Source organism: Vitis riparia, chromosome 3 (genome assembly GCF_004353265.1).
Source record: "Vitis riparia cultivar Riparia Gloire de Montpellier isolate 1030 chromosome 3, EGFV_Vit.rip_1.0, whole genome shotgun sequence".
NCBI classification, from domain to species: Eukaryota; Viridiplantae; Streptophyta; class Magnoliopsida; order Vitales; family Vitaceae; genus Vitis; species Vitis riparia.
Window position 1 is genome coordinate 19571119 of NC_048433.1, and position 72089 is coordinate 19643207.

General features: G+C 31.0%; 4 protein-coding genes across 4 annotated transcripts; all 4 read left to right on the forward strand.

Moving 5' to 3' along the window:
- The first annotated feature begins 18549 nt into the window (after positions 1-18549).
- Positions 18550-19765, forward strand: LOC117908616 (VQ motif-containing protein 22-like). The gene is made up of 2 exons (XM_034822274.1): positions 18550-19211; positions 19545-19765. Exons 1-2 carry the CDS (start codon positions 18589-18591, stop codon positions 19555-19557), a joined length of 636 nt encoding a protein of 211 aa, XP_034678165.1. The 5' UTR covers positions 18550-18588; the 3' UTR covers positions 19558-19765.
- Positions 19766-23149: 3384 nt separating this feature from the next.
- Positions 23150-25748, forward strand: LOC117911471 (probable pectinesterase 8). The gene is made up of 5 exons (XM_034825866.1): positions 23150-23563; positions 23648-23819; positions 24051-24257; positions 24790-25049; positions 25485-25748. The coding sequence occupies exons 1-5, from the start codon at positions 23163-23165 to the stop codon at positions 25636-25638; spliced, it is 1194 nt and encodes a 397-aa protein (XP_034681757.1). The 5' UTR covers positions 23150-23162; the 3' UTR covers positions 25639-25748.
- Positions 25749-37901: 12153 nt separating this feature from the next.
- On the forward strand, positions 37902-56414 carry LOC117911145 (protein downstream neighbor of Son). The gene is made up of 16 exons (XM_034825356.1): positions 37902-37927; positions 38190-38418; positions 39856-39972; positions 42735-42808; positions 42879-43005; positions 43166-43254; positions 43342-43495; positions 43575-43777; positions 46189-46403; positions 46508-46597; positions 49802-49923; positions 53129-53230; positions 53573-53682; positions 53799-53886; positions 54540-54736; positions 54993-56414. The coding sequence occupies exons 3-16, from the start codon at positions 39862-39864 to the stop codon at positions 55207-55209; spliced, it is 1899 nt and encodes a 632-aa protein (XP_034681247.1). The 5' UTR covers positions 37902-37927; positions 38190-38418; positions 39856-39861; the 3' UTR covers positions 55210-56414.
- Positions 56415-61226: 4812 nt separating this feature from the next.
- Positions 61227-69009, forward strand: LOC117911332 (choline-phosphate cytidylyltransferase 2-like). Its single transcript, XM_034825658.1, has 8 exons — positions 61227-61490; positions 62501-62614; positions 62827-62922; positions 63192-63234; positions 63370-63525; positions 63696-63776; positions 68175-68285; positions 68431-69009. Exons 1-8 carry the CDS (start codon positions 61303-61305, stop codon positions 68641-68643), a joined length of 1002 nt encoding a protein of 333 aa, XP_034681549.1. The 5' UTR covers positions 61227-61302; the 3' UTR covers positions 68644-69009.
- The last annotated feature ends 3080 nt before the right edge of the window (positions 69010-72089 follow it).

Sequence of the window (72089 nt, forward strand, 5' to 3'; positions counted from 1 at the left end):
AATTAGAATGGAAGTAAAATGAATTTGAAATGTGGGATCATGTTTGTTGACATAAAAAATGGTAAAATTTTAAATAAAAAAAAAAGGGTTAGTTTTTTTTTTTTTTTTTTAAATGTTATTTTTTCAATTTTAAGAATATTTCAAGTTTTTTAATCAAATATCTAAAAAAAATAATTCACTTTTGGCCATGTTGTCTTCCACAAAGTACTTAATAAAGAAAAAAATTATTTCTTCTTATTTGATTTACTATCAAAACAGTATATATTTAAAAAATAACTATAATTAAAATGAATTAAAATCTCAATAAAACTCAAATAAAATAATGCTATTAGGATGAGGAGAAATTATTATCTTAATGGGATTATTGTTTTATCGAAATCATATATAAGATATTGTGTATGCATTGCAAAAAATTAAAGACGATGTTGAATACAATTTAGGTATAAAAATCACATATAATTTTAGATGCATATTATTTAATATGTATATATAAAAAAATAAAAAGAATTGAGAAAATTGACATTACAAAAAGTTACTCAATATTTTATTATGAATTTTGTTTTCTATTTTTTACGCATTTCATTTATGATTAATTTATACTTTCTTATGTCTTTAAGGATCTCTAAGCTAGGTTATTAATTTTAATACATTGCATAATTAAAAAAAAATTATTATTCAAGTGAGGTTATTAATTTATAAAAACAACACACGGTATATATATCTTAAATTATTTAATTTTAAAATGAAAAAAATAAGTTAAATAAATTTAAATTTAGGTCTTTTTCTATTTTTTTTCTCTATTTTTTTCTTAAGGTTATATTTGATTTCAAGAAAAATTATAGGAAAATATGGAAGAAAGAAAATAAAGAAGAAAAATATAGAAGAATGAAGAAAAATAAAAAATTTTTAGTTAAATAAGCTTGCACTTTCTTTTTTGGCCTACACATTTGTTTTGCACTTTTATTTGATAAGAAAAGAAAAAAAATATTAAGAAAAATAATTTTTTTATATTTAAATATATTATAAAAAAAATATACAAGAAAATAAAATATAATTAAAATTAGTTAGAAAATTCCATTTTTGTATATTGACCTTCCAAAAAAGGTAATCGTGTCTAAATTTTATTTTTTTGAAATATTAAATTATAACAAGTAAAATAATGTTTAAATGTGAAAAATAACCCAAACTTTCAATATGGGAATTATACTTCTAGATTAGTGCATGAAATTATTTATATGTCATAGTCTTCTTCAACAATCCATATATACACACACTAGGATGAGTGGGTTAACCTCACATAACAAAGTAGATAAGAAATTTAATTATCTAATTTATCTATTTAATCTTAGATTATTGATATCAAAATATACTAAATTAAGTTAATCATGACAAATTTGATAATAAATCCATGAAGTACTTTTGATTCGTATCCTATTTTTATTATTAAAAATAAAAAATACTAACTTCTATATAAAACATCCTAACTCTCTCTCTCTCTCTCTCTCTCTCTCTCTCTCTCTCTCTCTCTCTCTCTCTCTATATATATATATATATATATATATATATATATATATATATATATATCTTTAAAAATTATTTTTTAAATTATTAAAATTTGAGATAGTAAATATTTTTTAATATTTCAAAAAATTTTAAATAGTTTTAAAAATCATGATCTTTTTAATATAGATCTTAAAGAATTCTTACTATCATTAAAATATCATTTTGGGAGTTATCATCATATTTTATTTTAAGAAGTGGAAAACAATATTCTAAATAAATTCATTTAAATTATTAAGGTGAAATTTGGTTAAAATGAATAATGTTCTAAATTTAAAATAAAAACTTCTCTTAAAGTAAGTGCTAAACTTAGAAAATTTTATGTCTTTTATTGTTCAATTGCCATTGAAGATAAAGATAAAGATAAAGATATAAATTTAGAAATGTAGAGAATTTATTAATTGTAGAAGAAACAAAAAATTTAAACTATATTTAGAAAGGGATTAAAAGTACAAAACCCAAATGGGCCAAATCCCATTCTTTTGGATTTATCCAAAAACTTCAAAAATATCGTGAGTGAACCCAATCCCAATCCAAACCCAAAACCCAAGAGCCCAAATCCCATTCTCAAACGAGGAGTGAAGATCCATCAAAAAGTGGCTAAGGGAGTTAGGGCCCATGAGCCAGGCCCAGCTCAAATTCAAAGTCACCTTCTTTTGGGCTTATCCAAAAACTTCAAAACATTATAACCGAACCCAAGCTCAATCCAAACCCTAAACCCGAAACACCTAATTATATTCTCAAAGGAAGTGGTGTGGCTTAGGGGGAGTCCATGAGCAAGTCCCAACCAAGTTCAAAGTTACTCTCATTAGGGTTTATCCAAAAATTCCGAACCGGGCCAGCCCAAACCCAAGTGAAAAAACCCAAAAGCCCAAGTCACAATACCCGAAGGAATATGAAAAGGGGTAGCGGTTTGGATGACGAGGAAGACAGTCAAAACATGCTTCCTATCAGTTAAGCAAGAGAACATGTGGGCTTGAGAGTGACATTTCGGAATATGAGAATGAGTCAATAGAAACGTGGGCGGTCTTGTCCTTTGAACTTTGAACTTTGAATTCAATTTCACTATTATCAATTTCTACTCTAATGATGACATCTTCCCATTGCTTCTTCCCCAAGATTGCAACCATGTCTCTACATTTCTACCAAATGAAAATTTTCCATCTTGCCATAAGTGAATTTCATGGAGTGGAAGGGTTAAAGGGATTTATGTAGCATTTCTTGTTTGACCCTTGGTTTTTAATTTGCTTTTTTGTTTTTTATTTCATCATTATTATCATAAAATAAAAATAATATATAAAAGAAGGGTCTGATTATGTGATTATATATATAATAGGGTTTTATCGTTTTCTATCTTTACTCCTATTGTTTTGTATCTTATACTTTGATCAACGTTTATATCTCCATTTAATGATCGAGACCTGACGGCACATATTTTACTATACATTTATGATACATATCAAAAGTCTAATATATTACCAATTGGAAATGATAGATTTTTTTTATAGTAAAGAATCTTGTATATTCCATTAGTAGGTTTAGATCTCTTTCTCTATGACTTGGCGTGACTAATCTACCTAAAAGTTAATCAATAATGGATTATAGTCAAAAGATTCTATTTTTTTCTGATACAACAAATATATTAAAAAAATCAGTTGTTTAATTTAAATACTTTTTATTTTTGTCTTACTTGACTAGTAAACTTAAAAGTAATGTCTCACCTAACACAACAAATATGTTCAAAGTTTGATGCTTAAATAAAGATCTTCTAGACAAGAACTTGTGTGTTTGAGAATTTTTTTGAATTAATTTTATATATATCAATCCTACACGTTTTCAAACATATATTACAAAATTGCTTTTCAAATTTGTTCTTAGGAATCACTTTTTATTGTTTTTAAGAATAAAACGAGATTGAGAACCCATGTATATATATGATAGTTTTTTACAAACTAATGTCCAATAGGGTAACAACAAATGAGGTGAATAGGTCTATAAAAAAAAATTAAATAGAGTTGAATATTTTATCAAATTTTAAGTTGCAAAATAAACAAATAAGCAATGACACAAGAATTTTGTGGAGATAAAAAACCATGAGTCATATAGAATTACCCGTTTGTTTTACCCTATAAACTTACTTTCCACAACCTACAATTTAATCCATATCTACGATGTAATAATCTCTAAAAGATATTGGGAATGGTAGAGCAAGTTAGATTGAGTTTCTTTCCCAAAAACCAGATTTAGGTGGGATATATATAGAAGAAAAAAAAACTAGTGGAATTGGAATCAATTTAAAAATCTTATTTTACTAAAAATAATTTATAAATTTAAGAGTTTTAAAAGGTTTGGAAAATTTTCATATTTAAATCCCCAATTTAAAATTCTTTTCCAAAATACTTTTATTATTTGAAAATATTTTTCTTTTTAAATTTTCAATTTAATTTAAAAAAATTAATTAAGATGTTTTAACTCAATTAAAACTTTCAATTTAATTCTACCTTACTAACTTCCATTTACTTATTTTTTTTAAATTTACTTGTGACTTTTCAGTTCAGTGAATAACAAACTTAAATCTTCAATGAAGAGTAAGTCATTATCGAAAAAAAATTTCATAATAGTTTTTTCATTCATTTTTTATAAATTTATTATATACTTATATACAATGTAAAAGTCTTTTAAATATTCTTTCTGACATATATTTGTTTTTGAAAATAACTTTTTTACGAAGCAAGTTTTCAAAAAAAAAATTTCTGCACGAATGTTTATCAAAAGTATTTTTTTAAAAAAATTTAAACACCAATTAGTGGTAAATTAGTATTGCCAAATAGATAGAGATTTTTGTATGAAACATGTTTAATTAATTTTTGTCAATATTAATCATGCTTGAGGAGAAAGAGGTTGGCGTGGACAAAGAAGTTGGGCACATTAATCATGACAAATGAGTTGTTTCATCTTGAACTTTGATTTGATTAATGAGAGAAAATTTTAGTGTACGTAGGATGCTTTAGGCAGGTGAGACAAGGGAATAGTTCCTAAAGGACTTTTTTTTTTTAATTATTTTTTATGCGTTAATTATTGCAAGTCAAAGAGAGAGACATTTTATTTCAGACCAGTTCATCGCAATGGAATCAAACTAATATTTTTATTTAGAAAACACATTTAATATAATAAACAATAAAAAAGGAAGAAAAGTGTCAATAAACAATGAAATAAAATTATTTGAAGATATAATAAATAACTTAAAGTGAGTCATATTCTTTGAAAATAAATTTTTGTTTATTTTATCAAATAAATTAATTATGATAAATTGTTATTACAAAAGTGAATTTAGAGGATTTAAAAATCAAATCCGAGTCAAAATATTTGGTTTTTTTATTTACCTAAAAGTAACCTGTTGATATCCGTTAATATAATTAAATTGAAACTATTAATAACAAATTTATTTTAATTATGTTGATTGATATCAATAGATCAATATATATATTTTATTAGAACATTTTATGTATTGACAATTTTATATAATTCTTATATTATAATTTTTAAAAATCATTCATTCGGGATGTTACGGTGGACCCGTGTTTTCCACATGCATCCTCACTCGAATGACGAGACTCGCTTTTTCTTTATTTATAAAAAATTGATTTTTAGAAAAAGACTTATAAAGTGGTGTTTGTTTTTTCACTTAATTCTAAATAGAACCTTAATGCTTAATAGTATTAAATATTAGGTTGTTTGTTTTTGTAGTATTTTATTTTTATTAAGTATTAAAAAGTAAAAAAAAAAACCATTATGTTATTTTTTCTATTTAGAAAAAGCTACATATTTTGGCTTTTTCTATTTAGTAAAAAGTTTATAATAAGTCATGAAAAAGTAGAAAAACAAACAACCTAAATTCTAAACCTAAATTGTTTTAAGCAAAAAGCCAAAAAAACAAGAGTCGTCACTTATTATTATTTTTTTTTTAAAGGGAAAACCAAATAAGAAAAAAAACTTGTATGACTCCTTATTTGGAAAAGACATGTCTGAAAAAACAGAATTTAGATTCGGTGGTCAGGTTACCTATTTGGAAGGTATGGTGTTGAGCCGTAACACCCCTCTAAACCTGTATACGTACAACCTTTACTAAACGAGTTAAGAGAATTGTGAAAATTAATTAATTAATTATGTATACCAAAAAAAATAATTATGCAAATGAGTATGTACAAGTCATGGTGAAAATCAATATACACAAAAATAATGATGAAATCTAATTACAAAAATACACAAAATAAATAATAAAAGAATTATGCAAAATGATTTATTGAACTAATTAAAAAAAATATTTGAAAAAATTAATTTTCTGAAAATTTCAAAGGATTTTATTAAAAACAATTTTGAATGAGTGATTTCAGTTTATTTATTTACAAAATATTTTCTTCAAGTGATTTGATTCAATTTCATTTGTATTTAATTTTCAAAAAAGTTATTTACACTTATCATATCAAAAGAATTTATTACAAAATTTCAATTTGGCAACAAAAATTATTTTTACAAAAAAATTTACAATTTGTTTTCATTTAAAAAAAGTGATTTATACAAATTATTTAAAAAGACATAACTTTATTTGCAAAGAATTTTTAATTAAAAAGAAAAAAAATTAAATCCTCTATTTAAAAAAAAAATACTTTTAATCCCATTTAATTAAGGAAAAAAATTCATTTTTAAAAAAAAAATTTGGACAATTTTATTAAAAATTAATTTTTGGGACAACTTTATTTACTAAACAATTTTTGGACAATTTTTATTAAAGAAAGAAAATTTTGAACCTTTGTTATTAAAAACAATTTTTTAAATTCTATTAAAAACAAAAAAAAAAAAAATTGGATTTTTCTAAAAACATTTTTCTGATTTTTTTATTAATAAAAAAACTTTCTTTTATTAAGAAGAATATTTTAAAATTATTGTTTTATTAAAAAATATTTATTGAATTATTCCTCTAATTTAAATAAAATTTTTGGTTTGTTCAATATCCAATTCTGTACGTACTCAATAAATATATACAAACATATTTACAGAAACCAAATAAAAATAAAATCAAATAATAGTGGGAAATAAAACATGTATTCAAACAAGCTTACAACAAGTTCAATGTCTTCCTACAACTTTTCGAGTCTCACTTTCTTCCATGAAATTTTGTGTTCTACGTGTCATAAATCCGTACTCAACCAACAGAATTGCAGAATGGACCTATGTAAAAACAAAAATAGACCAAATTTAATGTAATCTACCAAAGCTCAAATTTCAGATTAATTCATCAATCCAAATCTCATAAACAAATATTATTGAAATCAAAGAAAATTAAAATAAAATAAGATTACATTAAATTTAAAATAAAAAAACACAAAATAATCTTACATAATTTTTGAATAACTCAGAAAAACACAAAATAATCTTACATAATTTTTGAATACCTTAGAAGAAGAGGCAGTGTGTTTTGGGTGGCAATGTGTTGAGATGGAAAAAAATAAAATAAAAGAAATAAAATAAAAATATAACAGAATGGGAGAGAGTGGTGAGGTGAGAGATAGGTGGAAGGGGTGGTCATTGGAAATGGTGTCGGCGTCATGTCGCCGGTAGTGGAGATGGTGACGGCCGACATGAAAGGTTGACGGGCTTTTGAGGAAAAAAATTGAAATAAAATAAAAGAAAGAGTAAAAAAAAAATGGAATAAGAGGAGGGAGAGAATGGGGGTCGTGTGGGTGTGGATGATGTCTCTGAAAGTGGCAATGGTCGGTAGGAAGAAGAAGAGGAAGTGAAAAAGAAAAAGAACCAAAAAAAAAAAAAAGCAAAAGAAAAATCAAGAGGAGAGTGGAAGAAGCATCTGGGTTCTCGATCGTGTGTGTGGGTGTCGGGGGGCAGCCAGAAGAGGAAGAATAGAGAGAGAAATCCTAGGGGGGGAATGAAGAGATGAGAGTAAAAGAAAAAAAAGATCAAAAGAGGGAAGTTCAAGGGGAGTATGAAGAGTGGTTTAGACGTGTAGAAGAAGGGAATGGGTAAGGGAAGTAGGTGGAGTGGGTAGGATAAGGAAAAAGAGGACGAGAGAGGGGAAAAGAAAGAGAAAAGAAAAAATAAATATAATATAATATAACAATAATAAAAATAAAAATAAAATAATAAAAACTAAGAATTAAAGGGTATAAGTGAGCCAAACAATTAAGATGTAATCGGGATTTAATTTTAAGAGTAAAATTGGACTAAAAATTAATGTAAAAATAAAATTATGACAAATTTTGTGATCTACAAATATGGGCATCTTCGGTAGAGTCCATGAGTAAAGTGAGTGTATACACAAGCGAAACGAAGTGGGCTCTGCTGAAGAAAAAGAAAGACTACTAAATTTGTCTCAATATGACACAGGCTCTCTTAAACCAAAACAAGAACAAACAGACTCTAAAACCCAACAAAAAGAGCAAGAACGGAAACTCCTAAGGTGCCTCTAAAGTTACACCATGGATCTAGACTTCCTCCCAAAAGTCTCCAAAAGTGGCTCGAAAATCGATGTTGAAGTCGAATAGTGGTCGAACCACCAAAGAGCACAGGAACAAATGCATACAAAGGGAAAAACCATACGTGTACTGTACGAAGTATGATGAAATATGAAGTTGTGAGGACAAGGTGTGCAAAGACTGGAGTCACCTAAATCTAAAGGAATGGATGGAATACGATTGTAATGATCGGAATCACTAAAATAAGGAAAATGGATGGGACGTGGTCACAATGACTGAAATCACCTAAAACAGACGAGACGCGGTCGTCATGACCGAAATCACCAAACTAAAGGAAAGAACGGGACACGGTTGCAAAGACTGAAATCATAAAAAACATATGGGACGCAGTTGTCATGACTGAAGAAAGGAATGGGATACAACCGCAATAACTGAAATCACCTAAAACAGATGGAAAGAATGGGACGCGGTCACCATGACCGAAATCACTTAAAACATATGGGACATGATCACAATGACTTAAATCACCTAAAACATACAAAGGACGGGACACGGTTGCCATGACCGAAATAACTTAAAACAGATGGGATGAGGTTACAATGACCGAAATCACTTGAAACATATGAGACGCGATCACCATGACCAAAATCACCTAAAATAGATGAGAAGGATAGGACGCGGTCGCCATGACTGAAATCACCTAAAACAGATGGGATGCGGTCACAATGACAGAAATCACCTGAAATATATGAATGACGGGACGTGGTCGCCATGACCGAAATCACCTAAAACAGATGGGATGCAGTTGTAATGACCGAAATCACTTGAAACATACGAAGGATGGGATGTGGTCACCACGACCGAAATCACCTAAAACAGATGAGACGTGGTCACAATGACAAAATCACCTTAAACATACGAAGGACAGGATACAGTCACCGTGACCGAAATCACCTGAAACATATGGGACACGGTCGCAATGATCGAAATCACCTGAAATATACGAAGGATGGGACGCGGTTGCCATGACCGAAATCACCTAAAACAGATGGGACGCGGTCGCAATGACCGAAATCTCCTAAAATAGATGAGACGCAGTCGCCATGACCGAAATCACTTAAAATAGATGGGAAGGATGGGATGCGGTCGCCATGACTGAAATCACCTAAAATAGATAGGACGTGATCGCAATGACATAAATAACCTAAAACATATGAAGGACGGGATGCGGTCGTCATGACTGAAATCACCTAAAACAGATGGGACGCGGTCTCAATGACCGAAATCACCTGAAACATATGAAGGACGGGACGCGGTCGCCATGACCGAAATCACCTAAAATAGATGGGACGCGGTCGTAATAACCGAAATCACCTAAAACATATGGGACGCAGTCGCAATGACCGAAATCGCCTAAAATAGATGAGACATTGTCGCAATGACCGAAATCACGTAAAACATATGAGATGTTGTCGTCGAGACCGAAATCATTTAAAACAGAAGGATGCGGTCGTCATGACCGAAATCACCTAAAATAGATGGGACATAGTCGTTATGATTGAAATCACCTTAAACAGACTGGATGCGGTCGTCATGACCGAAATCACCTAAAACATACGGGACACGGTTGTCATGACCGAAATCACCAAACTAAAGGAATGAACGGGACACGATCGCCATGATCGAAATCACCAGATTGAAGAAAAGAACAAGACACGGTCGTAATGACCGAAATCACCTAAAACAGACGGGACGCGGTAGCCATGACTGAAATCACTTAAAACATATGGGAATGAATGAGATGCGGTCGTAATGATCGGAATCACCAAACTATAGGAAAGAACGGGATGCGTTCACCATGACCGAAATAACCTAAAACAGAAGGAAAGACGGGACGCAATCTCAATGACTGAAATCACCTAAAATAGATAGGACGTGGTCACCATGATCGAAATCATCTAAAACCAAGGAAAATACAAAGATGTGACCAATCATATAAGGTGTGGTCTATGCTAAAGATAAGACTGAACTGACATGATGATGATCCGACCAAATGACTCAAAACCAAAGGATATTGGAGATAGCGATGCAAACATACTTGACATAGAAGAGGATATTCCCCAGTATGACAACATATAAGAATCGACAACTAGATCAAAATGCAATAAAGTCTACTAAAGATCTGGTGATCTCAAAGAAGGGGGTATGCCCCAGTATGAGCCTCGTAAGGGTCGACAACTATGTCTAAAGGTAATAAAACTTGCTGAAGGTCTAATGAACTCAAACAAGGGGGGTATGCCCCAGTATGTGCTGGTGAAAAGATTGAAATGTGGAATGTCACAAGAACTGTTGTACTTTGGGATATGCTCGTCAACCATGTAATGAAGATGTCCAACCTCAGATGGGAATGTCAAACATGACCATGTATCGGGATATCATGCTGACAAACAAAACGGACTGGTGGACAAAAAAATAATGATGACTAATACACAAAATGCAAAATGCAAGCAAGTTAAAACTCAACATGTTAACTGTCAAAATGAAAGCATTGTCACTAAAAAAAAAAATAGTAATCTGTCAAGCCCTGCTATCATGGAAAATGTTGAACTCAAAGTCTAAAAGGTACATGAAAGCTCGACTAGGGAAGTCAAGAACTGGTCTACATCCTTCCCTAATCCAGAGAGTAAGGTGTGAGGTCATGTGTCATAGTGAAGTGTATGAGCCAAAAGAAGGAAAATATCGGTCAAACTCTAATAGGATAGATATAAGCATGAAGGTATCGAGAGTGGAATGTCTGGGTATGTAATATAAGGGAGGTAGGTATCCGAGATCATCCAAGTGTGCTGAGGAGACTAAACCCAAGGTGTCACCAAACCCATGATCCATCAAAATCCTCCATCGAATGATTATACCTCAAGGGAATAGTTTCTAAAGGACTTTTTTTTTTAATTATTTTTTATGCATTAATTATTTCAAGTCAAACAGAAAGACATTTTATTTCAAACCAGTTCATCGCAATGGAATCAAACTAATATTTTTCTAAGACAATGAAATAATTTTTTCATTTAGAAAACACATTTAATATAGTAAACAATAAAAAAGGAAGAAAAATGTCAATAAACAATAAAATAAAATTATTTGAAGATATAATAAATAACTTAAAGTGAATCATATTCTTTGAAAATAAATTTTTATTTATTTTATCAAACAAATTAATTGTGATAAATTGTTATTACAAAAGTGAATTTAGAGGATTTAAAAATCAAATCCGAGTCAAAATATTTGGTTTTTTCTATTCACCTAAAAGTAACCTATTGATATCCGTCGATATAATTAAATTAAAACTATTAATAACAAGTTTATTTTAATTATGTTGATTGATATCAATAGATCAATATATATATTTTGTTAGATCATTTTATGTATTGACAATATTATTTAATTCTTATATTATAATTTTTAAAAATCATTCATTCAAGATGTTACGTTATATATATATATATATATATTGATTAATTAATTGACTCCATTTTCATAAGTTTCTTTTTTTTGTCTGCTTTTTTAGTGGCTTGGGATTGGTTTGAATATATATATTTTTTCTTTAGAAAACAAAAAAGAATAATAACTTCTATATAAAATATTTGATGAACTTAAAATAATTTTTAGAAGCCATTATCTTTTTATAAATCATTAAAAATTCTTATATTTTTAAGAGTTACTATTATTTTTAAACAAAATCTTAATTATTAAGTTCATTTTGAAAAATGAGTTACATGTGATGTGATGAAGGTGGCATTTTAGAATATTAGACTTAGTCAATACATATGTTGGTGGTTTTTCCTGGAATTTTTAACTCAATGTCACTATGTATTATGAACAAATTTTCACGCCAATTATCACCTACTTCTATGGCTTTTTGCTCCAAGGGACCTTGCACCAAGATTGTAGGCTTGTTTGCCAAAGAAAAACATGATTTTAGGTATGTTTCCAAAAGGTTATTAAGAATAGAATTTTATTTGAGAATTTAAATAAGAAAAATAGTTTTTTCAAATTATTTTTTGTAAAGGCATTATATAACTTTTTATAATATAAAAGTCTTTAAAGTATTTTTCATGCTTTTTGTTAATTACTTAAAACATTTTATAAAAAAAACTAAAAATAATTCAATAAAAATAACTTATTTTAGAATAAATTCTCAAAATATTCAAATATATTTTTTAAAATAGAAACTTGGTTTTTATACTACAAAACAAAAAATAGTTTTCAAAAACAATTTATGAATCAGCTTTAAAGATTAGTTCGATTCAGAAAAAATTGAAGAAAAAAATATAAGGAAATAAAATGTGTTTCTCTTATCTAGATGTTTATGAAAAAACTTAAGAAAGAAAATTAAAGTCTTGTTTGGTAATTATTTTTAAAAACGGTTCTGAAAAATAGTTTTTAAAGATTGGTTTTTAATGTTTTGTAAAACCAAAGTTTGTTCGAGAGTCTGAAATGTTTTTAATTTATTTTTAATATTTTAAATATATATTTTATAAATAATTTTATCATGTATGGTTATTTTTTTAAACAACTTTAAAAAAAATGAAAACAACTAAAAATAATTAAAAAATATTATTTAAAAATAGGATATTTTCTGATTGTCAAATCTGTTTTCTAATTTTTTTTGTTTTAAAAAATAGAAAACTATTTTTTAAAATAATTATCAAACATGTCCTAAATCATTAAAGAATGTGTTTTCTTTAAATTTTTATTTATTTATTCTTATATAAGAAAAATAAGGGCAGAAATCTTTTGAGTATTTTTCTTTTTTTCTTTTTGAAATCTTGTTTTATCTATTGGTTTTTTGTTTTTTGTTTTTTTTTTAATGAAACAATCAAGTATTAGAAAATTATTTTTTTTTGTTACTTTTCAAGAACCAAATATAACACACCGTTAGAAGAGATTTTTGTCTATTAAAATAATCAGATATAATCTTAATACTATTGTTAGCATGAATACATTTATATATGTTTGAAATCTTAATAAAAGTTGATGTAGAATAGAACTATAATTCAAACTTTGAATTTCAATATTTTTTATAAAAAATTTCTTATGTAAACATAATATTAAAATAAGACTTAATATAAAAAAAAAAACCATCTAGCAAGACTTTAGAAAAGATGAAGAATGTTTGTCTAAGTAGAAATCTACTTCTTTGGGATTTGTAGGAAATAATATAACAAAGAGTCAATGAATAATATTATTCATACTTCATGCCCAAGGAGTCAATCAATAATTCATAACTCATAGTAGTCAAAATCTCCCTCTACCTCTCACCATGACCACTACTGAAATTTGTGCCATACAAAAATCTCTATATCTTCATTATCTGAAATTAGATCTCTTTTCAATTTGACAATGCATTAAAAAAAAAAAAAAATTGACTCTTTCAAAATATCAAAAGAGGGAGATTTTAATTCAAAATGCAAAAAGGGGCATATTTATGGTATTAGGCGAAACATTAACTTTTGATATTGAGATTGGAAATAGAAAAGTTTTAATTTCAAGATGAAGAGTCGGGTGTATTTTTGTAGAATTAGAGTGGGCATGTTAAAGAAATAGAGATGATGTGCTTCAAATAATAATGATAGGATATACTAGTCAATATGAGGACACGTTTTAATTTAAATAGAAAGAAAAATATTATAAGTTATATATATATATATGGTCAAATTTGGACCAACAAACCTTAAATATTAAAGATATGAAAATAACATTGAAAAAAAAATGAGACCCAAATATAAAGAAATCATATTTAAATAATGTCCTTTTTTTTATTATTACATTTTGATAATAATACCCTTTTTTTCTTTTTATAAAAATAACTATTTCTTTTAAAACTTATATGTAAATACTTGAAATAATTAAGGGTATTTATGTAAAAAATAAGTTGTTTTAAAAAAAAACATGGAAGATATTAAATTCACAAATATGATGATTATTTCATCCATTTTAATCAATTAATTCATTTAAATTCAAGTAAATAAGATTTTAATATAAGTAAATGAAACTTAAGATAATAATATATGAATAGACGAGATTGTTTTTATTATGCGACTAATTTTGATTGACTATCATTCTTTATTATGTAACGACTTAAATTGAAAACTTCTAACATGTAGGAGAAATAGATGATCTAATACTGGGATTTTTTTTTTTTTTTTTTTTTTGTATATTACTTAATTTTTTTAGCTTATTAATCATCTTGGTTTGAAAATGGAGATTGTAATTTGAAGGACAAATTTTGAATATATTTGCTATGTTAATAAGAGAATTAGAGATATTTTACTTCAAATATGAGAAAACATTGGCCACAAACAATTTTTATAATGAAGGGAATAGAAGTCAAAAGAGAATTTTCCTCCAATATTTTTATGTTGTTTTAAAGGAAAAAAATGATGAAAACATTTTAAATTTTAAATTTTTTATTATTTTTTTTAATAAAGTTGAAGGACCTAATAAAATTTGAATATGATTATTTTATGTTTGATTAAGAATACCATTAAAGTTTTTTAAAAAGTATAGTAATGAGACTAATCACATAAAAAAAAGTATGAAATAAACTCAAAATTGAACAAAATTTTAAGATTTATTCTATCAAATAAACCAACCACAAAATCCCTTGGAATTATATTATACTTACATCATAAACATATATTTATTAAGGTTACGTTTGGTTGGTGGAATAGAATAAGATCGTGTGTGTATATATATATATATCTTAAGATATCATAACATATTAGATAGAAAATACATATCTTAAGATATAATTTTTTATAAAACATAATATCCTAAGATAGTGTATATGTATATCTTAAGATATCATATCTTATTGGATACGAAATACATATCTTAAGATATGGTTTCTTATAAGATATGATATTTTAAGATAATATATCCAATGAGATATGTTATGTTATATTTATATTTGATTTGTGAAATGAATAAAAAATAATATGAAATATATACATATAGTAATATTATTTTATGATATATTTTATAAATATCTTTTTAGTTTTTAATGTTATGAGATTAATTAAGTCTATTTTTTTTTTCATTTTTTAAAATAGCATGTGAATGATAGACTTCAATTAGTCTTTTTTACTTTGAGAGAGAGAGAGAGAGAGAGAGAGAGAGAGAAATGTGTATACATTAAATATGTAAGTCCTAATCTACTAAGCTTATCCTTCTACCTTATATTAAAATAAATGTCATAGTCCACAGTGCCACCTATGGTCAACTGTGATGTACTTATTTGGTGCCTACCTTTTTTTTTCAGCTAACCAATCTAAAATTAATAGTGTGTCATCACCTAGCAATTTAATTTGGACTGTGATCCAAGTGGGCCATGTGGCATGTGCCATGGTACATAAAGTGGGTCTTTCTTCACATGATGAATTTATTTATGTATTTAATTTTTTTTAATGATGGATTAGATCAAATGTTTGTAAATTTTTTACTTTGTCTTTTAATATTCTTTCTATAATTAAAAATTTTGAGCCAATCAAATATTGTCGCATGGCAAATTATGTCATCGGCCGTTTTAGGTTATTATAGAAAATTATTGAACGGATTTTCATTCATTCTTTAATTAATTAGGATCACATGCACCTGAAATTATTGGATAACATGTATTAATTATAATAGTAAACTACCTACCAAATTCATTATCTATCTATCCCTCTTTATGAATTAGCTTTTTATCATAAGAAATAATTTCCTTCATTCTCTCTATGTTACATTTTATTTGGGTGGTTAAAATGAAAATGAAAAAATAAAATTTTTAGGACCCATTTGATAATTGTTTTTGAAAAATAGTTTTGAAAAATAGTTTTTTGATTTTTGTAGAACAAAATTTGTTTGGAAACCTAAAATATTTTAAAATATGTTTTAAAAATAATTTTTATGTTTAGTGTTTTATTTTTAAGTATTCTATATGTTTGTAAAAATAACTAAAAGATATTTTTAAAAACATTGTGTTTTCTATTCTTAAGAACAGAAAACAAAAAATAATTTTAGTTATCAAATGTGTTTTCTGTGTTTTTTTGTTTTAGATAACAAAAAATTATTCTAAAAAAAGTTTCCAAACATACAGTTAGGTTCTATTTTCATATTTTTATATATTCATGTTAAATTTTCTTTTCTAGTTTTAAAGGGTATACGTTTTTTTTTTTCATATTTTGTACGAAAAAACAATTTACTTTTGAATTTTCAGTTATTTGTTTTTCTATTTTTTTTATGATTTATTATAAATTTTTGGTCGAATAAAAAAAACCAAAATTTTTATTTTTTTAAATAGAAAAAATAGTATATTGATTTTTCTTTATCTTTTAACATTTAATAGAAATAAAATATTATAAAAACAAATAACTTAATGCTTAACACTATTTAGTTTTAAGCTCTATTTAAAATTAAATAAAAAAAAAAAAACCAAACACCATTTTAATTTCAAACTCTTTGCATTTGATTTCTAACATTTGCCTCAATATCAATATTTTTTATATAAACTTACTTTTTTCAAATATACTTAATATAATATATAAATATATCCTTAATTTTAGAAGTTAAGAGTAAAAATTTATTTCACAACTATTACTTCATTTGCTATCTAATTAAGAATGAGTTGCCCGCTAATAGAATAACTTAGGTGGCATTTGTTTTTCGAACTTAATACTAAATGCAATTTACTTTCATATTTCAACTAATTATTTTTAATTTTTTTAATAGATTTTCACTTATTTATCTATATTTTTAACTAAATAGAAAATATTAAATACATGACTTTTTACTTAATATAAAAAGTTAGATGCTTCACACTTCTAACTCCCAATCCTCACACCTAACTATCATTGTGAAAAAACACATAATTTAATAATATTAAATTATACTTAAAATTAAGTTAAATCAAATTCTATTTAGATTTAAGTAAAAAAAACAAATATCATCTTAATTTCTTGTCAAAGATGTTAATTTTTCATACATTATGTTGATGTATGAATATGTTTACACTTCTTTTCTATACTTATACACATACTAGATTTTTATTATCATTTTACTCGTAATATTGATCATATGAGCTATTTCGAGATATATCTTATCTTATTATAATTTGAATATAATACTATATTTTGAAATGTTTAATCCTTAACTTTATCCTTCTTCCAAATTTTAAGCTTTTAATATATGTTCTTTTCAAAAAAGAAAGGTTAAAAAAAAACAAAAAAAAGAAAAAAAAACCCTTTCAATATTGAAGCCCTTTTCAAAGATGAGTTCCAAAAGGCTAGCTCATGAGTCAAAGAGATGGGGTTTCTTTTCTCTTTTTTTTCTTCCATTAATGGAATGAGGCCTTGGACGTGATGAAGTTTGCATATTTCAATACGAACATGCTTATAGATTAACTTAGTTTTCATTCATGTAGATGCCCTTCATTGATGGCAATATGCTAGTTGACTCTAGACTCTAGACTCTAGAGCAATGCATAAAAAATTCAAAGTTAATACCCATGGAAACTAGTAGGGCCACTAAACAATATGTAACATAATTTAGTTATAATTTATGAAAATGAAAAAAAAAAAAATTCTTTTTGTCAAACTTGGTGAAACATATTTGTTTATATTCAATTTAATTTTGATTAAGGGTATTTTTGACATTTATATGAAATAGAATTGAATTAATACTTGCTTTTGTTATTTATTGTCTTACGTACAATACATGTGTTGTACATCCATTTTATATGATTGTATAATGATTAAAAATCAAATATAATTATTAAAATTAATAGGAATAGTAATATAATTGAATTAAAATGAAAATTAGAGGATTTGTTTTTGTATGAGTATAATAAATGTTATATATCCATTTTGTGGTGGATTGCAAGTTGATTGAACATCAAGTCTAATTATTTAAATTTAATAATTGAAAGGAGTTTTTAAAATAGTTTGAAAATTAATTTTAAGAATTAAAAATTTAATGATTAAGATTGATTTTAAAATGTGTTGAATAAATAGAGGATTTTAATTTTTAACCCAAAAAAAAAAAAGAAAAAGAAAGCAAAAGATGGTTGGGCCTGATTTAGGGAGGTACATGGTTGTTTCCTTAAGACAGAAAAAAAAAACACTAAAAAGAATTGTGTGAAAAGACTTCCAAGTCATCCAAAGTCACCACCCAACCACCACCACCAGTCCAGATGCTGACGTGGCCCACCGGGATGATGGTGTCATCGGGACAGCAATGGGTGGTTTGCTGTTTCCAGGAACCACCCTCTGTGGTGGTCTTCCTTCCAGAAACCCACACAACATGCCAAACATTTCCCACGTGACATGTCACGTGCCATCTTACCTTTCCCCTTTGGAATCGCTCGCTCGGAAATCAACGGCCCTGATCTCATGCCAAAAGTCTTAACTTTGACCGGACTGCAGCCCTTCGATTTATATAAATACCACCAACCGCTCCTCTATTATTTCCTCTAAAACCCTAACCCTTGCGCTTATCCTCCACCATGTCCACCCCTACAGACTGGGTTCAATTCTACCCCAATTCTAGCCACTTGGCACCTCCTGGCCGTGCCACGTCATCCACCCAGTCCCCCGACGCCGCCGTCGGCACCACTTCTTCTTCCCCCCCTCCTGGGGCAGCGGCCGGCGCCGCTGCTACTCATGGTGGTGGTGCTCACCTGACGCCGGAGGGCCGGGTGGCAAAGCCCATCAGGCGGCGGTCCAGGGCGTCCCGGCGCACCCCGACAACCCTGCTCAACACGGACACGTCCAACTTCCGAGCCATGGTTCAGCAGTTTACCGGCGGCCCCAGTGCGCCCTTTGCAGGAGGCAACCAGCACCACCACGGCGCTGTGCCGGGGTTCGCTTTCGGCCAGAGGGTTAACCCCAGCACTGCCGTCATGGTGCAGCCGTCCATGTACCATCTACAGTATCACCATCAACCGCAGCAGCAGCCGCAACAGCCGCAGTATCAGCATCAAAACTACATGTTTACATTGAATAATACCAGCAATACTAATAACAATACTGCCGTAGCTTCCGGTGGAGGAGGCGGCGCAGGTGGCGGAGATATGTTTTTTCAGAGGCTGAGCAGCTCAAGAGCTCCAACCATGGAGGTTTCAAACGGGTATGTGATGGATGTGGGTTCACGGCAAGCTGCTTCTTCTTCTTCCAATGAGAACAATAGGAGTAACAGTTACATATTCTGAGAGGGACATAAAGAAGAAAAAAAAACAAAAAACCCCAAAAAAAAAAGAAAAAAAAAGAGTTAGGTACTGACTTGTCTTAGGGGAGAAAAGATTGACCAAAGCTTGTTGTATATATCACCCTTATCACACTCTTGAATATCACCCAACCCTAGCCACATAGATGATGATGATATAATATATGGTATTAATTAGGTTAAATTATATATATATATTTTGTCTTTTGATTTTTTTTTCCCTTAATTTTGTTGCAGATTCATGTTTTGATCAGGACCTGCACCTATGAAGGTTGTTGTTGTTCTTGATGTTTGAGGCCCAAATTTGGAGACTTAATTTCCAAATTCTAATGGAAAAGTGATGCTTGGTCTTTTGGTTTTGGAAATGATCACTTTGTTTTACATGGGTTGCCTTTCCATGACTTGTACCTTGTTTCTTTATTGTATTTATGAAAGGAATTAACTTTAAGAATGATTTACATTTCTATAAAATTAAGAATATTTACTGTATTATATCTAATTTATCGATGATTTAATACATAATTCCAAAATAAAGGGTGGGACAAATCATACACGACTCAATGAATAAATTTCAAACTTGTGAATTGGAATAAAAATGGCATTTGGCAAGTCATTTTGTTCACATGGAAAATATAGAATTATACACGTGTGGGATGATGATGAAGGTGGGGAATATGAGTTTTGGGCAAGTTGGGGACGGTGGGTTTGGCACTTTAGTCATTAAAAATTAGTATTGAAAAGGATTGATATGAGTGGGAAATGGGGTGGGAAGAGGGGATGAATGGGAGCCTGCATTGGGGCCCAAGGAGCATCAAAAGGAGAAAATTACTCTCACAAAGTCAATTCTATACTAATCTTTCATATGTTTCAACTAATGTAGGTGCCTTTTGATTCACTAAGATTATATCAATCTTTTTTTGGTTTTCTAAGAACATTATTAGGGTTTCCTTATTTTCAACCTTATTAAGGAAATTAGGCCTTCAAACACGTGATTTTTTTTCTTAAATCAGTGTCCACATTTCATAGTGTGAATTAAGGTTTTAGTTCAAAGCGCTAATAAATGAATCCTTGGAAGCCACTTTTGCTTTTGACGAATACGTAAGTCTTGTTTGGTAACTATTTTTTAAAACAGTTTTGAAAAATAATTTTTGAGAACAACTTTTGAAAATTGTTCTTTAATATTTTGTAAAATAAAAATCTATTTGAAAAATTAAAACATTTTAAATATATTTTAAATATTTTTAAAAATCATTTTTATGTCAAGTGCTTCATTTTTAATCACTTTACATGTTTGTATAATTATTTTTTTAAATAGCCCTTAAAGAACAATTGAAAATAACTAAAAGATGTTATTTGAAAATATCATATTTTTCAATTTTTTAGAAGAGAAAATAGAAAACAATTTTTTGATTGTCAATTGTCTTTTTCGATTTTTTTTTTTTGTTTTGAAGAACAAAAAACTGTTCTCGAAAATAGTTTTCAAACAGGGCATTAAAGGTTGTTTTTAGGTTTTTGAAAAGTTTTGATGAGAATTCAGTGTAAGGTGTAAAATTTATTAAAAAGAGATTTTGTAACATGTTTGAAGTTATAAATATTTTGTTTAGATACACAAATTGAATTCTCTTTTTGGATGAATATTTTCTAGAAGACGTATGACAGGAGTTACAATCGACTCAAATTGACACCTAATATGAGACTCCTTTGAAAAGCACCATGGTTCAAAATTCCTTTCAAGAAATTAATGTGTATAAGAGAGCGGTTATCCAATTGAACACATAGTAAATGTAGAGTTAGGTTAAAAAAAATTGTATTTTTTCAACAAAATAATATATATACTATTAGTTTAAGATAGATAATTTAATTAAAATGAAGATGACTAGGAAGGATGGTGACAGATGAAAAGTAAATATAGTTTGTTGGACAATTCAACTTATTACCATCCTAAATATCATTACTCTAAATGATGGTCTACTTTATTGGTCCTAAGAAACCTCTAGCTAATTATTTTCAACTATATCATCATGTTCATTCTTAATATCGTCATTGTTGACGTCATCGTAGTGAATAGTATCCCCTTTGAAAGTTTATAATAAATCATAAAATCAATATTTTCTATCATGAATTTACAAATAATTTAATCAATATTTTCTATCATGAATTTACAAACAATTTAAAAGTCTTTTTATGCTATGCCTTTATTGAAAAACTTAAAGATTAGATAGCCGATATTGATTACGATGTAGTTATCGTAATAGACTATTGCTCCTAATATATATATATATAAAACGATGAATATCTTTCAATCATGAATTTATAGAAATTTCAAAATTCTTATAATTTACATTTTTTAAAAAGTGAAGATTAGGTGTTTGATCATGTTTTCACCAAACTAGTCTTACCAAATTTAATCATTTCAACCAATTTTACAAAACTTTGGGGACCAAAAGCTTCCAATACCACATCAAAATTGCCAATTTATTTTTTGAATTTTTCAATATAATTTTGGGGGGTTTTTTTTTTTTGATCCAACTACAAACTTTTTATCCATTCTTATCACAATTCAATTGCTGTCTCAATTGGAATCTGAATGATTATGCAAAATGGAATCCAAATGATTATTTCTCATAATTTTGTAGCCAATAATGTTAAAAATGTACAAATTTCATTTCAAAATCCAAATAATTATATACCTCTCAACATCATCAAACACCCATGTGGATTTTCGTTGGTCTGGCGCCAACTCATACATTTACGGCACGCGTGGCACGTGATACAATGACTCATAATCACAATTATATTTTTGTCAATATTGGAATGGAATGAGAAAAAAAAAAAAGAAAAGAGAAAAATCTCACCGTTTATGCATTTGGGCTTGAAACTTAATGGGCCTTTTCCAGACAACTGGGCCTCAACTCTTCCAACAAAGACCACATCTCCAAGGCCCATTAAATACATGTGACTTAGGAAGCAACAATTGTACTTCACGCTGAAGTTTGATCTCCTCTCATCAGACTTTGCAGCTAAACCCAATCCTAATTACCCATTAATGGGGGCAACTAATAGCTCAAAATCAAAGACTCTGGTTTGATAATGACCGAGTTTAAGCTTTAGTTTGAACACTCAACTTAATATACATTGTTTGTCTATTATCTAAACGGTCAAACTTTTGAGTCACAATTGATAGTTTAACATGGTATCAAAGTTTCAGTTTATTATACATTAAACACGCAAATTTGTTGAAGTTTTTTGTTAACACGCATGAACAGTATAGAAAAGGACTAATTCCCAACGGAAGATTCCCTTCTCTCTTGAAGTATCACCCCATTTAAGTTTGGTAGGTTGGGGATTTTTTGGAAGGAAAATAAAGGGCTATGGAGATTTATCTAACGGTTTATGCTTCTAAGTCAATTGGTAGCTTATCGCGATATCAAAATTTAAGTAAATTTATGTGCATTTTTTGTATATAATTTAGAGGGACACAATGGTTTTATCATTGCAAGTATCGCCCATATTAAGGGTTGTGTTGATTTATCTAGTAGGTTAAGTTTTTGAGTCAATTGGTAGCTTAATAAGGTATCAAAGTTTTTAAGTAAATTTAAGTAATATTTTTTTTAATATAATTTAAAGTGAAAGGGTGGTTTTTATAATATAGAAAAGGACTTCCAAATGGTTGCCTTTTCATTGCAAGCATCACCATGATAAGGTTGGTAGGTTGGAGATTTTTCTCAAGAAATATAAAGGGACAGGGTGGTTTGCAAGGCATGCCAACAGACCCTTGCACTTCAAGTGCATTTCCTCCCAATTCAAATACCCCATCTCCTCTCAACTCTTCCCTCCACGACCATACTCACAAAAATGAGTCTCAAAGCCATCTCTCTCCCCCTTCTCTTTGCCATATTTGCATCTCTGGCCATGTACACGCATCTCTCTCTTCCAAACAACCCTAAATTTGTTAAACACCTCATTGATCTTAGCCTGAAAACCTTCTCATCATCACCCTTTGTTTCAACTCCCATGGTGTACTCCGCCCTAGACTGCGGCCTCCACCGCCATAAACATCACCAGGACAGCACCACAGGATCCCTTTGCGACGATTTTCCGCCAGATTTCCCCCCTCCAGACACCAACACTACCTCAATTTTATGCGTCGATCGCAACGGTTGCTGCAACTTCACTATGGTGCAGTCTGCAGTCGATGCAGTCAGTGTTCTTAGCCAGAAAAGAACCATAATATGGATCAACTCTGGAGTTTACTAGTGAGTTTATGCTCTTTTCCACCATTTTTTTTCTCTTCGTTTTCAGTAGTATAGCTGTATACATAAGCACCTTCATGACTGCAGTGAAAAGGTCATTATTCCAAAAAACAAGCCAAACATCACATTTCAAGGACAAGGGTTTGCTTCAACTGCAATTGTGTGGAATGACACAGCCAATTCTTCACATGGCACATTTTACAGTGGCTCAGTTCAAGTTTTTGCTGCCAACTTCATTGCTAAGAACATTAGCTTCATGGTGAGATACAGGCAAACAGTATCATGTATTCATCTGGTTATCTTAGAGTTTATTTGACAGTGATTTTAGGAAGTCTTTATAATCTTTCTAGGACTTGGTCACAATTTTTTTCATAAATATTTTTAGTACCAGAAAGATTAGAACCACGTCCTAGTATTACTGTCACACGGATTCTTAAAAATGTTGATATCTACTAGGAAATATGTGTTGATTCTTGTGGGGATATGGTAGAATGTAGCTCCAATTCCGAAGCCAGGTGATGTTGGAGCACAGGCAGTGGCCATTAGGGTGGCAGGAGACCAGGCGGCGTTCTGGGGTTGTGGCTTCTTTGGATCCCAAGACACGCTTCATGACGACAGGGGTCGACATTACTTCAGGGACTGCTACATTCAGGGTTCCATTGATTTTATTTTCGGAGATGCAAGGTCATTCTACGAGGTAATTTTATGCTGTGGAAAGAAAAAAATTATGTTAAAGAAAATAATTTTTTTATATTTTATTTTATTATGAAAAATATAAAAAAATAAACATAATTAAAATTAATTAATAACTTATATATTTTTAATGTAAGAGTTAAAATAAAATAAATGAGTTTAAATTAGAATAAAATACTAATTTATTGATTTTAAATTTATTTCTTTCTTCAATTTTTTTTTTCTATTTTCTTTTCCTAGTATTTTTCCTTAATTTTTTTGGAAATCAAATAAAGCATTAAGCTCACAAGCCACTTAATTTATACTTGTTCATGATCAAAATATGAAGGAACATAGATAAAAATTAGTCAATTTTCATTGAAGAATCACTCAGACTCATAACAGCATTTAAAACCAATTAATAGAGTTAGTAATTAAATTATGCTTGTTAATGATCATACGTGATGCATGAAAAACAATTTAAACTTAGGTTTTTTTTAGCTTATTGTTATTGTTACAAGCCTATTGATCCTTTCAAGATTGATCTATTAATGCAGAACTGCCAGTTGATTTCCATGGCTAACCCAGTGCCAGCAGGATCAAAGGTGATAAATGGTGCAATCACAGCACACGGCAGAACTTCCATGGACGAGAACACCGGGTATGCATTTGTGGCCTGCACTGTGGGTGGGACTGGAAGAGTGTGGCTTGGTCGAGCATGGAGGCCCTTTTCTCGTGTTGTTTTTGCTTACACATCCTTGTCTGATATCATCGCCTCTGAGGGTTGGAATGACTTCAATGACCCGACCAGAGACCAGTAAGTTCTGATTTAATTTTCTTGACATTCCGCTTCAATTGCAATCTCCTTTTGGTTGCATACGAGTCTTTAAAACCATGCTAAATCAATAATTCTGTTGAGAAATCATTCTTGAATATATTTTTGTAACTTTTGACAACATGTTTGACAAATTTTGATGGAATAATATTTTAATAATTTATTTTGAAAATGGATTATTTAAATTTTGGAATAAATTTAAGATGGTTTAGAACAAATCTATTTTTACTTCTCGTCGAGGCTTTGATATAATGTTAAACTACTAATTTGATCCAAAAACCTAAACCCGCTATGTATGTGACTTGTGTCGTTATTTTCTACTTTGCATGAGACTATGATACTAATTCACCCGAAAACTTAAACTCTATTTAGACAAAAAGAAAATGAGAACTGAGTGGTGTTGTTTGTGATGAACAGGAGTATTTTTTATGGGGAGTACATGTGCAGAGGTCCAGGAGCCAATACAAGTACGAGGGTGCCTTATGCTCAGAAACTCAATGACACACAAGCTTCTATCTTTCTTAACGTGTCTTTCATTGATGCAGACCAATGGTTACAACCTTATGCATAATGGCTTCCTTTATTTCTATGTAATATGACAAGTAATTCATTTCTTCATTCTTTGATCTTATGTTAACCATTTAATTTATTCAAATATTAATGCAAATTCAAAGTGGCAAATAGATACTGCATTCTTTTATCTGTATCACTTAATTTATTGTATTGTAATGATATTCTATTGGCTCTATGAAAAAGAAAAAATTAATTGATTGAAATGGTTGAAATGATCCCAAATTTGTAAATCTAATCCCTCTCATGTTTGAATTTAAAAATTAACTCATTTTTTATACCTAAATGTTATTCAACATTTTGATTATTTACATAAAAGTTTTAAGATATTTTTACAAGAAAAAAAGTGAAGATATTTTTGTAAAAAATGGACTTTTTAGGTTGAAAAAATGTGGAGGGTTAGAGCCTATTTGATTATGTGATTAAAAAGAATTTTAAAAATTCATAACACTATTTGATCATCGTTCTCTGTTTTCAGTTTTTAAAAATAAAGTGAAATGGAGAATAATTTTTAAAGAACAAGTAGAAATTGTTTTCATGAGTTTTAAAAAATGAAAGGAAAACATTGAGGCCTTAGATTTGGCCGTAATATTCATAACAATTGTTTCAAATTCTGGTCCTAGTCCACTTTGAATGTAAATAATTAAATCTTCATCTGGTATGGTTTCTTTGAGGTAGAGAGCATAACTGCTATACTTCTCATTTTTAACACATAGTTATTGATGCTCAGAGCACCTTTCTTTAATGACTGTCACCTTTCTTTAATGACTGTAGCATGAAACGTAATTGAAGAGTTCTTACCTTTGAATTTGAGAATTTTTTTTTTCAAGAACACCACATACTTCGGTTGATGTTTGGCAAGGAACCACATGACCATACATAGCCTCAGATATTGAAGCAAAAATCCAACTTAGCAAGAATTGATTTGAAATTACTCGTTGATCATAATTTGGATTAGATGTAGGTTGTCGATTGAGATAATCTTGTGCGTTTTGATGAGAATTTGATCTAGTCGATGTGCTCTTGCCGCTAGTAATACTTGAGATTACCATATTGTGTAATTGCTCATTTCTAGTTTCATCAAGATCAGATGAAACGTAGAAGAAATTTGTCTTGTAAATATTAAGGAAATTGTTGATGAGTTTCTTGTCAGAGATTGGAGTCCTCGTGAGAATGTTTTTGATGCAGAAGGATTGTTGTGATGAGTCACCATTTTGGACGTGAGTCAATGGAGCTTTGATACCATGTTTGAGAGATTATCCGTGACAGGTTTGAGAATTCTTTTAGAAACTTTCTCCGTACATATTAAACTGAGTTTGAAAGAGATCTAAGCTAGCTAAGGGTGAGTTTGAGAATTCTTTTTGAACTCAAGTCAAGTTTAGGATAGGTTCATGTATTACCCACCTTGCTCTAATTATATATAAGATTAAATAAAAAATAAAATTATTTATTTTTTTAATTTCATTTTTTAACATATTTAAAATAAAAATTTAACTTTAGTTCCTATAAAAATCAAATATAAAAATTTAGTACTCCATATATTTATGTTTTTTTTTAAAAAAAAATAATGATAAATTCTATATTAAATATAGTAACTTTTATATAACAAGAGTAGAGTTACTTAAAAATTAGTTTTAAAATTTTAAAATTTTGATAGAACAATTTTTTTTTTAATTCTTTAATTTTTTTAATAGGTTTTAAATATCATTACATGAATTTGAAAATGTAAGTATAATTTATATGAGAGTTACTTTTTGTGCTTTTTGAAAAACGGTAAACAAAAAGTGCATCCAAACGCACTTTATTTATTTATTTATAAATTAAATTTATTCTAATGCAATTCAAATCTAGAAAAATAAAAACATTTAAATTTATTTTTGTATATATTTTTTAAATGATTGAAATGTTATTATCCTTTTGTGTATATATATATATATATAGGCTTATTGGAAGGTCTCATCGGCATGCATCCAATAAGAATTAAACATACGAATTTGCCAATTATAAGTTGGGTACTTCAACCATTCAACGATGTGGGCATCACAAGTATAAGTGGATCTCTCTCACAACAACAATATCTACACTTTTTTTTTTTTTTTTTTACTTTCAAAACATATTACATAAAAATTTTAGGAATAAACCACATGACAAAAAATCGAGAATCTAACTGTTAATTTTGAAATTGAACACCATAATAGCATTCTTCACATAAAATAAAATACCCTTCTAGAATTTCACATGAAATAGACTACTTTTGGTTTGTCAATTGGCACTCTGAAGACCTAGATGTGGTGAACTAATGTGAAGTACCTCGGGTCACCGTCTTCCACTAATGCAAAATTAGCGATCAACCTTTCTTGATGGGTGATTTTAGGAAATTGTGTAAGACATTGAGACACAAAGAAGGATTTGAAAATGGCCGCAAGCTTTACAATCCTTTTCACTATTCGTTTATATCTTTGCTTAGAGGTAGGAATAACAAGTTTGCTTCATTTGCCTTCTTCAGCATCAATCCCACCTCTTCAAGTGAATCAAAGTCAACACCATAATTGGAAGGTGTAGCAGAGTGTGGGCCAAGTAGTGGGGAAGCATCTACTACTGTAGTGGTGTCCTTTTCCATTGGAGAATGTGTCATTGTTGAATCGGTAGAGTGTTCCATAAATTGATTAGTAGAAGGATGAACGCCGATGTTGTCCTCATCATTGTGTGCTTAACATTTATTGGTGGTTGTGGTGGAGGGACTACACAACCATTTTTCACTCCATTGGATCGAGAATGTAAGGTGGCAATGTCTTGTGCCAATGACGAAGCGAGGGTCACAAGTTGTTCCGATTTTAGAATTACACGTGTTTCAATGGTCTAATAGATAGGGACATGAAGTATCAACTAACAAGGTCAACACAAATAATCATGGTACTCATGTTTGTGTGTGCACTTAAAAATTTCTAAGAACATGGAGTACCTCGGTTGGTTCATTGGAATGTGAGCATGTTGCTTCGTGTGGAGGTGCAACCATATGCGCAGCTGGTTGTTTTTGTTCTAAAACCTGCTCATACGTCAAACAAACATTGATGATTATGTTCGACACAAAAATTAATGATGAAACCAATCTTCTGCTCTACTCCTCGTAGTGGGGAAGATAGAAGGAGATACAAAAGGCGGCAGTTCTCCTTCCCAGGTTTCCAGTTTCGCCATTCTCCTGCTTTTTCGCGCTCTCATTCATGTCCAGTTCGTGACGCATTCAGCAGATTGACTCTGGATTGGTTCAAATTCCCTAGTTCTGCCATTTTCTCATTGTTGTTGTCGATGAGTTTTTTTATGGGAATAAAATTGGTTAGACAAATTGCCTATATCCACTAGAATAGGGAAGAAGACTTTCAAGGGGGTGTTTGGTACGTCGGAATAGGGAATGGAAATGAATATTTTGTTTCCATTCCTATTTCTTAGTGGATAGGGGGTGTTTGGCACACGGGAATAGGGAGTGGGAATAGACATCTCATTCATTTTCTCCCTTATTCCTATGTTTGGATAAATGTTAAGAAGGCAGAAATGAAATAAAAAATTATTCTGGCAAAAATCCAATCCAACTTATGAGTCGGATTTGCATTCATTAAAAGTAGGTAGTATTCTGATTCATTAAACCTATTTGATAATATAAAATAACCTAAATTACTATTTTACCCTCTTATCTTGTTCTTCAAACCCGATGTTTATCTTCTTTGTAAAGGTAGAGATCCATTCATCATCCACTTCTTATCTTCTTTGCAAAGCTAGAGACCCACTCATCATCTAATTCTTTGCAACAAGTGATTCTTCCAAATTGAATCAATTAAACCTTCCACGATATTTAAAAAAAAAAAATCAATTTCTAATTTATAGGGTTTTGGATGTTCATTTTGATTGTTGGATCTAGGATTCATCATTGTTTGCTGCAACTAGGTTCTGAAAACTCCCTTCTACATCTTCGATCAGGTTTACCTTATTTTCTCTTTCTTCTTCTACTTCTTTATATGTGTTTCTTCTTCTCTATAAATCGATTAATTTTTTTTTTATTAATTTATGTTTGGAATCTTTGATGTTTTTTTATCTTGTATTAATGGAAACCGGAGAGAAAAATTGAAATGGTTGGAAAAAGATTTTTCGATTTCACGTGTTTACAATATTCTTATATTTTTTTCTCTTTTTTTTTTCTTAGTAAAATATAATTCTATAGCTTTTTTTGCATGACAAATTATTTAAAATTTTGATAAAAAAAACGAATATTTAAAATTTTTTAAGGTTATGGATTTTATCGGATATGATACTTGTTGAAAATTAGAATAAATTTGAATTCTTTTATTTCCTATTTTGAAAATAGGAAAAACATTTGCTAGCTTTAAGAATTTAAATATTATAATAAATAATTTTTTTTTTGAAAAATATAATTTTATAACTACTTAAGCATGACAAATTATTCAAATTTTTAATAAAAATAATAATTGAATATTTGTGCATTAGGGTTATACGATTTTTTATGGTTAATTTTTTATTTATTAAGTATATATATATTTTTTAGTCTTATTATTTAATAACAAAAAACCTCTCAAATTTTATTTTTTAAAAATAAAAGTAAAAATAAAAAAATATTTTAAATTATATGTAAGGATATTATTGTAAATTTATTTATTTTTCATTTCCATTCCTATTATTATCAAACATTGGAATGAAAACAAATAATCATTCCAATCTTGCATTCCTAAGTTCATCCAAATGCTAGAAATGGAATCATCAAATTCATTCCATTCCACTAAGAAATAGGAAAGGAAACAAAATATTATTTCCATTCCCTATTCCGACGTACCAAACACCCCAAATGAATTTGATGATTCCATTTTTATAGTATTTGAATGAACTTAGGAATGCAAGATTAAAATCATTATTTGTTTCCATTTCAATGTTTGAAAATAATAGGAATGGAAATGGAAAAAAAAATAAATTTACAATAATATCCTTACATATAATTTAAAATAATTTAATTTTATTTTTATTTAAAAATAAATAAATTTTGAGAGTTTTTTGTCATTAAATAATAAGACTAAAAATATATATATACTCAATAAATAAAAAATTAACCATAAAAAATCATATAACCCTAATGTACAAATATTCAATTATTATTTTTATTAAAAATTTGAATAATTTGTCATGCTTAAGTTAGTTATAAAATTATATTTTACCAAAAAAAAAGAAAAAAATATATTTATTATAATATTTAAATTCTCAAAGCTAGCAAATGTTTTTCCTATTTCCAAAAGAGGAAATAAAAGAATCAAATTTCATTCTAATTTTCAATAAGTATCATATCCGATAAAATCCATAACCTAAAAAAATTTAAATATTTGTTTTTTCTTTTATCAAAATTTTAAATAATTTGTCATGCAAAAAAAGCTATAGAATTATATTTTACAAAGAAAAAAAAAGGAGGAAAAAAATATAAGAACACATAAATTGTCAAAGCTACCAAATACTTATTTCTTATTTGCAAAAAAAAGAAATAAAAAAACACAAACTTCATTCTAGTTCTCAATATAAGTACCATATCTACTAAAGTCCACAACTAGTATATCCTCCAAAATTAAGCCAACAAATCAATAAAAAGTTCATAGGAAATTGATGAAACAAAATCCAACCTAAAATTTCTATCAATCCAACCTAAAGACAATAAATCAACAAGGATGCAACATGGAGATTCATGGGGTTTAAAGAAGTTGTTTCACCCATTCAACCTTGAGATCTTCATCTAAATTGAACAAAAGTTTGACTTTCATCGGGTCATTCATAATAATTTGACTTAACTTCAATATGTCTAACCTATTAAGATTAAGAAGTTTCTCCAATTCACCAACCACTCTAATTTCCCTTTTCGTCTATTCGTTGAAGTTACCAACAAGGCTCTCTAATGCATTGCATGTTCTTGTCATCACATTAATTAAAGTTGTATCATCATTCTTTGCTATTTTCTTATGAGATTGTGATGAACATTCCATTCTTAAAGAAATATTAATCTCATGCCACATTGGTTTGAAGACAAGATAAATGATTAAGAATATATATCATTTCTTTCATTTGATGAAATGAATTATAGAATAGGGTCTACTTGAATTTTTATGATCACTTCCAACTATAACTCCTAATTATTTTCCTAAAAGCATCAATGGTAGCTACTAAAAAAGAAAGAATATATCATGCATTAAAATGTAATTCAGATAAAATACATAATATATTGAAAGCAAAAGAATATACCAATGTATCAAATAAATTAACAAGATGTTGTGGGATAAAAATACAAGAGTATTGTAAATATATTTACCTTGACCCAACCTTCAAATACATCTTGATCACATAAAACCATTTTCTTTGCATTGTCCCAAGAAAACCCGCTACCATGGGTTAACATATCCATTATGGCATTGAATTGTTTTTTTAAAGTCTTCACATGCGATTCAATATGTGGACTTGCTTTAAGTCCGTTGTTTGGAAGCTTTTCCTCTAACATCTTCTTCACTTGTAAAAATGCTCATGGTTTAAACCCATTATCACATTTTACCTTCCCTGAAACACACAACTCAACAAGACACTTAACCAATTTTTCATCCTCACTAGGAGTCCACACTCGTTTGTTTCTTCCACACCCCCTTATTTGACCACTTGATGTAGAATCCATCCTATGTTTCAAAAATATCAAATTATATAACTATTTATTAAGAATAAATATAATATGAAGACAATTATAATAAACACATGTCTAACTATATCTCAAATTTAACAATAGAAAAACATTATCAAATTCAATTCAAACTAGTTCATCATATAATAATCCATACAAACCATTCAAAATTTGCAAATGATAAGTCTAAAACATCAAACATAATTTTTCTCCTAAGATAAACAACATACTATAATGTCCTCCATTCATTTAACATTTGAATTGCAAAAATTTTTTGCCAAGCGCTCCATTGATCCGATGGTTCAATTATAGTTATTGGTTCACCTACAACTTGGTGGTCTTGCACATCCAACTCTTGTTCCAATGGGTCCATAGGCATCTCTTTTTTTATTAGATTATGAAGAAGACAACAAGCAAAAATGATTTTGCATTGTGTCTTTATTGGATAGAAACAAGGGCTCCTAAGTATAGCCCAACGTAGTTTAAGCAAACCAAAACATCTCTCGATAACATTTCTTGCTGCAGAATGCTTCATGTTGAAAAACTCTTCATGGGTTACTAGCATGTGTCCCTCTCTCCAATCATTGAGATGATATCTTTGCCCTCTATATGGGACAAGAAACCCTTTTCCATTTGTATAGCCAGCATCAACAAGATAGTAATAACCTAAAATGAATATTCCAAAACATATTTTAAAAAAATATATCATATATTAAAAAGAAATCAATTGTTTCTAAAAACCACATATTTACCATATGGAATTGTCAGTCCATTTCTCCTACTAATTCCATCTCGAAGCACTCGAGAATCAGATGTTGATCCCTCATAACCTGGAAATACATAATTAAATTGTATGTCTTGAGAACAAACTCCTAAGATATTTGTTGCAATTTCATTCTTCCTTGTTCAATATCTAGGCTTGTCTCCCTCAGGTACATTCACTTTAATGTAAGTTCCATCTAAAGCTCCTAGACAATTCTATTTAAATAAAAGCATTAGTATTGCTATAATATCAATTAATTAAACCTATATAAACTTAATTTATAATTTATATACCTTAAACCATTTCCATCTCTCATCTGTGGAGTTCTCAAAGACTGGTTCCGATTTTTTGAGTAATACTCCTTGTAGGCGAATGACCATATTCAATACTGCATTGAAATGTCTACTAACAGTTTCTCCAGACCTTAAGAATCGAAATTTTATAACTCGATTCTTTACATGATGTGCAAGAATATGCAAGAATAATGCAACCATTTCTTCTACATCAACATATTTTGAATCCTTTAGTTTACCAATAGTATGGAGCATAGAACATAACGTGGTGAAAGTATGTCTATCCATCCTAAGTTGCTCCATACATGCTATATCACTCCCATAAATCAATCAATTAAGATTTTCAACTCGCAAAAATTCTCTATTTGCAAGTCTTTCCATTAATGTTTGCCTCTGATAACGTTTCCTTGTAGCCGTACAAAGTGCAATAAGCATATTAAGTATGTTCACTATAATATATAGAATTAGGATAAGTTGTTCTCTTCTTTCCATCTCAATGAGGTTCATGGTTGTGCAAGAGTCCTAATCATAAAGAGGAAAAAAAAAGCATTCTATGTTTTTAATAGGAACAAAAAAAAGATTAAATATTATATGTTTGACCTCATTATTAATTTTCTATAAGCAAAGAAAAATTAATATATGCAAATTAATTTGTACCAAACTAATACTGATTTTCATACCTTTTAAGAAAGTTAGTAGCTTAACAGAATAAAAAAAACCAATTTAAATATAAAAAGGTGCTAGGTTCAAGGTAAGGATGTGATGCTATAGCAATATCCTTCTAGTGCAAGTGGGGCAGATACAAATAGGCAAAATTTATCATTACAATACTCTTGCATGGGAAATCTAGCAAAAATTAAATTAATCTATTGAACAAAACCATCTGTTTTGTTGACATTTTTGTACATAGTCAGAATATGTTAAACAACTTTAGACACCCCTACACTGCAAATGGATCAAAACATCAAATACAAGATCCATACTACCACAAATTTTAACTACCATGAGTTGACAATTTTTAGGGTTATTCCAAATGGAATAATTCCATCAAAGATTAGAGCAGTGAAAATTAGTTTTGAATCGAGTGATAAAAATGATCTGTTTTGTTGTAATTTTTAAGAAATGTTTCTCAGGTGCAATCTGAAGGGCCAAACTAAATCTTAGGTTGAGAGGTTGAGATGTTGAGAATTCAAGCTAGATGCAATATAGTATGTTCAATTATAAGTACAAATATAACATTATGATGTTCCTTTTTTACATAAAGCAGAGAAAATGTATTAATAAAAATAAAGATGGGAATAGGTTGAGGAAGGATAAGCTATCATTCAACCAAAAAAAAAAAGGAAGATGAGAGAAAATGACAACCGTCTGTGTAGCAGAAATATATCCACAAAACACCTAACATATAACCCAAATGATGCTGCCAAACCTTAGGGAGGAAGGGAATTCCCAACAGAAGTATGCTAAGAAAAGGCTCTTGCTGGGCCAACATGTCAGCTACTTGGTTTATGGAAGTAAGCTTCCAATGGAAAGAGCATTACAAGCCTCTAGAAAGGTCAATACTCTTGTAAATCCAAAAATCTAGTTTCCAATCCAAATTGAGAGGAACACCCAAAGACTCCCCTAGTCATTGACTCACAATGAGAGAAAAGGCATTGAAAAAAAAAAAAAAAAATCCTATAACAGGTATAACAAGGATGAAGCCTAAAAAATTTCACACGATAGACCCACAAAACTCCTACATACCCAAATTCCCAAATCAAACATGTGTGATCCATTGGATCAAAGATGCTCTATGATTTAAAGAACCTAAGAAAATAATGAAATAAGAAAAATCAAAGAAAAGGAAAAACAAATATGACAGTTGAAGCAAACACGATTGAACCAAACACTTCTTAAGTTTGTAAAAAAAAAACCTTAAGACTCCAAACACAAATCAATAAAAAAACGATCGATTTATATATAAGAAGAAAGACAAATAAAGAAGTAGAAGAAGAAAGAGAGAAGAAGGTAAACTTGATCGGAGATGTAGAATGGAGTTTTCAAAACCTAGTTGCAACGAACAATGACGAATCCTGGATCTAACAATCAAAATGAACATCCAAAACCCTAGAAATTAGAAATCAATTTTTTTTTTTTTCTAAATGTCGTGGAAGGTTTGATTGATTCAGTTTGAGAGAATCACTTGTTATAGAGAAGTGGATGATGAATGAGTCTCTAACTTTGCAAAGAATATAGAAGCATCGAGCTTGAAGAATGATATACGAGGATAAAATAGTAAATTTAGGTTATTTTATATTATCAAATGGGTTCAATGAATCAGAATACCACCTACTTTTGATGAATTCAAATCCGACTTATAAGTTGGATTTGATTTCTGCCTTAATCATTTTTTATTCCATTTATGTCTTCTTAACATTTATCCAAACATATGAATAAGGGAGAAAAAGAATGAGATGTCTATTCTCACTCCCTATTCCCGTGTACCAAACACCCCCTCACTATATCTCAATTAAGGTCATATAAAAGGGTATTTATACTAACCTTCAGGTATTGAAAATTAAAAAATACCCTTGAATTGTACTACGGGGGCCCCGCACCCTCCAACCTATCATTCACCCTTAACAATAAAAATTTAAGCTTGAATGACAAATGTCATCGTTCCACTCTACTTTACTCCAGCATTTGCCAATTTTTCTCCATATCTCTTTCACTCAATATAAGCCACATATAACAAGATTTTCATTTGGAAGACCTGAAAAGTGCTTTAGAAATGGTGATGAAGCAGTCGGAATGTTGTCTATTTTTCTCCGATTCTATTGATGCTTGGAAGTAGTGGTGCTTCTGGTTTTCGATGCCAGTAAATGTTGAACATCCCTTGTGCTTTGTAAGAGTATTTCCATCGTTTTTCTTGTTTCTTTTTCTAATTCGGGATGGTTACATTGCTTGATCGCCATTTTGTTTTGTTTTTTGAAAATATTGTTATTTTATGAGAAAGTATCCATGATAGGCCCATTTGTGGGAAAGAAGGAGAAAATTTTGATTAAAGGGTCAACAACTCTGTGCTGAGGAATTCTTGTGGTGTGGATGAATGGAATGGCAGTTCGGTAAATATTTGAACAAAATATGGCCGAAAAACAATCACAACAAAACTTCTCCAATACACCTCTTCTTGCCTTTTATTACTTAGTATAGATTTTCTAAATTTTATACAACACATGATTTCAAGCCATTTTTAATAACACTGGCAAAGAGAATGTAAATTATGGGGAATAGGCTTAGGGTGTATAAGAAATCAGCTGACATCAAGCCGAATAATCCAAAAATTAGGCTGGATTAGGCCCAACCCACTATCACAACTAAGGCTATAGACGCTTTAGGTTTGATGGCAGCATAAGGAACCCCATCTCTGTCCACAAAAGCATTCGATGATTCCTTCAAGGCAAGGATTGAAATATCTGTTTTTACGGATATATCGGTATTTCAATTTTACGGATATATCGGAAATATCGGAGAAATATCGGTGGATATTTTTTCATAAATATCAGTGGAGTGAAAATTATTTAAAATTAATAGGAATGCTTGAAAAAACTTCAAAAAATGATAAAATAAGTAATAATACACATTTTAAAGTTATCTTGTAAGTATAATTGATATATATATAATTAAGAAGAAAAATATCGTAAATAGAGATATATTGGTAGATTCGATATTTGAATTTTAAAAATAATATATATGAATTTTGAAAGTGTATAAAGTTAAAATTGAGTTAAGAAATATTTAATTTTATTGAATAAAAACAATTTATATATAAATATAATACATATGAGATTGCAATAGTCCTTATACTAAGGAAGATATCGATGTGGTTTCATTATATTATTAGATGAAGGGAGTTCATCTTGTTGAAGACAGTATTTATTTTAAAAATTTTAAAATATTTTTATTAAAACATATTTTATTATATTTTAAATGAAAAATTAAATTAATTTATATAAAATATTTTATTTGAGATTTAATTTTTAAAATTTTATTAAAAATATGTGATAACAACTTTTTCTATTAATATTAATTTATTTAATAATCAAAATAAAGGTTGATAATTAATAATTATTTATATAGAGAGTGGAAAATTGTTCTCATGATTTTTTTATATATTTTATTATATTTTAAATGAAAAATTAAATTAATTTATATAAAATATCTTATTTGAGATTTAATTTTTAAAATTTTATTAAAAAATATGTGATAACAACTTTTTCTATTAATATTAATTTATTTAATAATCCAAATAAAGGTTGATAATTAATAATTATTTATATAGAGTGTGGAAAATTGTTCTCATGATTTTTATTTTTTATTTTTTTTATCTCCACTAAATCTAAAAATAAAAAAATAAAAAAGGCACCCACTTGGCCACTTATCTCTCGGGCATCAAGAACCCTTTTCTGAAGTTGTCCTCCAACGAGAGAATCCCTAAAAAAAAGCCCTATTTTCCTCTGCTACTCTCAAATCTCAATCCTCGCAGGTACTAATCTAATCATGTTATTATTTTTTTTTTTTTTGCAACCCCGTTTGATTCCCAAGAAAATCCATCCCCCATTCGATTTCCGGGAAAATTCATCCTCGTTTGATTTCCGATAAAATCCATTCAAAACCCCCAAAGAAAACCAAAAAAAATTGCTTTTCTTTTGCTCCTTGTGTTTTCTGGATCTGTTTTAGGGGTCTCTTTGCTGTTGTGCCATTGGATTTAAATTTCACGAACCCTAAATCCACGATTTTTGAGCCAGGCTGAAAAACACAACTGCGCGGGCTGGACTGGTAGGAAATATCGGGAAAATTTCCTATTTATCGGTGCTTCACCGATATTTCGCCGGTATATCGGCGATTTTGCCGATTTTTTGGCGATATTTCCGTGGATCGATAATCGGTGGCGATTATCGTTTCGGTGACGACCGATATCCGATATATCTTCGAAATATCGGCGATATTTCCCGATTTTTCAATCCCTGCTTCAAGGTACTCTTCCAAACGATATTCCCTATTAGTCCAACCGACTTCCAGTTCCAGATTATGAATCGTCGTTTGGGTGCTGAGAAATTAACGAGAAAATGAAAGAAAAGTTTGAATCCTAAAATAGTAAGCAGATAGCATCCCAAAATGACGTGGGTCCTAAAGGCGAGTCCTTGACAATCTAATTTCAGGCCCACAACTTTTTTCTCCTCTATTTTAGGCCTGAGCCCATCATGCTCCAAGCCCAGATGATGTTTTATAATGTTATGACGGGCGTTGACATGGGCCTAACGCCGTTAGGGACCGGAGGGAAACCAATTGTTCAAATGAAACTCGTTTTTACCGCATTTTCTCGCCCTCTTTCCACAAAGCCAAACAGAGGCTAGGGCACTGTGACAAGTTCTAGCCTTTTTTCCTTTACATTTTTTCAGGAATTCAACTCCATCGAGGTAATATGTTTTCCTGTAAACCTCATTGGTTCTGAAACTATTAAGTTTTTGAAGTTTCCGATTTGAAGTCTGTTCTAGCGATCGAATCTTTACAGTCTATTGCATAGATTGGAGATATTGTGAATGTGGTCGCCTGGGCTCTGTTTGATTAGTCATAAACTAGATTGTGGGAGAATTGTCTTGCGAGAATGATTTTATTATGTCCTTGTATGCTAAGGAAGTGTAGGGAGATGGAAAAAACTAGGATTTAAGTTTAGGGTTTTAGACGCAAAACAAGATATAGATGGGATAGGGAATGTTAAGGGCCTTTTGCTTTGCTGAAATGAAAACAGTGTTTGGAGAGAGAGTTTCATTTCCATGTGTCGAGGCTTGTTGTGTTTTTGATAGTTTTCGGTTGTTAAATATGCTAATTTTTGGATTTTTTTTAAAATGATTTTAGAAATACCTTGCTTACTATGTCTCCATGCGACTTTCATTTTTTCTCTTTTTGAAAAAAAAAAAAAAAGTTAAAATTTCCATTGCTTTCCTCCCTTTTCTCTGGCTTTGGTGGTAATCAAAGGGAGATAGTTGTGGATGTACTTGTTCTGATGAATTTTTGTATCATTAAGTTTGGCTGGGAATTATGAGCTATTTATGGCTGAAATTCATTTTTTTTTTTGTTCTGGGAAGAATTTTCCTGGAAACATTTTCCATTGGTGAATTGAATGGTGGCTTTTCCAATTGAAACCTGTAGTGATTTAAAAGAATGGATTTCAAGAATGCACAATTTCGTCTGTAAAAAATAAGTAGAGTTTGTACAAAATATCTGACTGTTTTTATATCATATAAAATTTTAGTTTAGGATCTTGAAGAATTTGATTGTTTTTTAGTAAATATTTTCTTTTAATGATAATTTTTTTCGTACTTTCCTTTTGAAATGTTAATAGCACAGTTTATAGATATGCTTGTAGGAATAGAATTGATTGTATGAGGACTTATTGTCTTAGTATTTCAGACTAGTATGGCGAAGGTTGCTACAGCTGGTCCTTTATCTTCCAACTCTATTCGTTTTGGTGGGGTTTCTGGGAAGGTGGAGGCAGGAGTTAAAAGGAAGACACCATCGGAATTGAGAGTAAGTTTCTGAATTCGTGGTCTTGCTCTGTTCTTTCTATTCTCTGCATTATTAGATGATAAATTGGGCATAAAATGAGTTTCTTTAGCCTTCTACAAGGAAGATCTTGGCAGGTAGTGTCTTCTTTTTTAATTGTTAATTTGTTAATTTGCAAGTTTTATGAGATGAAGGAACATAGCCGTTGCTCTGCATGTTTGCTTCACATACAAGGAAAGGAAGATTACTCTGATTATCTACTTCTACACTCTCCTGGTGCAACAAATAAAGGAAAAAAATTGAATAGCTCTGAGCATTTTTTATTTGACATATTGTAGCCTTTTCATGAATCTATGTCTATTCTCTTGCAAGGAAAGAGCCCTCATGGGGATGCCGGGCAATTTTCTAAGAGAAGTAGCACTTATTTGCACTTGACTATATTGAGAAGTAGGACTCCTTGTTCCAACACAATTGGGACTACCAACATTTAAGACAAGTGCTGCATTTGCAATTCACAGACAACACTGTCTCTTTTTCTAAGGCCAATGCGGAAGAGTTGCAAAACCTTGAGATCATTTTGTTGATTTTTGGCCACATTTCCAGACTTCATATCAATCTAGACAAGAGCATGTTGTCAAGAATCAATATGAGTCGAGATCAAATTGCTAGATTGGTTTCGTTTTTAGAATTTAAAGTTTCCAATTAACCTTTAACTTATTTGGGTCTTCCAATGGGGGGAATCCCAAGGCTAGAGTCTTTTGAGATCCGACCATAGAATTTCAAGACTGGATGGGTGGAAAAAAGCCTTTTTGTCTATAGGTGGAAAAATAGTTCTAATTTAGTCTTGTTTTTCTCACATCCCTAGCAACTTCCTTTTGTTCTATAATATTCCATTCTTAGTGACAACAAAAATTAAGAACATGTAAAAGGATTTTCTTTGGTTAGGGTTTGGGGAGGGAAAGAGATAGTATCTTATAAGCTGGATCTAAGTGTGCAAGCCTAAGGAGGAAGGCAGCTTTGGGTTTAGGAGCATATCTTCAAGAAATAAGGCCTTCTTAGGGAAGTGGTTGTGGAGGTATCCTAGGGAGAGTATTGCTTTATGGCACAAGGTCATCTTGGGCATGTATGAGACTCATCCAAACGATTGAGATGCCAACATTTTAGTGGAAAATGGGTCAAAAATCTGTTTTTGGGAAGATTTGTGTTAGGGGGATTAACCTTTGGTTGCACAATTTCTAAGTCTTTACAAGCTTTTATTAGTTCAAAATTCTTCTATTTCATTTGTCCATGGTCTATCTTCTCCTCTTACTTGAAACTTTGACTTTTAGCGAAACCTTATGGATTCAAAGACAGAGGATCTTGAAAGACTCATGTCCATTCCCAATGGTGTTAATCTAACACTGTCATCCCCAGATATGAGACCTTGGCCATTATCACCTTTCAACTTATTTTTGGTCAAATCTTTTTTCTTGACCTCATTTAATCATTTAACTTTAGTTTTCTTTTCTCTTGCTAATTTCATATGGGAATCAAAAGCTTGGCCAAAGGTCAAGGCATTTGCTTCTATAGTGGCTAACAAGAAGGTTAATACCAATGACTTGCTTTAGGTGAGAAGACCGTTCAAAGCCCTAAGATCGGATTATTGAACTTTGTGTATGGATAGTTGAGAATCAATGGATCACCTTTTTTACACTGTTCGACAACTTTGGAGTTATGACATGAGCTATTCAAACTAGTCAGTAGGTTGGATTAGGTTCCTTCTAGAATTGCTAGAGACATGTTCACCATTTCTTTTAGGGGTTTGGGTAGCACTAGCTGGGGCAAAGTTTTATGGCAAATAGCTTGTTTTACATTGATTTGGATAGTATGATGGGAAAGAAATGTAAGGATCTTTGAAGACAAGTGGAGGACTTTCGAAATGATATGAGACCTAGTCTATGTCTATTCATCATTTTGGGCCTCTACTACTATAGTTTTCAAGGGAATTCCTCTCAACATTATTTAACTTGATTGACTTTCGATATGTAGATTGAAAGGGTTAAAATAGCAGTGTTGAAAAGGATTTCTTTTTTCCTTTCTTTTGATCAAGTTTTATAATTAGGGAAAGATTTCTTATCCTTCTCTTGTTTACTTTTTCAATGAAAATGTTTTTTGTTTCTAATAAAGAAAGTTGCAAGTTTTATTTATTTATTTATTTTTATCAACCATGAAAGTCATGCTGAATATGGAAAAATGCACATTTCCTGGGAAATACTGCAATGCTTTTGTCTTTTGGTTTTGTTTTATGGAAGTTATTAATGATTTTTTGGTGGGTAATTTATTTGGTTTCACATTAATACAAGTCTCTTGGGAATTACAGCAGTGTTTTCATCTTTTGGTTTCATCTTCCTAAGTTACTAATGATTTTTTTTGGTGGGTATTATATTTGTTGCCACACTAGAATGCATTTTAAAAAAAAAAAAAAATCTGTGGTTGGATTTCTTACTGTCATGGCCTGCAATTTAATGGGTTGACTCATGGAACAAACATAAAAACAGGCTGGACCCTGATCAAAGTCGGATGCTGTGATATCCAGTTGCTGTGGTGTACAGCATCTTCCAACTTTTCATGTGATGTAAAATGGAACTGTTGCATTTTACTTTAGCTTTATAGACTTCAAATATTAGCCTTAATTGGCAACAAATCTTACCACATTTCTTTGCAATTTGGTTTGTGAGGAGCTTTCTGCATGATCTTTGCAAATGTTTCTGGAGGAAAATTCTTAAGATTTTCTGTGTCTATTACAGGGAGAGCAGTTAAAGCGAAGGAACGTTATAGAGCTTGTAGATGAATCTCCAGCTCCTTTGCTTGGTTCTACAAGGTAAGCTTTGTTGTATTTCTTTAAATTACCTTGATTTATATTTCACTAAGTTCTTGCTTGCTTCTCTCAGGAACACCAATGAGCTCAAGAAACAAGATGCTTTCAAAGTTCCAAGATACATTGACACCCGTATGGATGAAGTTTTTCCTGCCAGAAAGTCTAGGTTTAGGATGCTTCCTGGAAAAGAAAATGCTAAGGTACTATACATTTTCATTTAAAATTGATTTAGTATCAAGTATGTTTACTGTAACATGTTAGAACTGTCAAATCATTAATCTGTCAAGATATTGAATGTGCCATGCAATTTACCATGCATTATTACTGTCTTAATTTATTCAAATTTTTTAATATGTGCAGGAAGATATTTCAGCTGAGCGGGCTGGCTGCTTGAAGAATATGCGTGTTTCTTCAAATTCAGTTGTCAAGAGTCATCCACAACTTTCATGGTATGCATTTCCAGGACAGTGTGCTTTTTTTATAATTAATAAGTTGTTTGCTTTTTTCATATTTATTCTATTTCTTATTTCTATCAGTCCAGAGAATACTGTGGCTTCAGCTGCAGTTTCCAAAGATGGTACAAGGCAAGATTGTGAATATGCTGAAAAGTGCAGTCAAAGCACATTTCGTAGTGTGGCTGAATTATCACTTGGTAGTGAGAGGATATCTGAAATAGTTTCTGTTGATATGGTATTTTTGTTAGCATTTTCCCCTTTTATTTACCTGAAGAAAGTTCTGTGTCAAAAAATAAATCTATTTATTTTCACAGGATAAAGCATTAAAAGGACTGGTTGCCCGTGAACCCCCTGCTTTTTCTGGTTTAGCTGCTGATTCTACTGAAAAGTTTGGCAATCTTACTTCAATCTCTTCTGGCAATTTCTGCTCTGAATTTCATATCCCTGGGCAAAAGGCCCCACTGGATTTTACGTTAAAAACTAATATGCAGATAGTGTCTTCTTCCTCTGTGAACTGGTGAGTGTGCTGATATGTTCTGTGTGGTTGGTTCTCATTATAGTTACATATCTCACCTATTTCTAGAGATTATTTTGTTTACTTTAAGGGTGAAAAATAATGCTTCCTCATCTTTACTCTAGTTTCATCTGGAATTTGTTTTTTTGGATGTGATCTGATGCATGAAACTGGTGTTGAACTTAAGCTATTAACTTGAGAAGCCTAGATAAGGGTTTTTGGTGGTTTAGGATGACTACCATAAAATATGTTCTATGAAAAACAATGTAGCATCAACAAGTCTGTTGTATTTTTGGGAGGATTCCTCATCCTTCTTTTGTGTTTCTTTATCCTTAATTTAATACATTTGTTGTTTTTGATAAAAAAAAAATATATATATCCTCAAAAGGTAGGATGCAAGCGCAAGGACCCAATAACATATTAATATATATTTTTGTATATAAATTATATAATATCTGAAAATTATGAGTCTGGTTTGTTCATCTATTTTTTATACTAAATTGCATAGCTTAGAAGAAGCAGCTCGTTCTCTTGTATCCATGCTTAGAGCATCTCTAATGCAATACCAAAGTAGTTTGCTATTGCCAAAAAACAACATAGTTTTTAAATATTGGCACTCCAATGGCAGCTGCCATTATTTGGCTTTCCTTTTAGCATTGCCAAATGCAATGCGATCTTTGGCATTTGGTTGTAGAATGGTGGTTGATTGCATTGTGGTCCAGTGCTAAAATTTGGCATTGTTAGTTTAATATTTAAGTTGGAGAGCAATTACCAATGGCAAAAAATAAGTTTGGCATTTGTTGTTTTAGCAATTTGCATTGGAGATGCTCTTACTGTGTAATATTTTTTTCAAAAAAATGCTCTCACTGTGCGCATTCTTATCATGTTGAATTATTTATTTATTTATTTTCTTTTGTAAGATTTAAGGTTTTATCAAAATTATACCAGGCTTAACTGCAGGTAAATAATATGTTGTTACTGTGACTTATTTAAATCAGGTTCCTTCATTGGATAAGGTTTTCAGAAACATGTAACACAATAAGTAGTGCATATAAAAAATTTTAACAATGCGGTCACAAATACAAAAACAAAATTACTAATTGGACTACTACATAAATTGATTGAGGATATGGCCTTCAAATATGTAATTTTACTTGAGTGGTTTGGAGAATGATGACTGGCTATCTGTCCATTTGTTTGTATAAGATTTGACCAACTTGTGTGCCTAAACTTGATTACTTATTTATATTGGTTATTCCCTTGAAGTTAAATGGCATGCCCAGTTAGTCTCATGCTTACTCTGTTCTTGAAAATTATCTATACCATACCAATTTACTGAAAAACTGGACTGATGCATTATTGAGAGAAATACAATTCAACATAACTTTTGGTTTTTCTGATTTTCAGGGATATGAAGATAAGATAATGGGTTCATTTTATTGTTTAGGTGGTTGGTAGTGCACTTTGTTTAATGCTATATGATGGAAACTTTAACCATAATGAATTTGTCAGTGCAATTCTTTGAGAATCTGTAGTATTCAAAGGAATTGGTTATCTGTGTATAGAAGATGCTGTGGAAGAAAGAAGTAATCTAAAAATTTTATTTATGAACAAAATTTTGTGAGGGAAAAATTTACGCAATAAAAGAGAATTGTTACTTCAATGGCACAACCTTAGTTATTCTTCAATTGCAACTTCCTTTTTTCATAACTGTCTGGGGCATAGGCATGTTATTGTTTGCCCATTGGGAATGATTCAGGCATGAGAGTGATTTACATTCAAATTGCTGTTGATCTTTTCTAAATATCCTGTTTCACTTGTCCAGATGTCTCTCCCATGAAACTAAAATTTTGTTGCTTGAAATTTTGAGAGAATATCATAATTGCCAGTTAAGTGGTGATGGTGTCAGATTTAGATGCTTTACTAATTTTCTTTTGTAATATTTTGATGCTCTTTTGCTGTAGTATTTGGATCTTATTTTTTCTGTTAAATCAATTTTTAAAAATTCATACTTTGGTGCTAACATTTAATTAACCCACATATATTTCTGCTTTGGGATACATTTGCTATTTTTCCTTGAAGAATAAATTTTTGTACTCATATTTGACTAGAAGAAATATCATTGAATTATGTCTAGCCTATGCTGATTCATTTGATATCACATATTCTTTTTATATTTATTCCTAGATCATTGGTTCTATATTGTGTTGGTATTCGTAAGCATTACTAGTTTATGCATTAATAAAATATTCAGAAAAGCACATGATCTTGCCACATATATGGGTTACGTGTATGCAGATTGTTGCATAATCTATGTATGCACTACTAATGTATATTCCACCACACTCACCATTAGATTGTTAGTAGGAGGTGATTTTAGGTAATTAACCTTATCTCGAATTGCCATTTCCTAGGTTTCATAGATTGAACATGTCTGCTACTTACAATAGTACGGCCCTATTCACACCTCAATTTGGTTGTTCCAAAGATCAAAATATTAGCTGCTCCTCTGGGCTCACTTCCACTGCCCAAATATTCAATTATAGAGCTTTGCACTCCTGGGTACACCCTCAATCTTCTCTACCACCATCTGTCATATCAGCATTGACCTTATCTGCTGCAGAGGGAGGTTTGTGAGCCAAATATTTTATTAGTATGAAATTTAAGTTTTTCTTTTCCTTTCTTCTCAATTTTTCTTACAACAAATTTTCTTGGTCAATTCTGTGGAAGCAGATTTCTTAATCAAACGACAACTAGCATGGGAGGACTCATTTCGAAGTCTCTATTACATGCTTAGAAAGAATATCTGTAATATCTTCTATGGTAATTACCTTCTTCCATGCTTCATAGTAGTTTTCAATTGTACGTAAGTTCTTGTAAGGTTTCATATCTTGTTCATATGGAACTACTTTCAGATTAATAGAATACCTTTATAATCCCTTATGGTGAATGATCTTTTCCTGTGTTACCTTCTTCCATGCTTCATATTAGTTTTCAATTGTGCCTAAAGTAATACTTATTAAAAAAAAAGTATTAGTTTATGTTTTGGGCTCACTTAATTGCTTTAGCCAGTTTCTGTTTGGTTTTTGGAATCCCATGGTCTTTGTCATTGTGATGAAATTTCTGAGTATTTATGTTCTCTTTGTTCTTCCTGGGCATTGCAATTATTTGGTGTACTAATTCTTATAAAAAAGGAAAAGATAGTATTATATGGAGAAAAATAAGCTGTTTGTTACTTTGTGCATTAATGCTTTTTTTTTTCTTCCTCTTGTTGGAGTCACAATAAAAGATAATATTACACGGAAAAAAAAAAAGCTGTTTGTTACTTTGTGTATTTGTTCCCTTTTTTCCCTCTATTGTGGGAGGAGTCACAACAATATTGATTATTTTATGAATTTGAAGCAAAATGCTTATAGTTTTGAAATTTAATAATTTGTTAGTGTTGAACTCAAGGCTACAAATGTTGGTTTTAGTGGACATTTCATGGTGTTTTAGTTGACATTTCATTGTTCCTAGGTATAATATTGTTAATATATCTATGTCTATGCCAATGTCATCATTGAGAAAAAATTTTGGTGATTTGCATTAAAAAAAGTATACTTTCAGTTAAACCTCAAAATTTATAATAATTTAGAAGTTAATCCAAATTCTATATTCTTAGAAAATTTGAAGAATTAATTGCATTGATTAAACAAAATCGGGTTTCAATAGATTACCAAATAACTGTGTGACGATTATTTCATTAAGTGTGAGAATTTGTATGGAAAGGAAATCTGTGTGTTGTTAAATAATAGTGACCTAAAAGTCTTAAAGAGTCACAATCCATATTCTTAGCTCAGAAAATTTGGAAATTAAATTGCATTCATGTTGACCAAAACTGGGTTTAGATAGATGACAAGATAACACACTGAAGACTATATCATAAAAAAATCAGAGTCTATTCTAGTCTGCAATTCTAACACAGAATCTTGTGGAATATTATGATAGTCATTCACATGAAATAACATAGTCTGGCACAATAGACCACATTACATGTGATAGTCCTGATGTTATGTCTTCCCAAATTTACTTCTCTTAGTCTTAGTGTCTCCAACATTGATAATACATAAACAATACCTTATTATAAAAGATTGACATATTACAAGTTCAACATGCTTATGGAGTAAAGTATCTTTTTGAGAGCTTTTACTGACATTGGTATTTTCCCTTTTGTTGATCAAAATACCATGCTGGAAACAAATGAACAACAAAATTAAATGAAGTACAATGCATTCTTGCTTAATGCAACACAAAATCTGTGTCATGATTGAGTTGGTGTAGTACCACTCCATGTATTCTTTTAGGCCCATTGCTCAGTATAAAGACAGCTAGTTGTCATTTATCATTCTTTTTTTTTTATTTTTTTTTATCAGAAAGAACAGATGTATTAATTAAAAGTTCATAAAAACATGAGAAGGATGAGAAATCCTCCTCATAATATACAAACTTGATCAAAAGACTTGAAGAAATCTTCACATACAAGGAAGGCTATACTAAAAGAACAAAAAAGCCTATACAAGTATACCATCTCCTGAAGCTCATTTAGGAACCTCACCTTGTAGGCCCAACCTTAGGGTGTACATATTGAAAGCCAACTAAAGTGAATTACACTCAAGGGAAAGGGTTTAAAAATGTTAGTACAATAGACCCAAAAAGAAACATAGAAGTGAAGTAAGTCTCACATCATCTCAAGTGTCTTCCAAGTATCCTAAAAAATCCTAGCATTCCTTTTTCTCCACTCAGTCCACAACAAAGCGAGACAAATGATCTGCTATAGAGTCTTTGCCTTTGGTAGAGTTCCCAAAACACTTGAAAGAAATAGTCATCATATTGCGAATACTGCTTGGTTAAACCCACACCATCCCAACTTGTGAGAATATCCTATGCTATAACCCCAAAGTAATTAGACAATGTAGGAAGAGATGATCAATTGTCTCTCCACTCCTACATAGGATACACCAATCAGGGATAAGGGCTTTGAACGATCTTCTCACGTGTAGCATGTCATTGGTATTTACCTTCTTATGTACCACTAACTAGGCAAAGGCCATGACCTTAGAAGGGACTCTTGATTTCCACATAAATTTAGCTGGTTGGAAAGGAACTGAATTTGATAAATTGGACAAGGTTAAGAAAAAAGATTTTATTGAAAATACACCTAAAGAAGAAGGTGCCCAAGCTTTCGCATTTGGAACAAAAGGAGACAAATGTACATGGGAAAGTAAAATCATTAGTTTTTCAAGATCCTCAATCTCCACATTAGTTAGATTCCAACAGAAAATAAGATCCCAAGACAAAGAGGTGTCATTACCCAAGATGGCTGAAATGGATGGATGACAAAGAGGTGTCATCTATCATTCTCACATCTTTCATACATGATCGTTTTCACATGTTCCCTTACTTCTAGCATGAAGGTCTATCTTCGATTCTTGATGGTTTTGAATATCCATAATGATCTTGTCCATATAATCATATGGTAGGGGCTGACAATTCATCCCTGGTTTGCATACTGTAGTGTTATGACACTGTAACTACATTTGCTGCTTCATAACCACAACAATTTCTTTGGAAAATTGGCTTGCCTAGGCCATACTTTTGCAATGGCTGGTTTCTTTCCTATCAAAAATGGAGTTTTTTCTTTAGGAATTTTCAATACATAATTGCATATAAAGCAATTTGAATTATGTGATGCTTTCATCATATTGTTTTTGGTTGTGTCTACTATAGAGTTTATTTATTATTCTCTGGAAGCTCTAATTATAACATTGAAATTGAAAGAAACTTCTTTCTTTCTCCTTATAATCCCTACACCATGACTTATGTGGACCATAATGTTTGAGCCTTTTTGGTTGTTCAGGTTGTAATAGGAGCAAAATGTGCATGATCTGTTCATTTTGGATTTTTATGCCCTGGGTTTTTTTATTAGTTAAATTTATTTTGTATGTCACACTGTACACTGATTTTTCTGTTTTATCGGAAACTTTCTAGTTTGTACTTCACAGTTTGTGGTGGTGTTTGCTGGTGGTGACGGCTCAGGAGGAAAGAAACAGTCCTGTAATGCTTATATCTCCCAGTCAACAAGAGGCTTAAGGTCATTGCTGAGAGAGCATGTAAGATGTATCTCTTTTATCTTTTAAAATTTGCACGGATAGGAAGTTTATTTTGCTCTTTATGGAACATGTTCATAAGCAATTTTCATGTGGAAAATATGTTATTTCTCACTCAAAAATACTGATTCGAGTTTTTTCTGCTTGAATATAAAAATTAGTTCCTGAAATAAGATATTACTATTTTTTTTGGCACTTGGTATTAACTGAGATAGTGGCATTGAAATAGAAATCACGGGGCTGCTTATTTTGACTTAAAAACCTGGAAATAGTGGCTGCTTCTTTATTAGAGGTTTAAATATGAGGTTTATAAAATTGTGACAGAAATGAGTGCAGTGACAATATTTTTGTGTTCTTTCTGCAAACTTCTAAGCTAATCTTGGAGTAACAATTTTAAACCATTCTTGTGAAATTAAGAGGATTACCAAATTTATTGATTTTGAGAATAGTTGATATTTGTTAAGGAACTTGATCTGCCAACCAAGTGGCTAACTGTTAGATCATGAGAGATAATTTATCAGGGACCTTGATTGGCTGGCCAGAGGGTTTACTGTGTTTGACTTTTACCTACTAAAAAAACTGTCATCCTTGATTTTAATGAGGCATTGGCTGCCCTATATTTTTGGTTTTTTTCTCATTGCTGAGCAATCATTTTGCTTTTTCAGAAAATTCTTGTAATTTTGTCTTATATAGTAGGCCAACAATGTATATCGAGTTAAGTTGACTTAGGCTAAAGCCTTAACGTTCCACCTGACATGCAACCTTCTCTTGCTTGTATTTGGCTCAATAATGGGGATTAAGCAAGCAATGAGGTTTGAACTTATGGCCTGTTAGAAACCAAAGCTCTTGTACCATTTTTTTTTTTGATAAGTAAAGGATATTCATTCAAAAGGCACAACGCCACTAGGTATACAGGGAGTATACAAGGCAGCTAAAGCCTCAAAAAACAACAACAAAAAAAGAATCATCTCCCTTTATATGGAAGTTATCCACTCTAGGAAGCCTATAAGGGAGAACGCCTCCTCACCTACATACAATTTGGCCCAACTCCACAGATTACAAACAAAAAAATTCTTTAACTTCTGCACGTTCAACACACCTCCCCTAAAAGCTAATTTATTCCTCTCCTTCCACACCGTCCAAAAAATACACAACGGAATGACGTCCCAAATCTTTTTCTGTTTCTTTCCCACAAACGAGCCCCTCCAGCTAGCTAAAACCTCCTTTACAGTGTCTGGAAAAACCCATTTCACATCACATAAACCAAAAACAATATCCCATAGAGCTCTAACCACTGTACAATGTATAAGGATATGATTTACACTTTCTTCCTCACAACCACACAGGAAGCAGCGATTTGGAAGTTGTAGCCCTCTTCTTTGAAGTCTATCCAAAGTGAGCACCTTCCCCCATGTCGCCTCCCACGTGAAAAAAGCAACTTTAGTTGGCACCCTTGCCACCCAAATGCTCCTTGATGGAAAGCCTATATCATCAGACCTCGCCAACAAACTATAAGCTTCCTTGACCCTGAACTGACCTCTTCTTCCTTTCCTCCACAGGACTGAATCTTCCTCCAAAGAGGGTTTGTGACCCCTCAATATATGGAGAAAATCCCCAACCAACTCCAGCTCCCAATCATTGAAATCCCTCAAAAAATTTAGATTCCAATTTCCTTGACCCGAATTTTGAGAAGTAGAGACCACCTTTTCAACTACTATCTTCAAAGCTCTTGTACCATGTTAAGCCCCAAAACTTAGCTGTTGGATAATCGACCGATGATGTATATTATGCTGACTTGGAGGAAAACCCTAATTGTCTTCTCATTTTTTTATTTTGTAAGTTCTCAATTCATATAAGAAAATGAAAGAAAATTTGAATCAATGAAGAAGTGGCCATATTTAGGTAAGGATGCATGAGACTATGTGTGATAGACGTGATACCTGGATTGTCAATTTTGCTGAAAGTAACTGTGTTGACAAAAATTGCATGGGTATTGTTGTGGGATCCTCATGGGATATATTATTTGTTTTTTTACTTGGGACTGGTTAATTGGTCAATAATTTTTAAAGTGAAATTTTTGGAACTTGGGTCTTTATGAGATGAATTAAGACTAAAAAAAGGAATTGGGTTTTGTTGAGGATATTCAAGGATAGGAGGAAAGAAAAGGGCTTTTATGAGGATATTTAAAGATAAAAAAAATTGTGTTTTTCTGGGCAGGTGGGGTGATAGAAAACAGGTCCCTTGGTACTTCATTAGCATAAATTTTTTACTTTTAGGATCATAACATTCAAAGAGATGATAAATCAAAACAAAGGTAATAAAATAAAGGTAAAGGGATAGATATGGATAAATGATAAGAAATATATAGATATAAAATAAAATTAGTGAAAGAAATATGTATCCAAATTGTATATTAACAAAATTTGAAATTTCCAAAGACAACATGACAGACAATATAAATTAAATTTTTTAGCTCATTTCCTTCATGCCTTGGAGTAATATGACTTGGATTATTACTAAAGGGTGATATTATGGATTCCATGATGAATAAAGTAGACATAGATCTAAGTAAGCACTCATAAATATTTGACTTTTAACCATGTCCAAGTATCTGTACCCATTGTTAAGTTCCTTTCAGCGAAGTCCTTGTATCTTAGAGTTTGTGAATTTGAATGATTAGATGTGTAACACATACCTGTATCTAATACTTGCAACTAAATCCCTGTAACATATGTGGCAAACAGACATAATTTGTGATTGTTTCCATCTGTTGCATGTGCGATCAGGGGTTGCTTGGATTGTTTTAGGGCAGTGTATCTGATTTCAATTTGATATAATTGGGTTCAAAGGACTCAGAAAAAAATATGGAAGCTCAGAACTATAAATGATTTTGTCATTTTGATTCAGCATAATGATGGGTTCAAATGTAAATCAAAGTTGAAAATCTTGGTAAACCAGTGGGCAAACCCCAACTCTGCAACCATGTAATGAGTTATATGCTTATGAATTTGTGCCTGTCATATAAGCTGTCTTCTTTTCAGGATGCTGGACCTCTGAGATTATGATATTAAGGGCTTGCAGTACTAACCATTTTAACTAATTAATCTCTGTTTTGGATTATATATTAATATTTTTTTCCATGTTTGTGATTTTTTTTTAATCCAATGAGCTCTAACTTTTTCTTTTGTCTGTATATTATGAAAACTAGGATGTTTGTTTCTCTATGCCTCTTTGCCATTCTAAAGTAGAACAAGCCACCACTGAAGACCTGGTTGAGCTCTCAGAGATTGAGAAATGCAATCTGGGCCAGGTTTTTGTCTATGCTTTTAATTTTGATAGTCTTTTATCTTTCACCTTGCTTAACTTACACCTGGAATAGAACATGGGATGCCTTTCTCTGCCATTTTTGGAACTTACATGCTTGCTTAGACTACTTGCTTGTTACAGTTGCCTCAATGGGATTTTCTTAGGCATTTAGTTTATGACAAATTTATGAGCAGCAAGGGCAAAATATAAAGAGTGATGTCTGTTTCTGTTTTTTTTTTTTTTCCAAAATTTGATTATGAAAACCTCCTTAGTTACAGAAGTATGCCTACTTCTCCTGATGTTCTTTGTGATTTATTACTCATTGGTGATTCTCATTTCAATTCAGACTCGACGTGTTGGTTCCATATCTGATGTGGATAACAGCCCACAGTCTTTGCTGTCTTTCAGTGGAAACAAGAATGTGCATGCTTTATATGACTTTATGCTAAATTATAGGTAAATACCTAGCTAATGTCTGAAGAACTACATCTCTCTAGTAAGTTAGGTACTTTGTCTATATCTCTGTTCTCTTTTATTGCCAGTGGTTCTTCATTTCTTATGGCTGTTTCCAGATCTTTCTTGACGTCCTTGACAAGTGTGGATGTTCCTCTTCTGTATTCACCTGTTCCATTTCAGAATGCTGCTCTTTCTGCTCCAGAGGTAAGTGTAATTTAATTCAAATTTAATGGTTATAGACCGGTGTTAGTGACCTTTGTTTCCCTTGGCCAAGAATGCATTTCCAAGAGCAAATATACGTCTCATCCAGATTCTCACATAAACGGTGGCCAACAGTTGGATGTTTAGACCACCATATTGAAAATATATCCGAACCATTTCTGTGCATATGGGTGGGGTAGTCCAAAACTTTGAACCTTCCAACGGCAAGTGCTTCCCTGCTACTGCTTTGTGTTCTCAAAGTGTCATCAAATAGGATCACTGAACTTTGTTCTGACATGATTGAAGTAACTTTGACCAATCCTTATTCCACCTTTTCTTATTGTTATAATCATTTATCAACCTTTCCTTGTATCTGCATCTGACACAAAGAGGTCCGATGCATGTATTACCACCCTTGTCATGTAATATAACCTACTCAGATTCTTAGAATACATTGCTTTTCTTTTATAGGATTACCGATTACCTTGGAAGGACAGTAGTCATCCTTTGAAATTAGAGCAAAATGGTTCTTTATAAATTTTATTACTTGTACAAAGATAAATATTTATTATGATTAATTTTAGTTGCTTGGTTTTCCTTGCTAATTCCTGCGGGGCAGATGCTTGGAATTTTTCAGTAGTGACCTTCTTTTGCAGGTCAGTTGCAGGGAGTTGAAGAGAGCTGATCATGTTGCTTTTCCTCTTAAAGGATCCAAAATGAAAGACGAAGCAATTGAAAGTGTTTCAGCTGGTCTCTCCTATAGCATTGAAATCAAGGATGCATACATTCCACCGTGGATAATATCCAGTATATGTGCAACCATGGGTTCTGAAGGGAGGAGCTTTGAGGCAAGGTATGACAAATTTTGTCATTGTGCCTGATTATTTTCTATGACTAACCCTAATCTCACCACAAAAAGCTGCAGTAATGGTAGAAGAATAAATATATGTAGCTACAAGCTTTGGCTTTCAGTTATTCATCTTACTGGAAACCATGTCAGTAGATATTATTTTACGCACACATTTGTTGGCATGTTGTATGGCCATATATAGATAGCATTACCAGCTGGTTAACAAGAATAAGCTAACTTTGTGTGTATGTGTGTGCAGTTTTACAACAGAGCCGACTTCAATTAGCCTAAATGCTGCAGTTGAAACTGTTGGCCAGAAATCCGATACCCAAGCAGCAACAGGTGAAGCCATACAAGAAAGCACATATGCATTTGGGGTTCCGGAGGCTGTTGTAACTTCTTACATGCATTCGGCCTTTTTAAAAGGCTTGAAATATGCCAATGGCTCTTATACGGCTCGTCTTTCTCCTGTATAACAGTTCTGTTTTCATTTGTTTGCTGATCAATTGCCTGTTTCCCCTCATTAATTATTTTCTCTGTGCTTCTGGGTTGTATTATCTTATCTGATTAACATTACTTGACCAACAATTTTTTTAAAACTGTTGGAACAAATTTGGTGGCGAGTCTAGTTAAAATAAACAGATACTTGAGTAGTTCCTTTTCAGTTCTTCTGGTATGAAGTGTGAGAAAGATTAGTGACATGGAAAGTGTATTGGGGTTGGAAGATGTGGATATTGAATAGCATGGATTGCAAACGATGGAATAAAAAACTTTTGAAATCAGCTTGGTAGCTATGTGGCAAGTGGTTCACTATCCGAATTGGTGTTCCAGCTTCCCGCCTGATTATCTCAAGTGGAATGGCTAGCTTCTCTCACTATGCCTGTAAACAATGTATCTGTATCCCCCGTGTACTCTGCTGCTCTTATCTTCAGAAGGATCTCCTCCCACATTTTCTCAATCTTCTCTATTTCAGGATGTGAGCCTTCTCCAACTGTGGACTTGTGGATACACTCTTCCAATACTCTCTTCCAACTTTTGCTTTCATCGTTTGCCTCATCTTGGTGACTACCCCCTGCTTTGCATTTGCATAAATGTTTGACACAGGAAAATTTTGATTGATTCCATCATGATCGACAAAAGAATCAATCTTGGATTTATTATTTTCCAGCACTTGTGAGAGCCAGTCCAAGATACTCTGGTAGATATATCTGTTGACTCAGATTTTAAAGGCGTATAACGTGGAGTTCAGGACTGAGAACGATGTCCAGTGCCCAACAGCTTATGACATATATAATTCGAAATCCATGGATCAGATGTAGTTTGAGCGCCTTCCAAATGGCTCTAGGATTCGCAAGTGGGGTGGTAAGGAGTTTCCTGATGAGCTTGTTGAAGAGCAAACTCGCATTGAGGAGTGCATGGACTAGTATCAAACACAGATGACTCTGTAGTTCCAGACTAAATTTGACCTTCTGTCGACTCAGGTTCACTCTCAGCACGACCAGATGATGGACTACCTTCGCTCCATCTTTCCACCTCCACCTCCCCAGCCTTGACTCCGAGCTAGTTTTGTTTTTCCCCTTGTTTTTTATGTTATCAAAAGTGGAGATATTTTCATATGGGCATATCTAAGCTAGAAGAATTTCTGTTTTTGGACATGTTTTAATATATACATTTCATACTCTGGATTATCTTTTAGACATGCTTAGCTTTGTTATGGTTATTTTGTCTTGTTGGTCATGCATGACTATTTTTATCACCACTTGGATATTTTATATTCACAGTTTCAGTAGATATTCTATTGCTTGTTTATTTATTAATTTTGTTGAGTACTGCTTGGATCTCTACATATGTTTGACCCCTGTATACTCCATGGCTCACACATGATATTTATTGGTTCTTTAATCTTCTTAGCTAGCTTTGGATCTTTACTTAATTGTCATTATATGGATGACCTCTCATTTATACAAATTGGTCATCATTCATCTGTTTTTAGTATCCTTGGTTAGTTGCTTATACAAATCATTACCTTGATGCAGCATATGTTATTCTATGTGTTTTCTTTCACTTTTCATTGCCTTAAAACCGTCCCATGGTGGTCCATTGTCATTCATTTGGTACTATTTTTGAGTCACCTTTGGAGATTCATTGTTAAAGGATTTTTTTATGGGTCCCAAATGTGACCTTAGTTGCACTTTAATTTAGCTCCCTTAGTTACATTTTATATTTAGCTCACTTAGTTGCATTTTGGTTTAACTCAATTAATTGCATTTTAGGTTTAATTCACTTAATTGCATTTTAGTTTAGTTCACTTGGTTACATTTTAGGTTTAGTTCACTTAGTTGCATTTTAACTTAGCTCACCTAGTAATATCTTGACTTAGTTTACTTAATTGCATTTTAGGTATAATTCACTTAGTTGCACTTTAACTCAGCTCACTTAACTTAATTATGTTTTAGGTTTAGTTCACTTAACCTAGTTTACTTAGTTGTATTTTATGAAATTTCTTAGTTGCATCTTAGTTTAGGTGCACTTTAGGATGGTTCATCTAAATGCATATTTTCGTTCATTACATTTAGGGGGGTGTTTGGTACATGGGAACGATGAGTGAGAATAGACATCTCATTTATTCCCTTCCCCGTTCCCATGTTTGGATAAATTTTATGAAGATAAAGATGAAATAAAAAAATGATTCTAGTAGAAATCAAATCCCATTTATAAGTTGGATTTCAATTTATTACAAATAAGTGGTATTTTGATTCATTTATCCCATAAGAAAATATAAAATAATATAAAATTACAATTTTACCCTTAAATTTCATTCGTCAAGCCCCATATCTTTCATTACATAATAAGATTATTTTTTAGTCTTATTATTTAGTTACAAAAAGAAACTTTCAAAATTTATTTATTTTTAAATGAAAATAAAAAATTTATTTTAAACTATGTGTATAAATATTATTGTTAATTTATTTATCTTTCATTCTCATTTCTATTATTACTAAACATTAGAATGGACAAAAAATAATAATTCCAATCACGAATTCTTAATTTATCCAAACACTAAAAATGGAATCACCAAATTTATTTCAATTCACCAAAAAATAGGAATGGGAACAAAATATTTATTTTCATCATTTATTCCTCATCCTTTTAAGTGCACTTTAAGATAGTTCATCTAGATTTTAGGAAGATTTTTTTTAGCATGACATGTGCATGAAGTTGTTTGGGAAATCAAAATTGGAGATTGAAGAGGATTTTTTAAGGTGTACACGGTTTGGAGAGTTGGAGTTTAGGATTGAGATTTTAAATGAGAAAGGAAGACTCATTCGAAGATGGCTCTGGGAATCCTAGGAAGGGGTAGGACTCTTGGAGATTCACGCGTGGGCATTGGGATCGGAAGACACCAAATTGATTTTGATTTTGGTGGGACCCTCTTAGCCCACGACTGCCCATTAGGACTCTTGAGGGTTTCACACGACTACATGGAGATTTTCAAGAATAAGGACAGACTAGGAGGACTTTTTAAAGGTAGGATTCGCTTGGGATACACACGACATTGAGGAGTAGGATTCCCTATGAGAAGATTATCATTCACGCATAGGAGATTTGGGAGATAACTTTTTTGGAGATATAGAAGGATAGGAGATTTGGAGTATAAAATGTAAAAATAAAGATGGTATAACTTCCAACATAACTTTTTGTTATATGAATTTTATGTTGTTGTACAAATTGTTAATTAACAATTTTATTCTTTGTAACTTCTTTTCGTAACAAAATGCATATTAATAACTTTGACGTAACCTCTAGATAGTGCAAAGAATGTTGATTTTTTTGTTTTCAAAATTTTTTATTTAAAAAATAAAATTACGTAGCTTTTCTTTAGACATATGTTTTTTAATAATAGAACATTTTTCATATAACTTCTTCTTGTATGAAATTTAATTTTTATTAATTTACTAGCATTTTCTATGTAAGATGGATAAATTAAACTGAGTACCCTTGTAAAAAGTAAAACAATTAACAAATTATAATAATTATATAAAAATAAAAATTATATTATGATATGCCTTCCCATGAAATTTGATATAAAAGTATTTAAAATAGGCAAAGTCTTCTCTATTACACTTCAATGGGGGAGTGACCGACATAAAATCTTTTTCTATTATATAGAATATCAAAAGAGAGAATTGAAAAACAAACTCCAGTGACCTCATAATGATGATAGAAATAAAACAAAAGAATTAAAAAAAAAAAACGATGTCTTGTAAAATAAAAAATTATAAAAAGAAATGAGAAGAGAATAAATTGGAATATTTAAAAAAGAAAAGAAAAAGAATGTTATTTCATTAGCAAGTCTCCCTTTATAGAAAGTTAGGAAGTCTCCTTTTATAGAAAGTTAGGAAGAGGTTATATCAATAAGGATGATTATTCACAAGTTCCTCTATTTTTATAAAAATTCTCATATTTTATAATAAATATTAATGTTATAATAAATATTTTATGGTTATAATGTACAAATATTAACATTTTAAAGGAATAATTGATTTTTATTAAAAATAAATAACGATAATTTTAGACAATAAGAGTAACAATATTTTATTTAAAAACAAACAAAAAGGTTTTTAATAGCTAAATAAATCAAGTTTTCATAATTTATACATATTTAGTACTTGATTACAAACAAAGTATAAGTTTGTAATCTATATATGTATTGGCATACATATATCATATGCATAGTGCAATTGATTGCATTATATAAATGGATATTAATATTCATAATATTTATATTAATTTTAGTAACAAATAATTATTTGAAAATTTTGTTAAATAGTAATAATAATTAATCAAATGATAATTTCAAAGAAAAAATAATGATTAAAAAAAAAAAGATAATTGAGGAGGAGAAAATCTAAAAATGAGGAAAGGATAAAAGTTGGGCATTTTTTGTCTTGTCATATTTGGTATCCTTTTAACCCTCCTCAAACCTAATTCACCATTTTAAAAATCATGTCATGAAATTAAAGCCCTTAAGTAATAATTGAATATCGTGCATTAAGGTATTTGGTTAGTAGAATATAACATAAGTTAGAATAAGAGAAGAGATATTATATCCTATTACATGTTTGATTGTTAACAAAAAAAATTATAAGTTATTCTGTTTCTTATCTTATTATATGTTCAGCTACGAGATAAGATAAATGATAATATATATTATCCAATTTTTTTATAATATATCTTACATATGTTAATAATAATTTAAAATGTAGAATATGAATATCTCATCTATCATAATTTTTTTAATATTAATTATTTTGCGAAATAAAAAATTTTGATTAAAAAAATTAAATTTGTGGTTAAAAAAGAACTAAAAACATATTTATAAAATATACTATAAAATAATACTAATATATGTATTATTTGTATATATATATATATATATTTATATATATATATATATATATATATATTTATTTATTTATAAATTTATAAATATTTTAATCATAAATATTATTAAATGTAAGAGAAATTTCATATTTTTTTAATAACAAATATGAGAATAAAATATAATTTTTAACAAATATCAAATATTAAAAAATAATATATATTCCATTTTTTTAAAAAATTATTTTACAAACATACATAAATATAACATATCTCATTACATATTTTACCTTAAAATATCATGTTTATTAGATTATATCGATGAATATCATTTCCCAAAATTATATCATAAAATAAGCCTGTCCTATAAATGAGATGTGACATTCTAGGATATACCTATCATTTCCTATTCTATTATATTAATCAAACATAACTCTTATTTTTATATCTATGCGATAATTTCATTTTTAACCAACATCCCTAATGTCTAAAGTGATAAAAGTACGAAAATTAGGATTAAATACATTTTGTTCCTTAATCTCGATATATTTTATGCTTTGTCCCCTTATGTTTAAAATTTAATACTGTCTCTCAAACTTGTTAAAAAGCAATATTTTTTCCATAATTACAAACCCTTTATAAAAAAGATAGTTTCTTTTATACTATGGTTTAAACATTGGTTTGAATTTAGGTAAAATTGATTTGAAAGTAAAATTTTTTGAACGCTTTCAAAATATAATTATCATTTGTATTGATTTTAAAAATATATTCATATGATTATTTGTGATTTTCGCATGTGATAGTGTAGTGTGATAATTTTAAATTTGAATAACAAGTCTTTTTCTTTGCATTTCACTTTTATTTTTTCATTTAACAAGTTGTTAATTGATTTTTTAGTATTTAGTTTTGAATGTGAGGGGTGGTGTGTAAAATAAGCTAAAAAAAAGAAAAAAAAAAGAGGGAATAGAGATTATAGAGTATTTAGCCCTAAAAGTTGAGATTTCACTCAAAATATCGTGATATAAAGAATTGGGCATGCGAAATATCGTGAGGACGAGAAGGGACTTGGATGTGAAGATTTTAGACGGTTGATAAAGGGGAGACTAAAAGGGCGGAAAAGGGAGTAGCGTGAGCATCGGGGGTGAGGATGGCCACTGGTTAAAAGAGGAAGGACGAAGCCATTCACCATGAGAGCTCCAATGGAGACGATGAATAACACCGACTCCAGCACTCGTAATTCCAATTCCAATTCCAATTCCAATTACGATACGACGTCTTTGTCTGGAGACGACGGCCCCGTTCGTGTCTACGCTGATGGGATCTACGATCTCTTTCACTTCGGCCACGCTCGCTCTCTCGAGCAAGCCAAAAAATCGTCAGTTTTCTTCTCCTTGTCTCGCCTTTTGTTTTCTGGGTTTTGCTCAGAAGGTCAAATTTATCATCAATTTTCCCCGTTTTCCAAAATATTTCTCTGGGAAATTCGTTATTTAAGCATTAACTTAGAACAATTGTTGTGTATCGTCTTTCTCTTCTGTTTCCTCCATTTTCTTGCATTTTTTTCATCTGGGTTTTACTCAAATGTGAAATTTACGATAGATTTTCCCTATTTTGCCAAGTATTTCACTGGGAAATTGGGTGTCGTTTCTCTTGTTCTCACATTTTTTTTCCTTTTAAATTCCATTAGTTTCGGATTAGGCTTTGTGGGTTTTAGTCAAACTGTAAAGCTTATGATCAATTTTCCCAAAGAATTCACTCGGGAATTCGTTTTCTACGTGAATTGTTAAGTATTATTTTTGTCGCCCTCCTTCTCAAATTTAGCCTTTCGATTGGTTGCCTAGAAAACTGAAGGAAAAAAAATGAAAGAAATTAGAATCCTGAATCTAATATTTACAACCTCAAATGAGCCAATTAGTGGTATTGGGGATCTTTATGTTTTGTCCCTTTCTCTCCTTCATTTCTCGTTTTTTTCCTTTCTGGGTTTTTCGGAATGTGAAATTTTGACGAAAATGTTAAGGTTTAGCAACTAAGTCATGTGAAATTTCTTGTGCGTGTTTGAGAAATTTATGCGTAGTTGTTATCTCTCTTTTTTTTTTTTTCTCAATTTAGCTCTTCATTTGGTTGCTGAGAAAACTGAAGGGAAAAGGAAAGACATTAGAGTTTGAACACAATGTTTACAACTTCAACTAATCCAATTAGTATTATTAGAGATCCTGATCTTTTCTCACCATGTCTAAGTTTCCAGCATATACTTTTCTTTTGTAATCCTATGTTTTTTCAGAGATGAGTGGTGGATTTTTGTGGTTTTTCTTGGTGGTTTTTGTCTCTTTTATGTTGTTTTCAGTATTTATTTCATGCAAAGGTTGATTCTACGAATTGTAAATTCAGGTTTCCAAACACCTATCTACTTGTTGGATGCTGCAATGATGAAACCACTCACAAGTTTAAAGGCAAAACTGTTATGAATGAAGTGGAGCGTTATGAATCTCTTCGCCACTGCAAGTATGTTTTTCTTAACTGTTTGATCATATTTGTTATTTTATTCTTATGACAATTTTTTTCCCTTTTTTGATTGGGTGATGACATGGAATGTGTATCCAGTTGGCTTTGCCTTTAAAACCTTAAATTGGATCTGTCTTGTTGATAATGTTTTAATTAATACCATTTACTCGAGGGAGTCATTAAACAATGATTTTTATGCTTATTTTGTACAGGTGGGTTGATGAAGTTATTCCTGATGCACCATGGGTACTCACTCAGGAATTTCTTGACAAGCATAAAATTGACTATGTGGCCCACGACTCTCTTCCGTAAGTAACCAATCCAAGCACACACATTTGTAGTCAAGAGTTAGGTTTTTTTATGGGTGGATTATGTAATGTACAATCACATAGAAACTTCTATTTATGGCTTCCTTTTTTTCTAGCCTGTAAATTCATTTATTTGGGAAAAAGGAAAAAAACTCAGTCTTTCTTGGAAAGCATCATAACCTTTCTCTTTTGTTGTATGTATGCTTTTCTCTCTCTTTTTTATGCATTCACATATATATAATCATTATTCTTTGTGATGAATGCTTCAGTTATGCTGATGCCAGTGGAGCTGGAAATGATGTTTATGAATTTGTAAGTTTGAGGGGAGCCTTGTGATTTTTGGGAATCATATATTTGCATTTATTTCAACTGGTCCCCCCTCTTTTCTCCATCGATATTCTTAATTGTTAGAATGTTGTTATACGCTAACCAAGCTTCTTATTGTAGGTTAAATCCATTGGAAAGTTTAAGGAAACAAAACGAACTGATGGGATTTCTACTTCAGACATTATAATGAGGATTGTTAAAGACTATAACCAGTATGTGATGCGTAACTTGGATCGTGGATATACGAGAAAAGATCTTGGTGTTAGCTACGTTAAGGCATGGTCTTTGTTCATATTTGATTTTTATATGTGGTTCTTTTTTTATTGGATAATCCTATTTTATGGATATTTTATTTATTTAATTTTAAAATTGACCTCTTCACTAAAATCTTCCAGAGGTGGGACTGATTGATCTTTGTTTTTTGTTTTTGTTTTTCATGTAAAAAGGAAAAGCGACTAAGGGTGAACATGAGACTTAAGAAACTACAAGAAAAAGTGAAGGAACAACAAGAAAAAGTAGAACAAAAGGTAAGTAAGTCTTTCTATTTATGATATATTATTGCTAGCTTAAAAGAAAGTTCACATCCATTAGTTTTTGCTCTATATTTCCAAGTAAAATAGCAAGGAAGTTGAAATTAGAAATATAAGGTGGATTTTCTTGATCATTACCTTGGGTTAACTCCAGGGTTGGTGCTCACCACAGAGCTGTGCCATGGTCAAGTTTCCTGTCAAATGAACTTTGATCATTTCATTACTCCTATTTCTGGTTTCACATTCTTGTTGGCCTTCCTCTTGGTCTTCTAGCTTCTGAAAATTGAATTGAGTCACCGCCCTTTACTAGCCTTCTGTCTGGTTCCTTGTTTTCATTTCACAAGATTATCCATTTTGGCCAATATTTCTTATGTTTCCCTTACTTTGTGCTCCTACAAACTTCTGAGGAGCATTCAGTCTTATTCTTTCTTTCCTTTCCTGTTTCTTTGACTATGAAAATTAAACATATTCACAAAATACTGACTGTAACAATGTTTATTTTAGTTCTATTTTTGTATCTAATTTGTCTTTACTTTACTGGAGATGCATAATGGCATTTTTTTTAATCAATATCATGGTTGAGACTAAGGTATTCAAGGTATCTTTTTCTTACTTGAGATGAATTGGTTCTACATCTAGCCAACAGAATTACTTGTAAAATAGCTAATGACGTGTGTAAATTATGCACTCCTTCTAGGTTGATGTTCATATAAATTGGTCAGGCTTCTTTTTAAGTTTGTTTCATGTTTACCATACTTGTATAAAGGTTGAGATCTGATTCATGTCTGTGAATCATCAGTTGATGAAACCTTACTATATAAGGTGGCATTTTAGGAGTCAGAGGTTGTCAAAACAGATGTGTAGCAAAAAGTTTCTCGAGAACAGTTTTTGTTTCCAAGCAGACAAATAGATGTTTGTTCCGTAATATATCATCTTCTTATGATGAGACTGATAGTTTGCACTACCAAAATACAGTATCTAACTTAGGGGTTTAGCATAAATTGAGAAAGCGGTGGAGATTGGATATGTGAAAATCTTCTGGTTTATTTACTGTCAAGGAGGTTTGCAAAGGTGTCACTGATTCTTAGAAAATGGAAGAGGCCAAAATAGTTATGTCTTTTTATGTACCCTGGTAAATCTATTTTTATAATGCAAAGTTGTTGGCTACAAAGAAATAAGAGTAATTGCATGTATCTTCAGGATAGTGGGCAGTCAGGAGGTTTGGCCAAGCCTAGTTACCTATCAAAAAAGAAAAAAGAAAAAAAAAGACTAATGTTAAGCCTAGTTTCTAGGTGGATGTGGATATTTTGGAGGCTCTGCCGCTTGCCTAAGGCGCAAAATCATCTTCTACACTGGATTTTTGATGTATTCTATGTGAATGGAGAAATTAGATGAAAATGCTCACATTGATGATTTTTTATTTTGTTTTTCTTAAGATAGATTTCCTTATGACCTCCTGTGGCTCTTCCTTTACTTTGGTAGGCAAACAAGTGAATATATTAAAAGCGGTAAAAGAACTAGTACACAAAAATACATGGGATGTATACAATAGGTGCCAAGAGGCAAAACAAAAAAGAGGGAAAACAAAAAACTACTCCTTCCCTCAACAAAAACCCATCGAATCTAGAAAATCAATTGAAGGCATAAAGTGTTCACCTATGTACCCCTTAAGCCACAGCTAGAGATTATTGAGGAAAGTGCTTTTAAGTCTTTGGTTTGACTTCTTATTTTCAAATGATCTTCAGTTTGTTTCCCTTCCAAATAGTCCAGAAAATGCATAAGGAAGTGGCTCTCCATGCCTTCTTTCGTCTTGTTCCCACAAATGAGTAATGCCACCTTAGGGAGTCTCCTTAACTAAGGCAGAAATAACTCATGAAATATGGAATAATGAGAACAACAACTGCCATAAAATCCTAGCCTTGCCACAATGAAGAAGAATGCGATCAATGAATTTTGCCTTCTCCTTACAAAAAGCACACCTGTTGACTAATGACTAACCGCTTCCTTGAATCTACTCCAAAGTCAACACCTTACCCTAGCTGGCCTCCTAAGCAAAAAAAAGAACTCACCTTAGACTGAATCTAGGGGTTCCAAAATATCTTTGATGAAAAAGAAATGGCACAATATGGCTTGAGAACAGAATAAATGGATTTCACAGAAAATCTACTGTTGTGATTGCCCTCCTTTGGTTCTCCTGTGGCATTAATGATGCTGATTGAACAAGGAACCTCTTTTTCCTTTCACCCTTGTGGTCAAGGCTGTAAAGACAGTAAGGATGTTGAAAAAAGAGTGCATAGATTTGCCCCATTCTGTTTACAGGTGGCCTTGACTTCTAGAAATTACTTTTTCAATCCATAAAATCTGGGTTTGTACTATATTAAAGATTTCCCTTCTTCTAGGAACTTGTTATCTAGATTCTAGTCTAGTGTAAATCAGATGTAAATATAAAAAGCCTTGAAAAAGAAGTGGCACTGGAGATAAGGCATTGGAAGATTTTAACATGAAATAATTTAAATCAAAATTTATTAATATTGTCCACATAGTTTCTCTGCCCTTTTGCCATTCCTGGACACAAACTCAGAGTGTAGTTAAGTGTTACAACAGGAAAGATTTTAAGCTTAATAAAATAAGTTAGACCAAAATTCGTTAATGATGTCTACTGAATTTTTTCTGTCCCCTTGTGTTGTTCTTGGACATGAACTTGAAGCATAGTTAAGTGTTGCCACCGGAAAAGAAAATAAGGAAGAAATTTGAAGTGTTAAAATGTGTCTTAGAGGCATTGACTCCCTCTTCTTCTCATTCTGGTAAAAAAAGGTTCAATGCATGTCAATCATGCCTCAATGAGTCTTCAACTTTGAATACCAAACAAAGTTTCATAAACAAAATCTCAAAGTACATGGTAGTGGGAGGGCAGGTTCTACTGTCAAGGTGCATAAATTCTATAATTAGTAGCCACTAACTTTCTTGTGTTAAGGATGGCACCTTTGATGGGGTGTAGAAAATACAGACTTTTTAAGAATTTTGAATGACTAAGAAACTTTGATGACTTTAATGAGCTGATGCATTGTTTCTCACTGGTAAACTATATTCCCAACAAATTAATAGCATGCTAGTGCTTAACTATCTTCTAGATTCCTCAAATATCAACTATAATTAAAATAACCACTATTTGATTCTTTTTTACTGAAAACCTCTAATTTAGTTTTAGATGAGAATATTTGCAGATTATGACATTTACTTTTGAATCAACCTATTTTCCTTTCTCTTGGAGTATTTTCCAAATCTCCAATGTATATTGCTTGCAGCAAAGTCTTCTACGATCTTGCCTCTTCTGGGCTCTTATCGACAGACCCTCACTGATGGTGATTTCTTGAGGGGGATCTCTCTCATTTTGGAGAGATTCAAGTCATGACCACTTCATGTAGGGTGGTTTCTTACAATAGTCCTGATCCACTATCATTTTGGCTTTCTGTTGCCTTTGTAGAACAGACAGACTACAGGCCTCTTGAATCTTCTCTTTTCCTATCTCTATTTATTTGATTTGATTTTGAATCTTTAACAAGATCCATATATTTGGAAAAGATTCAGAATTTAATTGAATAGAATAGACGTACTCCAGCATTTAGAAATTGGTTAATCGGTGAAGAAACATGTACTAGATCTTTTGTATGATGCCTCTAGGTTAACATTGCAGGCCACCAAATCATTTCAGCTATATATATTTTAAAAGAGGCCTCTCTCATGGATAGATTCAAGTCCATGCCCACTCTATCTAGGGTCATGCTCATGGGAACCATTGGCCATCAAGTTTTGTCATCCCCTCTTTCAACTCAAAATTTACTGAAAGTATTTTCCACAAGTTATTGATTCTTACTTGGTCTTTCATGGCCGGTTTGTTCTCTAAATCTATATAGTTGACTTGCAATTTATACCACGTATTCATAATTTAGTTGAACATCCCAATAGTTCTGATACTGAATATTTATCTACAGACCCTTTGCTACTGTATTTATTTGCTAGTATAAATTAAGCAGAATGGCCTATAGCTTTATTGACCAAGTAGTTAATCATCACTCTTTAATTATCTTGATGACTCTAGATGAGAAACAGCTATGAGGGTCATGATATCATCAATTAATTTTTTTTAATAGGGAAATATGAATATATTAGTAAGCACCGAACAGGGAGCAAATCATAATACATGGGATGGATACAAGGAAACCATCAAGAAGCAAAGAAACGGAGATGCAAAGATTGTGAGCAGAAAAAAGATTAGTTTTGGCAATTGTTGTCTGCCATCTTCTATGCTGCCAAAATATAAAGATCATTCTTAATAAAATTGTTGTGTGCCTGTACATAATTCAATGAATATTTATTACTTCCCTGTTATTGCAGATTCAAATTGTTGCAAAAACCGCTGGTATGCATCGCAATGAATGGGTGGAAAATGCTGATCGCTGGGTTGCAGGATTTCTTGAGATGTTTGAAGAAGGTTGCCATAAAATGGTGAGCAGCATCCCGACATAAAGCATGCATGTGGATATGAATAGATTGAACAATTTTTAAACTCCATTGCTTACTTTTCCCCTTCCTTTTTTTATTTTTTATTTTTTATTTTGGCATTCCTATCAACCATTTGGGTGTTCATCAGGGAACAGCCATCAGAGATCGTATACAAGAGCGGCTAATGGGGCAGCAGTCAGGAGGGTCCAAATATCTGCTGCCCAATGGCAAGGATGACATTGATAATGAGGATGAAGAATACTATGATGAAGATGATGAGGATGAAGAGTACTATGATGAGGAAGAATACTATGAGTCCTCAGACGAGGAGGAGAAGGAGAAGAAGGCAGAAAGTAAATAAGTGATCTTCTCCATGCTTTCCAGCCCCTCGGTTTCGGTAGATTACTATACAGTAGCTATGGAAGGTGAAATATGATTTTCATAGTGGCAGGAGAGAGTTTGAACATCGGAATGGAAATATGTTGTTTGTTTTGACATTTCCTGTGGTCGAAATTTCGACAACTCTGGGCAAAAGTATACATGAAAAATGATTTATGTTGGTTATGGGTATGGAAGAGGACCTAGCAGAAGCTGTTTGTGTTTGTGTATGGGCTGTGAGTGAAGTTATAATGGGAAGGTTGTGAACCAGATAGAGAGCTTTTCATCATAAGTATGGTTTAGATTCTTTATAACAGTTGTTTCTTTGAAGCTTTCATTCTTACTGTTTTGGTCAGCTTGTACTTTTTTTTTTCTCTCTCTCATATGTTACAATCAATCTACCCCATTCTGATCAACCCTTAATCCTAAATTACCCAAAGACTAAGAAAATGCGAATGGTAGGGACTAAATTTTTAAGAATCATTAGGTTTGTGCATGTGGACACATAGGTAATAAAGTTAATATTATACATATATTTTAATTATTTAATAAAAATTAAAAGAAAATTATTTAGTAAAAAGTTAAACAAAAATTTTAAACTTTTAAGTATTTTAGGTATTTATGTTTAAAAAAAATACTTGGATGTCATGACAATGTTGTAAATATATTTATTCTATAATAAAAAATCTAGATATTAAATTAAAAGTAATTAATTATTTATTTTATTGAGTTTCTATTTTATGGTTTTTTTTTTTCATATGAGCATATTTTATTATTTCTTGAGTTGGTGAGTATGGCTTGAAATTTCCTTAACATCATTAATAAACAGACATAAGTTATTATTTGTTTAATAATATTTTTTCTTAAAATTTGAAAAAAAAATATATTAATCTTGTTTAAATAAAATTTTTGGATATAATGTTTCCTAAACTTTTTTAAAAATTAAAATAATAATCCAATTCAAATGAAATTCCTAACTCTTATCAAATTAAAATAAAAAGAAATTATATTTTCATCACAATCGCCTAAAAGAAACTATTAAAGTTAGATATGAAAGTAGGAAAACTTATTTAATTTCATAAATCAAAATTTATGTGTACAAATTTCATTGTTACATATATTTTTCTTAAATAAAAATAACAATTTAGATTTGAAAAAAAAAATTATATCTCAATGTTATATATCTATTAAATATTAATTTTATCATTATTAATATTTGTGTTCAATAAATATTAATTTTTGTCTTTATTTTAATAAAATGAAAAATGAAAAAGAGGATATGAATATGATTTTCTATTTTTAAAAAATATATTATTTTTATCTAAATAATTGCAAGTATCTTATATCCTATAATTCTTTATATAGAAAACCGAGAGTAAAATACCCATTTATTTAATTTTTTATATTGCAAATAGTATTAGTGTGTATTTTTGTGCTTTGGAAGTAATGGATTCTTTCCTTTAGATCAAGTCATAGAGATAGCACAAGGAACATCCCTTCTAATGGAGCCTTCGTCAACCTCCACCAAAGGGTGAGATTGAAATGCCTAATGATTATATGAATTTTGAAGAAGTATTAGCTCAAGATTCTTGGATCGACTGCTAGAATTGGAAAGGTAATTGGAAGGGCCCACAATTAGATATCTTAACTCAATCATCAATCGGAGGGTTTGCATTTCATTGTGAATGAAATTCCATATTTGAAAGTCTTTGGTATGGAGTATCAATAGCACGTGGCCGGAGACCATTAACTCGATGCATTTTAAATGGTAAAAGAGTTAGGATTGACGGTTGAGATTACATTAAATTATAAGAATGACAATAGTCATCTCGTGAGAGGTAAGGAGATTGAGAATGAAATAAGAAGTTTGATGAATAATGATGATGAAATCAAAGGAAGAGTGAAGGAGATGAAAGAAAATATTACAAATATCCTTATTGATGGTGGATTTTCACACTTGCTTAGGACGTCTAATTGAAGAAATGATTACCAACATAGCATAAAAACAATGTTCATGTGATTCAAACATCCAAGGAATATATCATCTTTAAAGATGTTAAAGTTGTATGTTTATGCATTATATCTTATTAGAGAGTTCATTTGTTAAAAATCTTATTATTTTTCAATATGAAAATTAGTGTGGAGAAAAAAGTACATTACTGTTATTTACAATGAAAATTCAATAAATATGTCTAAATTAATTATTATAAATTAAATGAATATTTTAATCTAAAAAGTGAACACCAAAAGCTTATTAGTATTCGTTTAAAATTATAATTAAAAAGAATAAGGAAAAATCTACTCATAAGAGTTTTGAAAATTCATCATGGAATATCTTCCCTTGATAAGAGATTGAAGGCATTTGGCTCCTGCTTGTTAGTGCAAGATTGTTGAGGAATATGATCTAGTTGGGGGCTAAGTTAGAGAAAGATTATTGGTTTAACACATTATTTTATTGTTATTGCTTTATTCTCTTAAACTAATTCCTTACGGGTATGTTTTGTTACTCGAAAATTTTCTTAGCATTAACATAGAACAATAGTTGTATATCGTTTTTCTCCTGTTTCCTTCATTTTCTTGCATTTCTTTTTTCATCTGGGTTGCACTCAAATGTGAAATTTACGATTGGTTTCACTGGGAAATTGGTTTTCTGTATTATTGTTGTTTCTTTTTATCTCACATTTTTTTTCCTTTCTTTCCATTAGTTTCTGGCCTTAAGCGTTGTGTGTTCTAGTCAAAATGTAAAGTTTATGATCAATTTTCCCAAAGAATTCATTTGGGAATTCGTTTGCTACGTGAACTGTTATGTATTATTTTTGTCATTCTCCTTCTCAAATTTTGCCTTTCAATTGGTTGCTGGAAAACTGAGGGAAAAATGAAAGAAATTAGAATCCTGAATCTAATATTTATAACCTCAAGTGAGCCAATTAATGGTATTGGGGATCTGTATGTTTTGCCTCTTTCTCTCCTTCATTTCTCGCTTTTCCCTTCCGGGTTTGCCGTCAGAATGTGAAGTTTTGAAGAAAATGTTAAGGTTTAGCAATTAGGTCATGGGAAATTTCTTGTGCGTGTTTGAGAAATTCAAGAGGGTTCAAATATCTGCCGCCTAATGGCAAGGATGACATCGATAATGAGGTGAGGGATTCTATGATGAAGAGTATTATGATGAGGAAGAATACTATTGAGTCCTCAGACGAGTAGCAGAATGAGAAGGCAGAAAAGAAAGAGGCGATCTTCTCCATGCTTACCGGTCCCTGAGTTTTTGGTAGATTACTATAGAATAGCTATGGAAGGTGAAGTATGATTTTCATCATGGCAGAAGAAAGTTTGAACATCAGAATGGAAATATCTTGTTTGTTTTGACATTTTTGTGTGGTCGAAATTTTGACAACTCTGGGCAAAAGTACACATGAAAAATGATTTATGTTG

Excerpts from the sequence above, each read along its gene's own strand:
- LOC117911332 (XM_034825658.1), top strand. The coding sequence starts at position 61,303 with ATGAGAGCTCCAATGGAGACGATGAATAACACCGACTCCAGCACTCGT. Across the intron at positions 62,615-62,826 it reads GAATCTCTTCGCCACTGCAA|GTGGGTTGATGAAGTTATTC; the intron begins GTATGTTTTTCT and ends TATTTTGTACAG. Across the intron at positions 63,526-63,695 it reads TTGGTGTTAGCTACGTTAAG|GAAAAGCGACTAAGGGTGAA; the intron begins GCATGGTCTTTG and ends TCATGTAAAAAG.
- LOC117911145 (XM_034825356.1), top strand. The coding sequence starts at position 39,862 with ATGGCGAAGGTTGCTACAGCTGGTCCTTTATCTTCCAACTCTATTCGT. Across the intron at positions 43,496-43,574 it reads AAATAGTTTCTGTTGATATG|GATAAAGCATTAAAAGGACT; the intron begins GTATTTTTGTTA and ends TTATTTTCACAG. Across the intron at positions 53,887-54,539 it reads CTGCTCTTTCTGCTCCAGAG|GTCAGTTGCAGGGAGTTGAA; the intron begins GTAAGTGTAATT and ends CTTCTTTTGCAG.
- LOC117911471 (XM_034825866.1), top strand. The coding sequence starts at position 23,163 with ATGAGTCTCAAAGCCATCTCTCTCCCCCTTCTCTTTGCCATATTTGCA. Across the intron at positions 23,820-24,050 it reads CTAAGAACATTAGCTTCATG|AATGTAGCTCCAATTCCGAA; the intron begins GTGAGATACAGG and ends GGGATATGGTAG. Across the intron at positions 24,258-24,789 it reads ATGCAAGGTCATTCTACGAG|AACTGCCAGTTGATTTCCAT; the intron begins GTAATTTTATGC and ends CTATTAATGCAG.
- LOC117908616 (XM_034822274.1), top strand. The coding sequence starts at position 18,589 with ATGTCCACCCCTACAGACTGGGTTCAATTCTACCCCAATTCTAGCCAC.